Source organism: Gordionus sp. m RMFG-2023, chromosome 2 (assembly GCF_954871325.1).
Source record: "Gordionus sp. m RMFG-2023 chromosome 2, tfGorSpeb1-WG-v2, whole genome shotgun sequence".
Taxonomy (NCBI): Eukaryota; Metazoa; Nematomorpha; class Gordioida; order Chordodea; family Parachordodidae; genus Gordionus; species Gordionus sp. m RMFG-2023.
In genome coordinates, this window is record NC_088776.1 from 44,434,075 (window position 1) to 44,506,163 (window position 72,089).

General features: G+C 27.8%; 1 protein-coding gene across 2 annotated transcripts; it reads right to left on the bottom strand.

Moving 5' to 3' along the window:
• Window positions 1-4,310: 4,310 nt before the first annotated feature.
• Window positions 4,311-58,328, bottom strand: LOC135924999 (brefeldin A-inhibited guanine nucleotide-exchange protein 2-like). 2 transcript variants are annotated; one of them, XM_065460134.1, is made up of 36 exons: window positions 58,180-58,328; window positions 58,107-58,134; window positions 57,824-58,064; window positions 52,250-52,534; window positions 51,140-51,319; window positions 50,839-50,974; window positions 49,247-49,354; window positions 48,238-48,487; window positions 46,771-46,960; window positions 46,328-46,579; window positions 45,189-45,285; window positions 43,480-43,856; window positions 42,917-43,154; window positions 42,300-42,429; window positions 41,291-41,440; window positions 41,014-41,187; window positions 39,792-39,876; window positions 38,775-38,904; window positions 38,399-38,496; window positions 34,761-34,889; window positions 34,162-34,377; window positions 33,307-33,523; window positions 32,805-33,098; window positions 30,276-30,478; window positions 29,372-29,523; window positions 28,226-28,401; window positions 27,529-27,800; window positions 26,994-27,124; window positions 26,540-26,669; window positions 26,156-26,291; window positions 25,379-25,517; window positions 25,022-25,160; window positions 19,580-20,018; window positions 5,553-5,691; window positions 5,176-5,293; window positions 4,311-4,815 (listed from the first exon to the last, which is right to left on the bottom strand). In XM_065460134.1, the coding sequence occupies exons 1-36, from the start codon at window positions 58,301-58,303 to the stop codon at window positions 4,561-4,563; spliced, it is 6,558 nt and encodes a 2,185-aa protein (XP_065316206.1). In that variant the 5' UTR covers window positions 58,304-58,328; the 3' UTR covers window positions 4,311-4,560. The 2 variants fall into 2 exon arrangements, 1 of the variants encoding a protein (XP_065316206.1); XR_010571485.1 differs by lacking the exons at window positions 4,311-4,815; window positions 19,580-20,018.
• Between the last annotated feature and the right edge of the window lie 13,761 nt (window positions 58,329-72,089).

Here is a 72,089-nt window from a genome sequence, read left to right on the forward strand (position 1 = left end):
ATAAGGAGATCAAAAATTTATGAAACATACTATGACCATTTTTTTTCTTAAAAAAAATTAGATTGGGGTCACTAATTTTTTAAAACTGGTTTATAATATATTTATTTTAACGATTTTTAATAATTTAGAAAGTATGCATAATTATGTTATATCCTTGTTTAAATTTTAGAAAAGTTTAAAAATAATGTGTATGATAATTGTCAGTTTTCTATGTTATATCTAAAGTATTTTTAATAAGTTTAAAATGTAGATTATGATAATTGTAACTTTTCTATAGTACATGAAATTTTAATTTAACATGTTTAAAAAATTTTTTTTTACCCATTTTAGTTAAAAAAATTCAAAAAAGTTAAAAAATAACGATTATGATAATTCTTGCATTTTCTGTGGCACCTATTGAAATTTTAATTTAACATGTTAGAAAATATATATTTTTACCCATTTGAGTCAAAAAAGTTAAAAAGTAACGATTATGACAATTGTCACATTTCTGTGGCATATCTTCATTGAAATTTTAACTTGGCACGTTAACAATATATATTTTTAATCATTTGAGTCAAAAAAATTCACAAAAAGTTAAAATAATGATTATAACAATTGTCACTTTTCTATGGTATATCTCATTGAAATTTTAATTAACATGTCAACAATATAAATTTTTACCCATTTGCTTCAAGAAAATTCTAAAAAGTTTAAAAATAACGATTATGACAATTGTCTTTTCTGTGGTACATCTTCATTGAATTTTTAATTTAACATGTTCAATATATATTTTTACCCACTTGCGTAAAAAAAATTCAAAAGAATAAAAAATGATTAGTACAAATGTCACTTTTCTGGTACATCTTCATTTAGCCCATTTACAAGAAATATAAAAATAATAGTTTACTATAACATGTTATAATATAAAGATCTTTCAAAATCGTTGATCAAAAATATTTTTAGATAAATTTAAAGATCTAGATCTTTAAAATCGTTGCTCAAAATTTAAAAATCTTCAAATTTACGAAAAAATCTTGCTCATGAATCTTTGAAGATTTTTTGTACAACTTTGTTCTTTTTATTATATTTTAAAAAAGTAAAACAAAATAAAATCTATGTTCTAAATTTTAAATATAATAATAACAATCAGTTCTTTCGAAATTATTACATGATAATTATTATATTAATATTTTTTTATTAAGCTCAAAATATTTTGCAAAAAGATAATTCCATAATACCCTTTTTTAGAAAAATTTTGTGGTTATAACCTGTCTTTCTTCCATGTTTATCTCTATTGACGGCATATTATATTATAACTTGATAAGTTAGATTTATAAAGCATTTTTTTAGAAATATATTATATTATTTATTAATTATATAAAATTTCAAAGTAGCGAAGCAGCGCGCTTAACTACTCTCTAAAAAAAGGTAACTCTGGTTGTAGCTTGTTTGGTTGAATCTCTATTATCTAGCATGCTATTAACCAACCCTCTTCTCTTCACTTAATAGATCCGAGCACGTATTTTTGGGTTGTCAATTCTGACAAATCAACAATGAGTTTACTCAGCACGCTATTCCAATCTGCCCAATTGTATACCTTTCCCTAACATCTCTTACTGCAAAATCTCCATAAACACAAAAGGAACAAGCACTCTGTTGATCTTTGAAAATGCTTCTCCCTAAGACAGAGGCTGGTTATAGCAATATTTAAAGTGCATTACATAAGCTTCAATGGCAGTCTTCTTTCCAAAGAGCGTTTCTAGATTTATTCATCCTTACTTCTTTATTTTTTTGAAAGTAGGTAAAGATAATTTAAAAAAATACAAACAAATAATGCTATGATAATTTTAAGGAAAACACATAGAACAACAACTTAAGAGGATATGCATCATTACCAGCCAAAATAGAACAATGTATAATTGTTAACATAATTATTTGATGCCTGCCAGAAAGGTAACGAAAAATCTTCTCTTTTTTTTTATTTTACGAAACATTACCAGCTGATTATGATACGAAACTTATTGTACAATGGATTTGGCAAAGTTTGCATATTAAATATATACAATTAAAATTACTAATTCTTTAGAAAATACAATCGATAGTTTTTAGATCATGTTCCTTAGATCATAGAATGGTAAGAGATATTAAAAGACGCAAGTTATCTGCTGAGTTTTATAATTTAAGAATGCGTTTGAATGCATTGCGGAAAAATGATTTGCTTCCGGATACCTTAAAAGTTCTATAACAAGCATATTTTTATATTATATTATTTAAATAGGAAGTTGCCCATAAAGAGGTTAGCGAACTACCCAGGGATTCAAATTTTGTCAGAATAAGGAGTAGATGTGTTTTAACATCAAGACCTAGGGGTTTATATAAACGTTATAAAATGAGTCGGTTCTGCTTTCGACATTTAGCTGATCATAATTTGATAAGTGGCATGACTAGGGCCATGTGGTAAAATTTGGCATCATTTAGATAAATATGTAATGTATATTATATTTATGTCCAAATTAATGTATATAGAAGTGTATAGTGTTTAATAAAGTTATAAAAAAAGATTTAAAATTAAACATTTTATTTTTTACATATAAATCACATATCTCAAAACCTTGCCTGCTGAGATTTTTTTACACAAGTTGCCCAGCCCATTATTTAAATAATTTCTTACCTGATCTATTTCTGTAACAACCATTTTGTAAATTGTTTTGATATCTGTATTGTATAACATAAATAACTTGTTTAACTTTTTGTGAATTTATTATTTCATTATAGATTTAATATTTTAGTTAGACAGCTCTTAAAATACAAAGAAGTATATGTAATTTATTTTTAAATAAAAATATTTCAAAATTTTAATGCCCAGAATGACACATTAAAATTTTATTAATATGTCCCCAGCCAATAATTTTCTATAAACTAGGGAATACATTTTTTTATTTAATTTACTTAGACAGTTCTTGAAATTAAAAAAAATAAGCAAATTGTTATTTCAAAGAATTTTATGCAAATTCAAATAATAGATTTGCAAGGGCCAACCCAATTTTATATATAAATTGTCAATCCCTTTAATTTTTTTTACTGTAACTTGTCCAGCTCACCTTGTTAATTTTTTTATGTAATTGCTTGACATGTTATAATTTTTTAAAATTTTGGCTTTGCAAATCTTGGCTCTCCATAAAGTAGCCACCTCCAAAATCTATTTATTTCAATAGAGATTTTAATTTTAATAAAACTATTAGTTCTTTTTAAAAAAGAATAATTTATTTATTACAGCCTACAATGAGTTGGGTGAACAGATGAATTTAAAGTAAATTATGGGGAAAATATTTTTTTATTTCATAAAAAAAAATCAAAATAAACAGCCAAACTAATCAATCAAATAATTTCTTAAAAAGGTATGTATGCTGGTTAAACAATTTTTATTTAAAATCTATGGGCAGGGGATTTAAAAACCTCCCATTGCAAACCTATCCCACATATTATAATTGATTGAATAATAGACCTGAATGTTGGCTTCAAACTCTTGATTGAAATAGGAATAATTTTCACTTTCTATTGCATTTTGATTTCACTATATTACTACTTATTTTTCTTTTGATGCATATTGAATTTGCTAATTTTGTCATCACATCTGATATATGGTTTAATAAGTGAAGCTTCTATTTTGATATCTTCTTCTTGAACTGGGGGGATTGAATAAAAATGTTTATTATTTTTTTCTTTATCTTTTTCATGAAATGTAAACCTTTCTGATATCACATTTGAAATATAATAAGCAATATTTCAACTATATAGGAAGTATTCCTAAAATTGATATAATTTTTTATATAACAATCATGGGTTGACACTTGAAAAAAAATTGATTTGATTTTATAAAAAATATGTACTGATCTGATATTTTATTGAAAAAATCAACAATCCAACATTAATACCAACACATTCTATATTATAATTAAATAACATGTAATTAAAAATGTAAATACTTAGGGGTTATTAATACACCATATATTTAGGATTTTTTGATTAAATTTTTTATTATTTTAGCAAATAACGTTAAATAAAATTCGACCTCTCACTTAATCATAAAATATCCTTAATATTCAGCAGTGAATAAAACAGTTTTATAATTAAAAAATTGCATTGAACAATATTTATTATTTTATACCCTTTTGTCCACATCTCCTGAGTCAAGATACTGCTACTTTCCAAAAAGGTGTAAGTTAATTATAAACATATGAAGCAATATAATAACCAAAAATATAATCTATATAAAAAAAATTATTATCTAACACATATATAATATGCATTTTATTTTATTTCATTATAATAAATAATTTTATTTAATAAAAATAGGTAAAATATAGATGCCCAAATCATAAGTTTAACAAAATTTTGTAATATGGTCACTCTGAATTTTTAGATGTCAATTTTATATTCTTATTAATATAAATTGTAAGTTTATACATGTATATATGCGCCATGATGTGTTGACCACTTAGATATGTATATTAAGGTGCCGTCATCTTTTTCTTTAATTTTTCGTGATATATAATATAAATTCTATGACATTGAATATCAAATAAGTCGAGTTTGATGGTTATTAAGCATTTGTAATCCGGTTGCTAAAAGATTGGGATTGTCATTATTGGTTAGGGTAACGGAAAAATTTTCTATCTGAATGCTCGATACATTTTTGGGAGTCGAAAGGGAAGCTGAGCAGGTCCCCACTTTTAGGAAAAGTGACCTTAGCAAAGATCTTATTTCGGCTTCGAAAACCAAGGTTAGGAGTTCACAAAGATATGGGTAGATTGGAATGACGATTAATCGAAACTGTAATATAAAACAATTATTTATTTTAAAAAAAAATTGATGATATTTATTTTTACGCCAGGCTAGGGTTTTTTAAAATTTGATCTCAAAATAGATATAGATCTTTAGGTGGCACGTGTAATTGGTATTGTAAAAAATTCGACCCAGCCTGGGTTTATATTCTTAGGACCCATGCTTTGGTATATGAAGATTTCTAAAAAATACATATTAATATATCATCTCTTAATTATTATAGGGTTTTAATTTAATTTTTAATCGAGATTGAACAACCCATTAAAAAAATTTTTTTATAGGCCATTATAAGAATTTTTTTATTTCAAATATCTCATTTTTGGATATTAAAAATTAAAAATTGATTACCTTGGGATCTTTTATGATGAGCAGTTTTGTCAATAATAGTTTGATAACGCCACTCCAAGCTTCTTTATGTGATTTATTATCCAGCGCGAAATAATATTTAAAGCTTTCTAACAAATGTCTATAAAAATATGTTTTTTAAAAATAAATTATTAAAAATAAGCAGGCACAAAAGATTTATCTAATTTGTGCATTATTGGGATTCAATTTTAACAAAAAGTAAAGGAGAGCTAATTTTATCAGAACTTAATAATCATGAATTCACGACGAGGGAGTCTGGACCAAATATGTTTTTTTAAATATAATATTCTACTAAATTTTAAAAAATAACGAAGAAAATAAAAATTTATTTGAAAAAAATGATAAAACATTTTATTTACATAATCAATTTATCTCTAACAAAATGGCATTGACTCTGTTTAGAGTCGTCCTCGTACAATGTGAATAAGATGTTTAGATATAATTCCAAACTAGATGTTTCTTGTTTGATGAGATTGGGCTTGGCGTTCCTATTGAAACCTGATTATAAATAAATAAAATGTGTAAAAAATTTTTTTATCTAGCAACAAAAATATAAATTCGTGTAATTCCTTTAGAGCGCATGATTATTACTTCTAAAATATTTAATTCATTCCTTTTAACATATGAGAAGCGCGCCTGAGTTAAAATATTTGCAAAATCAGATCAAATATTTTATGCATTATCTATAAATATACTTGTATAAGGGTAGTGCAATTAAAATCAATTTTATATTTTATAATGGGACCTATCTTTTCTAATGGTAAATTTAATTTTAATAGTAAAATGTTAAATATACTTTTTCAAGTATTTAAATAAAAAATAAGAAAGTATTCCCCTTTAATGTGAGAATACCACATAAATAAGACGACAAAATTATATTTATAAATCCCCAAGTCTTAGCTTTGGCCATATATAATTCAATCTTTTTTTAAAAAAAAATATCTGACTTTTAAACCTTTTCTTAAAAAAATCTACACCCTGGACAAATCTAAATATGGTTTATAATTATTTACATCATCAAACTCGAAATTTTTTGAGGCCTCTAAATTAGAGACCTTCATGTAAATTTTTTTGATCAAGTCCGGTCCAGGTCCCAGTAGAAAATATTTTTATGCCTTGTCCAAGCCCATATTTAATATAAAAAATTTCCAAGCCTTAATAGATTAATTTTCCCAAGCCAATATCCAATAATTTAAATTTATATGAAAATAGTACTTAAATATATTTAAGCAATCATTTACAATATTGCAATTTTTAAGTTTCGCAAATGTTTTAAATATGCTAATTATTAAATTTGAAAAAATAGCGCGCTACTTTTTTAGTAGTGTTTAACAACACTTTTCAGATGCAAGATTTTATAACATGAATATTTTAGCGTTAGTGTTTACATTGCATATATTGATATATATAACAACTAATTAACTGGAAAAACAAAGCATCTTCAATCCTTTTTTTCTTTTTAAATTTTCTCATTTACATAGTTTATATAATAAGAGTTCTCTAATAATATCTCGTATTGATTAAGAAACTATAATTTTATATATTTAATTTTTTTATATAATAAATATTTATTGATATTAAAAACTTTTTTACAAAATTAAAATATTAACATTTATTATACACTAAAATATATATATTATAAAACAAATAAGGATATATTAAAAATTAAATATAAAAAAAATATATGTATATAATCTATGAAGAGAAACATAAAAAAGAACTAAGAAAAAATATTTAAAAAAAGGGTACATATGACCCGAGAAGATTGAATGCTTAACTGGACCGGCAGTTTTCAAGGGAAATCTACTGACGAAGATAAAATCCTTCAGTGGGGTCTCCTGAGATCTGTCTCATTTTTTCCCTATGATTTTAATGAAATTTAGGGCGTCACTTCCAAACATGCCTAGGGTATTGGTAACGATGTATGAACACAGAGTTGGTTAGGCCAACGTATTTATTTTTTAAGGATTTTTGCCTTTTCGATGACAGAAAATGAGAGGTGGACTTTGCTGCAAAATCGACACAGGTATACTCTCAAGTAAAAGGGAGACCATTAGTCCAGGGAATTAGGAGTATACCATTGAGGCGAATGGTGTTTCGTTTGAGAGGCCCACTGGGTTGAGGGTAGAATATTAACTTTTTTAAGGGCAATTAGGAGAATGTTGTTGATAGATTTATGATGAGGTTGTCGTCCACGGGAGAACTTACAGTGCAAGGGATGGTAAGCTTTCGATTCAATGGGCTAGTCACAATCGATGCAAATGGAGAGAACTACAGCATTACAGCTAAGGCGGAGGGCTATGGATATACATAGCTGTTCACCAGTCATGAGGAGGCCAAGGATGGAACTGGGGATTGCTTCCAACCATTCATAGTCTGAGTTTGCATATATTACTATGTTATTGAGATTGTCCTCAAAGGGCATGTTCAAAAATAGGTATTCAACGGAACGGGCGATTAAAAGAGCATCCTAGTCTTTTGAATGCTAAAGTCAGAACGGCAGAGGGTGGATGAGCAATTGCTGTCCCAAAAGGTGAGGGCCTGAGAAAGGTCAGGATCTAAAGGAGTGGATCCAATATCGATAATAGTGTGAGCAGCCAGACGAGATGAAATAAAGATTGAGAGGGAAAGTTGTATCGGGGATCGGATACCAATACCACCAGACTTGCTGGGGAGGGTGGCCTGATGCCAGTATGAATTGAGTATAATATATTCTCAAGGAGCTCCTTAATATAGGTTTCATGGTAGCTAGCAAATCGGTGCATTTGAAGATCGGTGAGGATCTCAGAACGTAGAAGATTTTAGATATGAGATTTGTTTAAAATGACCTTTTTCACCCTCTATCGGTTATCCAAGATGTGCCATCTCATCTCTGTTGATGTGGGTCTAAAGGAATGAATAGGATTTAGAAAGCAAATCTCACATTTGGGGAGATTAAGCGATAGTCCTGTAATATATAAGAGATTTTCTATGATGGGAGGGATGGACAGTTGTAGAAAGGTTGCCCGAGAACCAGTAATTTTTAAACTTAAAATTAGTAAATGAGATTCATTTTTTCTTTCGTTTAGTGGAGTTAATAAAATGATCATATATGGCAGCAGAGCAGGTGAATAAATTTACATTGAATCACATCACATTCATTTTTGTATACTTAGCCGCAAATTCGCATAACTGTGAATGGGGTAATAAAAAAACACGTTTATTTTACCCAAGGTAGAGGCAATTTCAATTTATTTTAAAAATCTATCTCAGTCCTACCTATTGATTTTTAGGCACTAGCACCATCCTTTTAGCCCTGAGTCCGTAAATATTTAAATTAAGACAAAAAGAATTTTAATTTTGGTATTAAGTATTTAATACCAATTATCCTTGTCCTAATCCCTTAAAAATTCTAATTTATCCTTTATTTAGAAAAAAAGTGATTTTTCGAATCGTTGAAAAAGTCGTGTGGCTGGAAATAATCGCTCGTCTATCCATAATTCATTTTAATCCTTTTTTTGGCATTTTAATGCCCTAGCTAGACCCAATTAAATTTTTTTAACCAGAAGCTGAGTTGCTTGCAGTGCTTTACTATCTAACCCCAGAAAACGCCATTGCGTTTTGCTGCGTCTTTACTTTTGGTAAATAATTTTTATCTGAACTATTTGAAATAACATTATTCAGATAAATAAATATTTAGTAACTTTATAGACCATTTTTGCTTTGTAAAGTTTTTGGCGCTTCTAAAAAAAATTAAAATAACCATCATTTGATATTTTTTAAAATATAATAAAAAGTTTGAAAAAAATCTTAAATATTGGTCAAGATTATTATTTCAACTTAAGCATTAGTTTAATTATATACTAAAAATAAATTTTTTTTTCTCACGTTCAAAATCTATAAGTAAAAGTTAATATTGTTAAACATTATCGCCAAATAATACATCCGATGTCGATGCATAGTTTCTACGGTTTGGAACATATTTATAATATATCCTTCTATTTAGTTATTTTATTCAAGTCTAAAATCTAAATTTATTATAAATAAACGAAAAAATGATATATTATCTCATTACACGATTTTTTTTTACCTTATAAAAAAAAACAACATGTAAAATATGATCAAGCGGGGCCTAGCTCAGTTTACATTATTCAAATAAAATATTCAGACAGTAAGAAGGGGCCGAGATGGAGTAAACAAAAAAGGGAAAACAAATTTAGTTATATTGGCTGAGGAGGAAATAGAACAATATATAGAACATTTTGGGAGAAAAAATTTAACTTTTATATCATAATTTATATTCCTAGACTCTTCCACTTAAGAAATAATTTTATAGTGAAAAGATATTTCAATTATCTTTTATTTATTACCTGTGATATTATATTGTGTTTATAAAAAATATTCCTGACCCTTCATGACATAGAACCGCCCACTTAAATAATAATTAAGATTTCAATCTAAATATAATAAAATTAACTTTTAACGCCCATATCAATACCGTGCGTTGCCAAAATATTCCTGACCCTCAAGACTTAACCCGCACAGAATAATAATTATGGTTTATAGTCAAGATATAATTAAAACAACTTATATTTAATACTCATATTATTTTGTGTTGACAAAAATATTCCTGACCCCTCAAGACCTAGATTAGCCCATCGAAATGGAACGCTTGTCCTCTGAATAGATCTTTTGATTAGCTCCTAGATTGATAGCTATTATACTATCCTTCAACAAAAACAACTAAGGCCTAGACCCTGGGTTTGTGCTCCAGGTTTGAGATCATAGGCCTGAGCACCAAATTGGGTCGTAAATTTTACGACCAAGTAAAATAAAAACACTAGGTGTATAGCCTTTAATATTTTTATACGAGTTTTTATGTTCTATTTTAAAATATTTAAAAATATGCGCCACGCCGCAGCATGAAATTAAAAAGGATTGGCGGTAACGGCATGGCGCGCAGGTCTTGAAATATCTCAATCGGGACCAGCCTGGTAGATAAAATTCTCCACATTTAATAGATAGAAAATATTTCAATCTTTTAAGTTTATCAATTTAGAATCTGTTTTTTTTTAAAATTTAAAATAAAAATTATTAATTAAATTCATTTCTCTAAATTAAACAAAACGAAGAGCATGCTAATAAGTTTTCTAAGTGCAATTTATGCGTATTCGCTTGTTACATCAAATGATTTTATATCAATTTCATATGCAACCAAAGTAAATTATACTATCACAATATACTGTTATACATAATATTTTTTTTAAAAATGAAAGAAAGAAAACAAGAAAAACTTTTTTTCCTTCTCCTGTATCAATTACCATAAATTAATTTAGGATTATAAATAAAAATATTTAAGGTTAGATTCACGGATGTCAAAAAAGGAACATTATTATCATCTAAAAAAGGTAGAATGGGTAGATCCAAAAATGATGATTATTTCGATATATTGTATAAGGGAGAAACGTACATAAAGCATTATACCAAAAATCCCAGATTGAAATCCAATGCGTTTAGCAATGATTTCAAACTCAAATTATTTCTAAACAATCTAATGAAAAGTAAGAGTAACAAATGGCAGGGTTCGGTAAAGATTAATCCTTATTCAAAACATGATGACGGAGCGGGTTATTTTGAAAAGTTGACAACCAATTATGATCCTAGTATAGATCTCCCAACGATGAGATATGAAATTTTGCCCGAATGGCCCTTTAAAAAAATCAAATACCACTACCTCGAATCTGTTAACGGAGTTGGTATGGGATATAACACTTATTCGTCATTTGAGGAGAACGAGAGTGGTGACCATGTTACAACAAATAATAAACCGAAGGGTGAAAATACCGAAGATAATGATGATAATCCAATCGTCCATTTCGTAACTCAGACTTTCGTATACGATAAATTAGAAAGAACTAGTTATCGATATTCCGATTTCACTAAGAATAATATTGGAGGCAGAACATCTGCTGATAGATCTTATTTTTTCCCCGACCTGACCCGAGCCAATATGAAGACGTCGATCAATAACTCGACCACCAAAAATGTTGAAAATAGTAGGAAGACGTCGATCATAAATTCAACCACCAAAAATTTTAAAGAAAGTAAGAAGACTTCGATCAAAAACTCGACCACCAAAAATGTTGAAAAAAGTAGGAAGACGTCAACTGGAAAAACTCATTACACTAACACGACGTTGATGAAAACGAATCCGAACAGCGAAGGTATCAGCATAACGGACAACCTTCCAATCAAGAATGTGTCATCGGACAGATGTTTCGGTAATTTGAGATTGGACCAAAATCTGTGCAATAGAGATAGTGAGGTGAAATTGGTAAGAATATTTATTAGGAACTGCATAGATGAAACCTGCATAGGGGCAATTACTTGTCTACCGCAAAAATACAAAATGCATAAGGAGTGTTATACTCAATGCATGGGTTTGAGGTTTCCGGAAGATAATGGCTCGCAAGCATACAATTTGCATGAAAAAACCAAATTAGTCGTGTTTATAACTTGTATTTGTTTGATTTTATTGTTACCTATTCTCTATTTGTTCGTTTTTATCATTGTTGTTTTTCAAATAAAATGACCATTATGGGTAGCGTTTTTTAATCTTTGAGCCATATATCGAAAAATTGATCTTAGTTTGGAAGTCACCGTTTTATTATTTAATTTTTATATACAGTGAAATGAATATATTGGGGAGGTTTATTACCAAAAAGAGGATAATAATTTCTTTATCATTATTTCATTTTACATAAGTATTTAATACAATTTAAAAAAATAATAAATTCAATTCACAGATTAGATTATTAAAAATGAAATCGAAATCATTAATACCTATTTTTTCAGTTTATGTTATTATAAAAATGATATCATATGGTTCCACATAAAGAGTAAAATCAGTTTTAAAATGAGTTTAAGAAATAGTAAGAACCTGGCCATTCCAATATAATTATAATAGTAAGAGGTAGATACCTGAAATTTGGAGAGAAAAAATAAATTTAAAAAAAACCTTTTTTCAATTCTCTTCTAAAAATTGGGAATTTATTTGGTCCTTCCCAATGGAATATAATACTTATATATGATGACCCAAAATGCATTTTGAAGCTTCATTTAATAAGCTGGTGATGGAATTTTGATTTTCCGTATGAAAATTTTTATAAATAAATGAAAAATCTTTGAATTTTCATAAATTTTTAATATTTGAATATGGTAAATCAAAATGGCGTTACTAGCTGATTTACATTGATGCACGTTTAAATGAATGAATAGTCAGTTTAGGTGGTATTATAGGTCATTAGTCATATCTCAATCGGAACGTGTCTGGCAAATAAAAATCTTGAACATTTAACAAATATATTTCAAAATCTATTTTTATTAAAAAGTTTATCAATTTAGAATCTGTTCTGTTTTTTTTAAATTTAAAAAAAAAAAATTAACTAAATTCTTTTCTCTAAATATAACAAAATGAAGCGCATGCTAATAAATTTTCTAAGTGCAATTTATGTGTATTCACTAGCTACATCAAATGATTTTATATCAACTTTATATGCAACCAAAGTAAATTATTATCATACTGTTATTCATAATATTAATAAAGAAATGTTTCCTTTTTATTTCTCTCGTCGATTGTATTACCATGTAATTAATATATGATTATAAAATATATTTCTAAAGGTTGGATTCGAGAATGTCAAAAAAGGATTATTATTATCAAAAAAAGGTAGGATGGATAGATCCAAAAAAGATGATTATTTCGATATACTGTATGGGGGAGAAGCTTACATAAAGCATTATACTAAAAATCCCAGATTGAAATTCAATGCGTATGGCAATAATGATTTTAAACACAAATTATTCTTAAACCATCTAACGGAAAAAAAGGGTAAAGAATGGCGGGGCCCGGTAGACCCATATTCGAAAAATGATGACGGAGCAGATTATTTACACAAGTTGACTACAAATTATGATCCTAGCATGGTATTGCCAACAATGAATTCTGCTAGATATAAATCTTTGCTCGAGTGGCCCTTTGAAAAAAACAAAAACCACTACCCCGAATCTATTAACGAAGCTGGTAGGGGATATAACACTTATTCGTCAATTGAGGAAAGCGAGAGTAGTGACTATGTTACAATAAATAATGAACCGGAGGGTGAAAATACCGAAGATAATGATGATAATCCAATCATCCATTTCATAACTCAGACTTCCGTGTACGATAAATTAGAAAGAATAACTGGTTATAAACATTCCAATTTCAACGATAATTCCAATTTGAATAATGATTGGGGCAGAACTTCTACTGATGGATATGATTTTTCCCCCACTACTGATGGATATGATTATTCTCCCACTACTGATATATATGTTTCCCCTTCTATTTATTCAACTTTTTACTCTCACAAAACCACAAAAGACAGCACCCTCCAAAAAAGAACCAACTCGACTACCAAAAATTTTACAATTAGCACTGATATGACCACTGAAAATTTCAAAGAAAGTACGGACACGTCAACCGAAAAATCTCTTTACACTGACACGACGTTTCTAAAAACGGATCGGTGGCCGCCTGAAAACAGCAAAAGTATCAGCACAACGGACAACTCTCCAACAGTCAAGAGCCCATCGGACAGATGCTTCGGTAACTTGAGGTTGGACCAGGAGCTGTGCAGTAGAGATGAGGAGGTGAAATTCGTGAGAATATTTATCAGGAACCGCATAGATCAAAGCTGCATAGGGGTCATTACTTGCCTTCCACAAAAATACAAAATGGATAAAGATTGCTATACTCAATGTTTGGGTTTGAGGTTTCCGGAAGATAATGGAGGGCAAACATATAATGGGTTAAAAAATACTCAATTAGCAGTACTTATAACTTGTATTTGTTTGATTTTATTGTTGCCTATTCTCTATTTATTCGTTTTCATCATTGTTGTGAGTAGGATAGATTGACTATTATGAGTCGCGTTTTTTAATCTTTCAACAATATATCGGAAAATGGACCTTGAGCGAACTTGTTGGAAGTCACCGTTTATCATTTTTAATAATTTATATTTACAGTGTAATAAATATTTTGGGAAAATTTATTACCTATTTCTTTATTATTATTATTATTTTATTCTACATCGTATTTAAAACAAGTTTAAAAAATTAAAAAAGTTCCATAGATTAAAAATAAAATCGAGATCATTAATACTTTTTTCCTAATAAGCATTTTTCATTTTGTAAATTATAAATTTATGGTATTATTAAAAATAACATTATATTATGGTTCCAAATAAAGTGCATTGTATTTTAAACTTTAAATATACAAAAATTACTATCGTTGTTAAAAAGCTCGATTTGGGCCGATTTTTTAAAAAGGCCCGATTAAGATTCTAGCTAAAACAATATTTTGTAGGCCTGAAGATTTTGCTCATAGATGGCAGAAAGGTTTGGAACTCTATTTGGCAAATCTCGAGGTTTTTATAATATTATTTTAGATAAAATCTTAATCCGGTCCTCTTCATACCGAAGCTGTTAATAAATTATGATTATCTTTAAAAACCTTATTTCTTACAACTTGTCGTTAGAAAATTAGGGAATTCTCAACAATCAATTCATTTTGTGATTAGAGAGCCCCACCCATTGTAGAAGGTAGGGCTGAGAATCAAAAATAAAAAAATTCAAATACAAAATATAACATTTGGATTTATAGAAGGGAGAGGTGTTCCTTATAGGAAATATTTATAAATATTATTAAATTAAATAATTTTGCCGAGGTCCGAAAAAGGTTTAAAATTCTAAAATTAAGGCAGAAATGTTAAATATAAATATTTTTTAAATGATATTAATATAGCTAATTATACCAAAATAAAGTTAGCACATCAGTTATAAATGTAACTTTATTCTTTGCATAGGATACCGATAGATCTTTAATAATGAGGGTGTTAATTAAACCAGGTTGTAAATTAATTCAAAATGAGTCGTTTTAAAATTAATTGAATTGAGAACTTTTTTTAAAATCGAAATGCGTAATTTGTTCAAAAAGAATAAATTTCATTTTTTCCTTTCAATATAAAATGTATCATCAGGTCAGGTCAATTTTTTTTAAAATAATTTGATATTAAAAGTTAAGCCCCCCCCCTCTTCAGTGAAATAGCTACTTTGGGCTGCTTTTAAAGGTTTTGTCCTTAGGTGATTTACTTAATAAGCAGTTATGTATTAGGTACGATAGACTAAATTTAGTTCTTATTTTAAGCAAAAGGAAATACCTCACTTTAAAAAACTTTGCATATAATTTGGAAACATTAAATAATATCATAAACGGGCTGAAATTTCCCGCACAATAAGACACCAAAAAATTACTCCACACTTATAATAAAAAAATTTTATATTTCTGAAAAAGGGAATTAATTTTAAAATGATTAATAAGTGAATTTTTAGGGCAAAAAAAATCAAGTTTTATTAAGAAAGCTAAAAGACAGATGGGTCGGGTCATTCCATTTCAAATGGGCAAGAAAATTGAAATTATCGTCCAACCCCTATAAATTAAAATTTGTGAGCAAGTTATATGTGTATGCTAGTTATATCAAAAACAAAAATTTTAATAAATATGATGTTGCTCATAAATCCATAAAGCCTTAAAATGATAACGATAAAAAAAGCTTCGTATTGCATTAACTCTCTATTGCACCGCGTAAATCTGAGGCAACGTCTTAAAAATTTTCTATAAATATTGTTATAAATTATTTTATGATAAATATTTATAGAATTCCACTAAAATTTGAATGATTTATAACGAATCAAAATGGGAAATTTTCCAAGGTAACCATTTATAAAAAGTGAAAATTAAAATATATAATATTTGATAGAAAAAATAATGTTGATTCGTTATAAATCATTCAAATTTTAGTGTATTCTATAGATATTTAAAAACTAGTAGAATAATATCACTTAATATAATTATTTATTTTTATAAATTTTAAAATAATAAAACATTTTTCTAATAATATGGTATGTTAGCTTAAGTTAACATTGCACATTTAGATGATTTTTGTTATAACAAAATATTTATTGAAAATTTTATTAAATATATTTATAATTCAATAACTAGTGAATTAAATTTTAGAATACCGTAGAGAGTGAGGATTCTCAATTGATGAAGATACAATGTGACACTGATAAATCTAGTATTTCTTAAATAAAAAATATTAAGGATTATTGAATCAAGCCTAAGGTATGCCAGATATCGATCGGGACTTGTGAGAATTTTGTTCTTCTCATGGTTGTCGCAGTTTCGTTGCAGCAAAATTTTAAGTTATGCATTGACAATTGGTTCTCAAACTTATACTAGCCCAAAAGGAGATACAATGTGTATCAACAGTTAGGACAAATCGCCTTAAAAGAAGCGTTTTGCCAACAGATCAAGAATTTAAAAAAAGGGAAGAGGAAGTTTTGTTGAAAAAAACGGTAATCAATGGGGTTGATTTATCTGTTATCAAATAATTGGCCATCCTTTGAGCAGCTTTATAGGGGTCTACCCAATATCTAGCGAACGATTCAATAAAAAAAAGGAAAGATTAACGTGAAATATCCAGCCATTGTTAGAAATTACAATAAAAATATGGGCGGAGTAATCTTATAGATTCCCTACTAGCTCTATATAGAATTCATATCAGGTCCCGCAAGTGGTATCATCGATTAGCATTTCATATATTTGAGATGCTATATATAAAAAAGTGTAAAAGAGTTACAGCGCAGAGTTTACCAAATCCGGAAAGACTAATTTGCAGACTGAAGTATAATGGCAAAAAGGCCAGGTGCAAATTACCGGGATGTAAGGTCATTAAGAAAGTAGCGTGCGACAAATGCGGGGTGTCATTATGTTTTACTCCCAGCAAATAATTATTTTAATATATTTTATTTCATAAAAACTAATTTTTTTGCCTTATATCATTTTTATACAATTTGTAATTGAAGTTGCTGGGCTTCATTTACTGGTAGTATAGTTGGAGATACCTCGGCAGTTAGTCCACGGGATCGACTATGATGAGCCATAATAATATTGGACAAACAGAACTTTATTTAAATTTTATTACGTACAAAAAAATTAATTATAAAAATTTATAAACTAAATCTCTCATAAACATAAATATTAGTCCCTTTTATAGGGAAAATAAAAGGTGCAATTATAAATTAAAATAAAATTGGCGCAAATGAGAAAAATAATGTTTTTGAGAAAAGGAGTTATGTTAGTTTTATCTTACATAATTGGGGATAAAACCTACCCCATATACTTTTCGGAACACAAATTATAATTTTGGATTCAAGGCGATTTCCTGGACCTAAATATCTAATTTATATTTACTGAACATTTATTAAGGAATCCAAAAACCCCTAATTAAAAGAAAACACAAAAACTATATGTTTTATTTTTAATATCAAACAAACTTTATTTAATTTTTATGTATTTAAGACAAAACAAATGAGGGATAAAAAAAAACTATTTTTAATTGAAGTGTATTTAAGGTTAAACAAAAGAGGGATAAAAACTAGATTAAAATCAAATATGGCATTTAACAGTAATTTAGGAGAATAAAATAAAAAATGAATATATTTTACCCTAATATAAGTGCGTTATGTATTCGAGCTAACATACTCCTAAAACTTAGATATTCAAATAATTAGGAAAAAAAATTGTCACCTTCTTTAGGTATATACAGTGTTGTGATGATTTAATGAAACATATTGACGATTTAATTTAAACACATGCATATATAATTATAATCTTTACAAATGTACAATAAAAGAAATAATAAAAGAAATTTCAATAATGCTTTGTCTATATTTTAATTATTTTTGCAAATATTATCATTTTATATGAATGGGTTTAAATTTAATCGTCAATATGTTTCATTAAATCATCACAACAATGTATATATATACATATATAGTCAAAAAAATGAGTATTATAAAATTTTCGCTTTAAATGGCATAGCGATAGAGGGTTAAAACGTTCATATATGCCATCACGCAATCTATACGATTTTTCATTATTTCTACTATTTTTTTTAAATAATTACCCAGCGGCGCTAATTATTAAAAGAAAAAATTATTGGAAAAATTATAAAAAATAGAAGAAAAAAATTGGGCTCCTACTCATTTAGAAAACTTTCAAGTGGCCATAATAGCCCATATTTAAAAAAATAATAAATTTGATGTTTTCCTCAAAATTATCAATTAATTACTTAGTTATTAACACTAGATTCAATATTAGAACTAATTCATTTTTATACTAACCTAACTAATTAGTTATTAATACTAGATTCAATATTCGAACTAATTCATTTTTTAATTACTATTTATTTGATATCTAAAGGATTTCAATAGTAAATCGATAAAGGATTTCAATACTAATTTTTATACCTATCATCCCCATTTTCTCATGTAATATAATTGCTAATAAGGTAAAATTTAGTTTTTGATATAAATAAAACATATATAACAAGCTAGAAATTTTTATCTATCACCTAAAACGAATTAAACGTTATTCGATTTGTATTTTATGAATAAGAATAACAAAATTATTCGATGAAATTCGAATCGAATAATATATTATCTGTCAAATAATTTTTTATCATTCGAAATTTTTCGTATAATCTAAAATTATTCATATTATTTGTAAATATTGGAAATTATTCATAAATAATTAAAATTATTTTTAATTATTTAATATGTTCCTTGGGCAACTTTTTATTTTTCTACGTTTTTCCACATCTGTAAATCACTTATTTAAAATTTAATAATTCATTTTTTCATTTTTTAAGATATTTTTAAAGAATTTAATTTTGAAATCGAATATTCGACGACTCAAATTAAATAATGTTTTCGTGCAAATACGAATTTTAAATTATTCGATCGAAATATGAATCGAATACGAATAATGCAAGTATTCATATTCGTGATTTTGTAGGTATACTTTGGGTGTTTGATTTGACATGGAACGACCCCGATATGGGTTAATTTATATTTATTTTTTATATCCAGTATGACTGTTTTCCGAATAAAGGATGCATAGGCCTGCAATATCAATACAACATATATATTGTATTGGTATTGACTTACGTTGGTTTCAAAGTATTGTATTGGTTTAAACAATATTTTCCCTATTTGGTTTAAAACAAACATATTTCCAAAAAGGGTACAAGTAGGATGATTGTTTTTATTCATAAGAATCGTTTTCAGAATCAGCTATTTAAACTTTGATTCTCTAATGACGATATCTTAAATAAATAATTAATATGAATGTATTTTTCAAAAATATTGCTATCATAGATGGTAAACTTGTATAATAGATGTAGTTTAGAGATTAAGATATTTTCTTCCAAAGAAATAATAATTGCCCAATATAAATAACCTGCTTCGTAAATCGATTCCCTAAGCTTATTATCAGCGTTGAATTTGGCAGCGAAAACGTGACTCTTCCAAGCGAATTCGATGGCCAGCGATATGACTTGTCTAGAGGTTAAAAGTTCGTAAAATATTATATCTGTACCAGCGCTGCTGGAGATACTGGATTTCGCGGATTTATTGTTAAAATTATTCAAATTATCACGCTTTTTGTAACGATGAAACAAAAGTTTTTCTACGCAATTTATAAGTTCGAGTTGAACGACGCATAGCGTCGAGATGAAATTAGTGTCAGGAGATGTGTTGTGGCGAGCGGGACGGTGTAGATTAGTGTTTGTTTTGGAATTTGAGGATTTAGAAAATTTTACCACGTTTTTGGGAAGATTAAAAAAATCGATTTGATGTGAGGAAAGTTGGAGTGTAAGGCTATTCTGGAAGTCGTTCGACTATAGTTTTAAAAAAATAAAATGTCATAGGTTCATTCAATATATTGTATGAAACAATGTAATAGTAAAATAACATGCAAAAGATTATAATATTTTCATTAAAAATGATTATATTTCTTCTTTGTAACATTATTACAATTATGAATTAAGTAAGGAGTAGGGCTGCTATAGCTAAAAAAATTCTATTCCCATCGACATGATATTTTATTTAGGCCTATAACTAATTGTTCGTTTGTCGATTCTAAAATTAGAATCAAATATGAATAATCCTCGTCGAAAAATAGTTCTTTAGGCTCGATCAAATATTCATAAGTTTTGCCTTGCGGAACTTATCTTAACTACCGAATTGAATAATGATTTCGTTATTTACTCTAATGTGAATAGTAAATTTTTTTCATTCTTATACGATTTCAAGTGAAAAATCATTTGATCCTAAATTTTCAAATTAAACGTGATTTCTTCGATTCGTATTTTAATGGGGCCTATCGGATACTTATTTAAAAAAAATTTTACATTGTATATTCTATTTTTTAGCAATAATAACACTGTGTGACAAGAAAAATGAGAGAAAAAAAATAAAAACAAGTTTTGGTACAGAATTTGAAGCTGAGTTCGAATCCGTTTTCCAAATTTTCCCTACACGTCAAGTTTTAAAAATATTACCGTATAAAGACAACTTTTCGAAATCTCAAAAATGGTAAAATTTAGGTCTTTATACGGATATATTTTAAAAAGTATCGAATAAAAATCCCTGAAAATTGGTGATAGTGTTAAACTTAAATTTCTTTATAAATTTACTAATTTTTATAATTTTTTATCGATTGGTTTTTGAGAAAAATGGTAAAGAATTTTGTTTTGGGGGTCTTAAGTTTTCAATTTAAATTACTATCAAAATTATTAACTTTAGAAGATAAATTTTATATAATTTTGCTTCAAATATGCTCAAGATTATATATTAATTCTAATTATGTATCAAAAGTACTCTATGCCATGAAAATTCAATCAAAATCTATAAACTAAAAAAGTCGGTACAGATATTTTCGAACTTTTAATTTGTACACTTTTATTGAATTTTCTCTGCATAAAGCATTTTTAAAGCAAAAAGGTAATATTTATTTATCTTTTTTATAGTTGTATTTAGTAATATTTTATGCATTTATGATCAATTTATACCAAAATCAGATATCTGTACCCACTTTTTTAATTTGTACTCTTTTTGAATTGAGCATTTTTGAAGCAAAATTCATTTAAAATGCAATAATTGGTAATTTTTTCATATTTTTTATTAATATTTATCTTTTTTAGATGTATTTAAGAATATTTTAATCAATTTATATTAAAATATATGATTTTCCAATGGAGTAGGAACCCGTAGTATGGGCAATAAATAATAATGCCAAATAACGAGTAGGAAGAAAGGAGAAGAATTATTTTTTTTCTCGCTTAATTTTTCATAAACATTTAATTTCTTTCATTAATTTTTTTTTTAAATTGGATTTTAAATATTATTCAAATTCCCTCCTTATATAATATTCTACAAAAAATTAATGCCGAGGTCCCCTTGTTTAAAGTGTGTCTCTAAATTTTATTACATCTGTGCGGGCTATATATTGCCTGCACAAAAATGTCCAATTTCTCCAATCATTCAAAAGATTTATGAAATTTATTACAATTTTCCATTCTGCGATTTGGATAAACCATTTGCCCCTAATTACATATGTAAAACATGTTATAATTCTTTTAATTCATGGGTAAATGGAAACGGTCATATTTGCCTTATTCGAAACCTGCATTTTACACACGTAAGAAATCATTCGTGGGATTGTTATTTTTGCTCGATAAGTACATTTGGGTTTAACAAAAAAAATAAGAAGGAAATTCGTTATCCTGAAATTTCGTCGGTTGTTTATCCGGTAAAATATAATATGCATACAACAGTTCCTTTTTTAATAGTTCATAGCTGGAAAAATTACGTTGCCAGGACAATGACAATATTGATCTTGAGTATCATCCCGAAGAGGCCATTTATGTCACATGAGCAACTAAATGACATAACCAGAAATTTACAACTTTCAAAAAGAAAGTCCGAATTTTTAGCCTCAAGGCTTAATGATTTTAAAATTTCAAAAAATGGAGTTCGAATTCATACCGATTCCGTGGAGCATCGTTTAAAAATTTATTCTCTTACGAAATTTTTTTATACTATTCCAACAATCTAGGTAACTTTTTTTACAACTTAATATTGAATTGGTGACCGATGAATGGCGCTTGTTCATCGATTCAAGCAAAAACAGCTTGAAAGCAGTTTTGCTTCATAACGAAAATTCTAAGCCATCAATTCCCATCGCCTATTTCAACCAGTTAAATGAATCATATGAAATATTTATTGTCAAAAATAAATTATTCCATTTACGAATTTAAGATATGCTGCGATCTCAAAATGATCGCAATCCTGACGGGCGTTCAGTTAGGCTACACCAAGCATTCGTGTTTTCTTTGTCTCTGGAATTCTAGAGAAACTCTAAAACATTATACAGTATCTGAATGGGAGGATCGTCCCAACGTTCTTGAAAAAAATCGCGTAAATATCCTGCTTGTTTTTAAAAATAAGATTTTGTTGCCTCCGTTGCACATAAAATTAGGACTAATCAAAAAATTGTCCGAGGGCCCCACAATATACCTTAGAAATTTTTTCCCCAAGCTTTCCCAATCAAAAATAAAAGAGGGGATTTTAGTGGGCCCCCAAATAAGAAAACTCATGAAGGACAGTTTTTTTGAAGATGAATTGTTACTCATTGAATTAAAAGCATGGGAATCTTTTAAATGGATATGCAGATCGTTCCTTGGCAATCATAAATCAGCCAACTATCGTGAGAAAATTGATGACCTATTAACAAATTATAAAGAAATGGGAATGTCCCTCAAAATCCATTTTCTGCATTCCCATAAAGATTTTTTTACTGAAAACTTAGGTGCTGTAGAAGAAATGGGAGAGCGGTTCCATCAACAGATAGAAAATCTCGAAAAGTTTTATCACGGCAAGAATCGTATAAATATGTTGGCGGACTATTGCTGGAGTATCTTTTTTGAAGATAAATCATCAACTTCATATTCGCGGAAATATATTTAGATTTACCATTAAATGTTTTTAAATTCGATAAATTTTATGTTATTGTTTAATTTGTTTTAAATTCAATAAATTTATTGTATATTACAAGTTAAATCCTATATAATAATGAAGGAGGGGGTGGGACAACGGACCGATAAAAGGTTAATTAAACGTAAAATATGAGATAGGTTAGCTTAGCATAATATATTTATTTAAATATGAGAAATATAACTATATTTAAAATAAATTGTTTGGGAATCGTACCGTGTGCAGTTTAGCGAAGAGAACGAAAGCCACAATAAATAAATATATTAAATGTAAGCTATATTAAAAACGATTATATAAATAAAGGTAAATTTAAAATATATAGGTTGTTTAAAAATTGAGTAAGGATTTTATAAAAAAAAATGTATAATAATAATAAGGAAGGTTTGCTGCAAAAATTAAGATATTTTTTTAGTTGTAGGGATCATTAGAATCGAAGTTATAAACCATCAAAAAGTGCTAAAAATGACCTTTTTGGCCACTTTAACTTAAAATAAATAAAAAACCTGACGTGCTAGATAAAAACTGACAGCGGATTTAGAATATGCATAAAAAACTGTCTTAATACATGTTTATTATATTTTATCCCAAAAAGTCAAGTCGAAATTTGTCACAGTGTAATAGATCCATATCTAATTGTTTCAAAAATGCCTTTTCTCTTAATTTATACATAATTATTGTATTTGATATCATAATTTCATTAAGACATCATTAGGCTACCTATTCTTATCATTGGTTTATGCTAAGAATGGGTGGGGGTGGGGGCAAAATCCTTGATAAATTAAGGCATATACTAATAATTTTTAAATTCATTAAAAAAAATATTCGGAACTAACCCTATATAGGCTAAAATTAATACTAAGAATTATTTCAAAGATAGTGCAGCATGCAGAATGAGCGGTTAAATAAGAACCAATCCCGCCAGGGGGTGGGGGTATGGAACCAGAAACTTATTTTCCAGTACTAACGTTCTAAATACATCGTAAGATTCTTCAGTAATCAAAGGTTACTAAAGATATAATTTAGAATTTAAATATATTAATCTTTAAAAAAAAATTGCTTCTAAAAAACTACTACCATCAGCCTATAATGGATCATATTATTCTGAATTTAAGTCTTTCAGAAATAATATGAGAATTCTAACTATTATAATCACAAGTATAGTGAATTCAATCTTTTTATTTTTATCTGTCCTCTTATTTAAAGGGTAACTTGCTTAAAATAATATGCTATGTTTAGTATTATATCTGGTGACTATTTTAACATAAGTATATATTGCAACGTTATCTAAAGATTTAACATTTTGACCACTTTAGCGAAAAAAAATAATAATTCAAAAAATCGATATTAAACAAAAGCCAATTTGAGTATAATTTTAATTAAAGTCTTTCTTAAAAAAATTCTTTAAAAATTGTAAATTTATAAGAGCAAAAAAAAAATAGAAACAATTTATATACATATTGACTTCGATCGTATAGTCTATTCTCAAGCCATATGCATGCAAAGTGCTGAATTTTTATCGAGAGTTGTTTTTTAAAATAATATATAAATAATATTGTAACTTTAAATAGGTAGTTTATTATTATCTGTAGCGTATAAATAAAATTTTTAAGATATTGACATCTATCTTTTAATTTTTCTTTGTCTACATATTTATATATTTTAGAAACTTCAAAGTCGATTTTCTCATTCAATTTTTTTTTAGATAGAGCACTTCAAAATCGAGCGACTATTTGTGTGTTAAAAAAAATGCCAAAATGATATTTTTTAAAAATAATTGATATTGAAATATATTGTGAACATAAGTTGATAAAATAAAATATAAATTACAAAAATATTATCAATTTACCAATGATAAATCGCGATCTGATTTTTGAATTTCGTTACGCGAATCATTTTGACTTAAGAATGGCGAATCCATGGCTATTTTATCGTTGTTATGAATTGCTTCTAGGCTGCCTGATTTCCATAATTTATGATCCAAGAGCCTTTGAAAATAAAGATTATATAGAGAGTTAAAAATTTAATAGTGTTGTATTTCAATATAAAAAAGGTAAATTTTAGCTTTGGTATCCGTGCTATGCTTTTAAAGTTTTTAAAAGAAAATATTATTTATCGTGAAAAAATATCATGTTTTAAATATTAAATGCTCAATATTTCATAGTTAGAAATAAATAAAATAATATAATGCTATAAAATAATTTACTCCATAGGTAATGTTTCGTTGAAAATTTCTATCAAGATATTACAGGAACTATCCCATTCTTTAACACCAAACTTGATTCCATTACTTAGAATTAGGTTCTCCAAACAAAATATAGCCGCCCTAGCTAATTGCTCGTTACCTAATATATATAATATAATATGCTTAATTTTAACCATTATTTGGAGATAGATCAAAATGAATGGGGATAGGAGAGTTAATATCATTATTTAAGTTTTCAACTTTGATAATAACTTTAATAAAAATAACTTAGAGCCCAATATTTTAATAAAATATGTGTATTTATGTTTCACTGCTCAACATTTTGAGACTGCCCTTTCGACCCAGTTAACTGGAAAGACGATTTTTAGAAATAATAAAAATTATATAATTTTTTTTTATTCTGTCCCTATTCATAAACATACGCCTTATTTTAGTAAGAGCGATTTGCTCAAGCGATGCGAAAATCTGTATGTAATTTACAAAAGCAAGCCAATAGGTATAGTTTATAAATACGAAGCGAAATGATGAAATCGCGACGGTTTAAATATATGTCAAAAGTATTTGTGACGAATCAGCTTTGATTTCGATGGCGATTAATTTTCCATCGCTTGCGCACGCGCTTATTATAAATATGAAGTTAGTCATTAAAAATTGATGTTATAAATGATAACGCAAAGTCGAATATTTGATTTAATAATTTAGGAAAGTATAACGTTATTTTCGAACAGATTCAAAACAACTAGAATCTGAAATATAAACATATTTTAAAAAACTTACCTTGCTTTAAGCACCACTTTAATTGCTGATAAAATTCGGGAAGTAAAGTTGTACACAATGGTTCGTAAAATTGGGAAAATATGTCGACAATAGCATACAGAGCGTGATTGCAAGTAGTGTTCATCCACTCCGATTTCTTAAAAATTTATTTAATATTTAATCAAATAATTTTAACTTCTAAAAAAATAAGTAATATATCGTCGCCTGAGAATTAGATTTCCACATTTTCACTTTTTGTAATTTTACAGGAAAGCAATTACCTATATAATTCGTAATATTTTGCAAAATATTGTTTTTTAAATAAATTTTTAGATTTTATATTCTATCAATATATAATAAATAAATAAATATGAAAAATTGATTTAATGAGTAGTAATAAAAAACTTGTGATTTAGCGTTAGGAATTTTGAAATTGTCAAATATTCGGAATAAAACGCGGAAAAAATCCTTCCACCAATGCGGAGAAAAATCTTGCCCATAACTTTTCAGAATTTCAAACATGACGGTTAAAGCCCTTTTTTTAAAAAAATAATTTTGTTATATGTGCGTGTTGAAGAGGAAAACATTTTGATAGATAATTCGTTCCTATCTTTCATTCATATTCATGCATTTTTCTTTAAGCTCATAAACGAATTATTTGTGAACTTAATTATTCGATAAACAGAATAACGCATTTAATCTATTCTTATTATCTCCAATCCGTTATTCGTATTTTATAAGAATAAGAATAGAATTATTAGATTCATAAATCCAATCCCTCCTTCTTTTTTTAAATCCTTCCATCCGATTTTATGCAAATTTTGTAAAGATCGATTTAAAAAAACACTTATTGTTATACCGAGTTCTAATATCGAGAGAACACCTATTAATAACGCAAGACAATTCGAACAAAATAGGAAACCAACCCTTGACCCATGGATAATCATCTTCGCATACGTTTATTTCTTCGTAAGTGTAATCTTTAAATGCCTAAATTTTCGCAAGATATTATTATAATTTATAACATTTTTTATATTATAAAATATTGGTATCAAAACTGCAAATACAATTGTATTCTTTATATTTCAAAATAGCAATTTTCGAAAAACAAAATTTTCAAAAGTGAATAAATATGATTTACATTTATACATTAATATTTAAGTATGTTCTAACCCAACTTAGAAATATCGCTTAAAATATAGTGTTTAAATGGTTTGTGAATTTTAATTGTAAGCAATAAAAGGTTAAACTTTAAATTAATTATTCATTATCAAAAATTATATATAATTTTGATGTTGAATTATTAAGTAAAAAACAATTTATAGTAATTAAATAGATTTAAACTCTGTTCAAATTTTATTATATGGCTAATTTTCCCCAAAAAGATCGCTAACCCTAGGTTCCGCATGCACGTAAGCAGCGCATAGCCTTATCAAGCGTATGGCTTCCATATTTATATCTGCGCTAGATTGATTCGCTTCTCTACAAAAATCTGGAGTGGTAGAATTATCGTGGATATTGGCAAGGTAATATGAAGTGGGAAATTTATTCTTCTGATAATTTTGGTCATCAATGTGGCAAGCGAATTCCGCTAGGCATTTGATTAGATTTTGAAAAGAATCGATTAGGTTGTGGGCAAAATCGCAATCTTTTTCGGATAATTCCCCTGGTATATGTATTATGGATAATTTAAATTATGTCAAAAAAAGTAACGAATGAGGATAACATGCTACACTCCAATGATAAACATAGTGGGATCCGATCCCACGCGATTTAACAGCTGAACGATTTATGATATCACTTTTTCTTCATTAATGTTCATTTTATTTTTTTCAATTCATTATAATATGCTAAGAATTATTGATTTTAATATAGAAAAATTGATCTCATGAATCCAGCCTAAATCAGGAAAATTGGCTTTTATAAGTATAGAAAGAGGCTCTTGTTGAGACTCCGCGTTCTTAGTTTGGAATCAGATTCATAATCCGGTTAAATCAAGACTAATGACCTTTACTATTTTGACCCATGAATTCTTATGTTATAAATAATTTAAATTAATTTTAAAAAAATAAGGTAAAGGTAAAATCTTACCAATAACATAGTTAAGCGATTGAAACGACATTTCGAAAATATTTTGATCGTGATAATTTGATGCAACGATTTGAAAGATGCTGAATATATTTTTCCACCCAGATTTAATGTTGTGAGCTTGGGCCCGTATCATTTGATCAACGCATCTTATAGTCATGTCTGCGACATTTAACGATCTTTCAATTTCGTGGTTTATTAAAAAGGTTTAAATTCATTGGAAAATTGTGATAAAAAAACATTTATAAACATTAAATGAGAATTTAAATAAAATTTGATATAAAAAAAGCATGCTAAATCCTGGTATTTATTTTTGGACTAGTAATTTTCGTAAAATCCTATTTAATTTTGAATTGCAAATGGAATTTGCTTGGTTTAAAATATATCATCATATTGTATGCTAGAATATGTGTGTAGTTTTATTTAAATTTATGTTTCTCAATAACATCTAATATAATAAACTTTTCCTCTAGGCTGTGTCCATACTTTCGTAACTTTGAAGAAAAATGAGTAATAAGCTATTTTAATATAAAAATAAAAAAGTGGCCTAGATTATTTTTTTGAATTTACGAAAGTTTATTAATTTTTTAAAGTTCGAGATATTATAAAAATTTAATAAATTTTAGCGTATAAGTTTACTTGTAAAATTTTTAAGGAAAAAAAGTAAGCAATATCGATTATATTTCAAATTACAATAAGAAATGGGCAGTTATATTTATCTAAATGGGAAATATTTAAATTAAATAAGAAGTAATTAAAATAAATAAGTATAAAAATAATTTGATAGGAATTATAAATTTCATTTTTAAACTTTTAAAGAACTTTATTAGAAGATTTTGGATATGTTTCCAAATTTTATAGTTAAGAAAGTTTAAAATTTTTAATCTTTTTTAAATATATTTCGGATATATTAAATTTTTATTAATTAAAATAAAATAAGATGATGATACAAAAGGAGAGGTACTTAATTTGATTTTTTTTCAAATACCATTGAAATAAAAATATTGATTATATATACTTTTATCGGCGAAAATACTCTTTGAATCGTTTTTTAAAAAATTATTTTTTAAATATTTCTTAGAATAGTTTATGATCTTGTCAGGTGAGATATTATATTCATTACCTAAATATAGGAATATTTTAGCTCACTTGTTATGTTTGATGATGTACTCGAAGGGTCTAAGAAAATCTTTTTGAAAACGAAAATTAGATAGTTCCCCTTTCTCCAAAAATTTTGTCGATAACTGACGTAAAGAATCTAGAGCGAAAAACGAAACTGCCTCGTTAGGGTGACATCCAACCTATTCATTCGAACAAAAAAAACATTATTAATTTATGTTTTTGGTAGTTTTCTTCTTTTTTTTAAAAAAAATTATTTTTAATAAAAGTTTACGATAATTACGGTGAAATAAATAATAATAATATTATCCACCAGGCTTACTAAGTATTTATGGTGATTAAGGCATACCTCACAAATTTAAGAATAAATAATGAGTTAGAGGTAACTGTGGAAAACCATCTATAAACGATAAGAAGAAAAACATAAGGGTTGATTAAAACCTTCCAAAAACATTCGATGATATATTTATTAATATAACATTTAACCTAAATATTGGTGCCCTGCATTAGATTTATAAGCTAAAAGGGGAATTTTTCGAAAAAAAATTGACTCGTAAAAACGCCTTATTTAAAAATAATTAAGTTTTTTTACTTAGTTAAGTTGAGAATAAGTGCTTTAAAAATTAAGCTTGTAAAAACATAATGTTTTGAAATTTAAATATAAAAAAATAAACACCAAAACGGCAAGATTTTACTTTACTCCTAAATAGGGCTCAACATTGATAAACCATTTACCATATTATGTCATAAGAATATTCATTCTTCGCAGAATAAAAAAGAAAGAAAAATGATAAGTTCATTTTTAAAAAAAAAATCCATACAATCCCATTACACGGAAAATGATGCTAGATAACTGCCTATATGAACGTTAAAAAAAATCTAAATTATAGTGTCTCAATCAAAAAGGGTCAATAAAATAAATATTGCGGTAAACCTTATTAAAATAGGGCCCCAATACGTCCCATATTTTACTCCACTGCAACCGTATGCGTGCCATGTTGTAGTAAGATATTTCGACTATTTTTTGCAAGCTGAACATCCTAACCCTGGGTATCATCGTGGAGTCGTCGGAAAGAGGTAGATGTTTTTTCCAAAATCGGGTTGAGTTACTACTTATAGCTAGTCGACGTTTGGCATCTTAATGGTTTATATTTTGCAAAAATTATAGATATTATTCTACTTTTCTTAACATATCATCTTTTGTTCATTTCAATCAATCATTCACTTTATTTCATCTAATTTAAAATTTTATATTGGACTATATATATTTATTCAAAACTGTTAAACTAAACATTATAGAATTAATATAAGAGTTTGTCATTCCATGTCAAAGTAGCAAATCGGCCGAACCCTTTTTCGATGAAAATTTGTAGAATGTTATATATGTTCTAGTGATATCAAAAACGAAATTTTAACTTATTAGAAATATTACTTGGGATAATGGGAATGAAAATCGGCTTTTTAAAATATTCTTCACCGTTAAATATTAGCTTTCATTTTTTTATTAAAAACTAAGTTAGTTCGAAAAGAAAATCTAAAATAAATAACCAAGTCAATAATTGATAATTATGAAGAAAATATCAAAATAATATTTTTTAAAAATATGGATAATTTTATGGTCAGTAGAAAATTCAAAATGAATATGATATCCAATTTATTCATAAAAAAATTTCTTATTATTCGTTTACTGTTTTTTTACTAATTTTTTTTAATAATCAGAGCGACTAAGCATTTATTTAAAAATATATAGCGAATAATTTGTATAGATGGCGCAATCCTCGAGATTTGACTGTACTATGATCAAAATTTATAGGCCTACTTAATATCATTTTGATAAAATGGACCCAACTCAAACTTTCTAACAACCCTATTAGAATTTTATACTTTATTTGATTATGGATGAATCAGAAATTTTCTTATTTTATGAGATGTGATTCAGAATACCTTTGTTTTCATGAGATGTTGTGCTGAAATTTTCTATTTTTATAAAATATGTACAATAAATTTATGTTTACAATAAAAAAAAAATTCAACTAAGTTTTTATACATTTTGTTTGTGACCTAAAAAATATATTCTTGCTAGATAAAGTTTTGTGGGGAAATATTAAATCGAAAATAAATTTTTCAAAACAATCTAGCAATATTAAAGCTTATAGGTCATAAATCACAAATACAAATGTAATGCAGTAAAAAAAATATTTTTTATTGTGCGCATAAAAAAACAAACCTTGTAAAAGTCAAATTTTTTATTCACCCCTCATAGGATAGGCTTATTTCTGATGTATCCAATATCAAATAAAGGGAAGATTTCTCATTCATTTATCATCAAATTAAAGGAGAAAATTCTATATTCCCAGCCATTCTTGCCGGGCTATCAGCGAGTATTTATATAATTTGAATCTTTGACAGATTCTTTTTATTTACTTTCTCCAAATCGCGTATATTAAATAAAGTATATATCGAAAAAAATAAAAGATAAATTTATTACAATTTATTCCCATCATTTTACCCTCGTTCTCAAAGGTATAGAAAAGGGTTTCGCGATATTTCTTAGGGGGATAGAAGTTTATTTTGGAGGGGGTTTGCCTCTAATAAATTTCGGTCATGTAGACGCTGCACATTTTATTATTGTCAACATATTCTTAATTATATGCTTTCTTTTTTATAAAAATATCAGTCAATCAATAAGAAAAAATGGTTAAAGGACACCAAAGAAACTGATAAAAAAAATATACCATTTCATTATTTATTTCAAAGTAAATTGATTTATCCTAGCAACTAACAACATACTTATTTACAAAATACCTATTTGAACATTTAAAATAATGTGTTAAAATTGAATATTTGTCTGTAGTGTTGCAAAATTGGCTAAATCCTAACAGTTAAAAAAATTGACTAAGTCTTGGGGCAAAGGTATATTTTTTTCAAGATTGAGTTATCCTTTAAATTTATTCGATTTTATTTAAACTAATTTAGTTTTTAATTAAAAAATTATTATTTAACAACAGTATAGGGTCAAAAAATGAATTTTTTTACACCTTTAACTCCCATTAACTCAGGTAATATAATTGCTAATGAGCTAAAATTTTGTTATTGATATAAAACACATATAATATGCCTACAAATTTTTATCAAAATTAAAAGGGGTTGGCTGTGAGGTTTCGATTCGATGCACTGAGATGATGTTTATAAAAAAAATGGATAGCTAAAACTCATATATTTCAGCCAATTTAACCCTATTTAGCATAATTATCTTTACTAATTATTCATATTAATTTTATTTTTAACATTCATTTAAATTTACTATAGAATTTTAATAGAAACTACCTAGTATTCAAATATATTTACATAATTAATATAGTATTTTTGACATTAGGTTAGGAAATAAGATTATAAAATATGAATTATATCTCTCATATGCAATATAAGACATATTATTTACAACTACAGAAACATATAAAACCTTCAATATTGACGGCCGACAATAATTCTTCTGAACTGACTTTACATAGAGCTCTAACAAAATCGCAAATTGCTTCGCCATCAAGCATAATAGAATTCGCGAATATCTTATCCACCTTGACCAGAAGGCTTTGTTTAGCGTTATCCGATGCATTGCTTTGCCCCAGGTTATTTATACCGAGTGATGAATTTCTTAAAGTACTCGTTTTAGATGAGGGTTGAACTAGATTATAAGGTTCAGATGCGCTAATATTGTATGACGATGAGAGGTGGGATGTGGAAGATATCACGGAAGCTTTTAAGTAAACGAGGAATAAAAAGGTTAGAAGAGGAAAAATGATTTGAAAATGCTAGATATTGTAAATATTTAAGTGCCAAGATTTCTAATTTAAATTGGCAAATCAATTTTCCTAAATTTAAGAATTGAAATGGAAAAGAAAGTGAAAATCGGATATATTTTTTATAATTTCAAATATTGCAAAATAAAACTAAAAAAAATATACATGTTTCGTCGTTGATATTTGACTTTGTAAAAAGCTTAGAAGTTCGAGATGGCTCCGAAAATTTGTCCATATCGTGCGTTAGACCACGGGGTTCGGGGGATATAAATGACTCATTGATAAAGTTATATGAAGGAGGATTACTATAATTTAGATTACTGGGTTCATCGCCTGGCACGATGATCTTAGCTAGTTCTAATTGAGATATGCATTTCAGAAACTGTTTTATTCAATAAGGAAAAAAAATTATTATTTGCGCCTGCGGTTATTACAAGCAATATAATCTGCCTATATTTTTCGCGGAGAGAGTGAGAGGGTCCAGATATTAATGGGGCCGAAATTTAAAAGTTTTACGTTTTTTATAGCATCTTAAATCTATTGTCCATTTTAAAAACATTAATCATCACCAAGCTTTTACTTTGAGAGTAATGTGCAATTTAGTAATAATGGACACAATGAAGATTAAAGTATATAAATACATCCTATAAAAACCTTAATTAAATAATAACCGCTAAGCCTCAATAATGATCATTTTAAGGTTTTCAAGTAGATCTTCCAACCCTTACTTCAATTATATAAATTGTACTGGTACTACTTAAAAATGGTCATCTCAACAAAACAGACGCTAAATTAAAAGTCCTTGGGTGATGTTTTAAATATAAGGCTTTAATCTAAATGTAACTTAATATAGCTAATATTATATTTTCAAAAAGGGCTATATAAATCTAAACATTTTATTGGGTTTTTTATGGTTTGGTCATCTCATTTGATATATTTTTTTAAAATTTATCTTTAAATGGATTATTTTACTGAAATTTGAAAAAAATGCATATTTTAAATGTATTATATAAAACTTACATCGAACCATGAGGTTCCCATGTAATTTCCCTCGGTTTCAGCTATAGAGATAAAGGTGTTTATAGTCATGAGGTTTTTCGATTTGATGAGAGGGGATTCGGTCATTGAAGCATTATGGAAAAAAGCGGATGATGAGTCGGAGTTAGACGTAGCTGATGAAGAAAAATAGAGAAGCGTAAAATGGGAAAGGGCCTGTATGTAAGCGTTTTTCTCGAGCTATTGTGTTTATAGTATTATAAAAATCTTGAAATTAAAAAAATATATTCCTTTAATTATCATAAAATAATTAATGCTAAAGATATATGGGATATTTGAACAAATATCGGATTCCCGCCTGATCTTAAAGTTAGAGTATCTGCCATTATGTGAAGGAAAAAAAGGTTATTAGGTTAATCTTATAATCAGTTGCTATAATATTTTTACCTATAGATATATTTAAAAAAATTCAGATGAAGAAAATAGCTAAATATGTGATCCACACGATCCATAATAGAATAGACTTTGAAGTCCATTTACCACAAATAATACCCAGTATCGAGAGGTCTAGCCACCATCTTATACCAGTACATCTCTAACTAATTAACTATATATAGCTTTACTTCTAATTGAAAGATACATGCGATTCTAATAGCGTGTTTCATTCCCTCTAAACATAGAGCGACAATATCCAAATTTTCGCAATCTTGTAAACACACGCTGTATGCCGCTAACTGGGGGGTCCACGTTATCTAAATCAAAAAATATATAATATTTTTAATATAATCCAGGGTGTAAATATCCTTGAATTTTAAATAAAATTACTTCTTTTTCAAATAAACTTAATAACTTATAGAATTTATCACTTACAAAATCCCTTGATATTTTACTTCAAATGCCTTTTGAATATTATTTTAGCAGTTTAATAAGTGAAAATTATTTAGTGGCTTTTCCTATTCTTAAAAATTATAATAATAAATATTTTATATCAATTTATTTGGTCTTATATTTGTGACATTTATAAGCAATACTCAAATTTATATTAAATCACAAATATATAAGATTTTTCATAAAAATCTTTATATAATTTCCCATATTTTCTAGTTCAAGACTATTTTTAAATTTGGGTTAACCTTAGGCCAAAAGAGGAAAACATTCTTTATAGGAAATTGAAGATGTGATAACATCAAAAAGTTGATTAGAGATTATGATTATTTCTCTATCATCAACAAAAATGTTATTTTCGGATCTCCATAATTAAAGATTCGAGACATTATTATATATGAAAAACGAAAACATTTACTAAACTTTCTGATTTGCTTTGTTATTTAATTATTAATAGCCAGTCATTGTTCGACAATCTGATCGATAATTTTTTTGGCAATATTCAAAATTTTAATGATTCAAATTGGTATTTTTAACAGATCTTTTGAGGCATATTTATAACTTTTTGGCAAATTATTTTGTTGATAATTTTTTCGGATTTCTCCATAAATTTTACAAATATTGGTTATTGACTTAAATATGATTTGATTAAATACTATTTGTTATTTAGTTCTACCAACCTTCATTAGGATACTCTAAGCAAAATAATTATTTTTAAAATATTTATTAATTTCTTCCCACTTTTTACCTCTAATCATTAAAGTATATTAAATACATGAGAAGCACATTTATATTCGTAACTACATTTGTAAACATGTTTTAAAATTAATTACAATGGGACCTGATAAAATGTTTAAAATTAACTTTCTTATGTATCTAAATATAAAATGAAGGTAATTCTCTTTAGATATAAGGACATTAAAAAAAATATATAATCATTTTTGGTTTAGATTTTAGAAAATCTAATTATTAGAATTTTTAAAAAAATCAATCATTTAAATAAACCCTGATATAATCATGGTATAGATCAGAGACCTGCAGGCCCGGCCCTAAACCCGGCCCGGGCCGTATTTTGAATTTTTTAAATATACCCGGGCCGGGCCGGGCCTAAAAAAATTTTTTTTAAACATATCCGGGCCGGGCCTAAAAAATTTTTTTTTAAATATATCCGGGCCGGGCCTAAGATTGTTAAACCCGGGCCGGGCCTTAATATTTTTTATAAAAATTTTTACATTATGAGTTAATGGTTATAAGATTATATTATATTATAGTTATGATTAATATAATATTGGGTGATGGTTAACACTACCTAACACCCACAGATCGATCGGGCCTAAGATTGTTAAACCCGGGCCGGGCCTTAATATTTTTTATAAAAATTTTTACATTATGAATTAATGGTTATAAGATTATATTATATTATAGTTATGATTAATATAATATTGGGTGATGGTTAACACTACCTAACACCCACAGATCGATCTAATTATTAATTTCCTGCAAATTTATTCAAAGTATTAAAATATTTTTTTATAATTCATATCTAAATTTTTACAACATATTTTACCAAAACAATCAAATAAATTCAAGTATTATTAATATATTTTTTTATAATTCATATCTAAATTTTTAGAATATATTTTACCAAAACAATCAAATAAAGGAATATCACTTCTTGAAGTTTGTAATACCTTTCAAAGCGAAAAAGAAGAAATAAAATTGATTTTACTTAATATAAAGCATTTTTTAATTGAAAAATTCTTTTTCTCTGTCCCAAATTCAAGCAATTACGTATATAGTCAGGGACAGATCGCAAGATGACGGAAAACTATATAAAAGATTATATTAAATTACAAGAGGCTCAGGAAGTAAATGAAATACCATCGACCAGTCAAATTACGACTGTTGTTAAACAAACTGAATCGTTTTATGACAAAGGGGGCGATGGTAATTCTGGTAATATGTCAATACCCGATGATGAATATTATAATTACATAAATAAAAAATAGATGAAACATTTAAGGTGGATAATTTGTTAGAGTGGTGGGCTGCTCATCAAAGCGAATTTACAATTTTAGCAAAATTGGCAATTCCTGCTTCAAGTGCAAGCTATGAGCAGAATTTTTCCACTACGAGAATTCTTGAAGAAAGAAGAAGTAATCTTCAACCCGAAAAGGTAGATATGCTTCTCTTTCTTCAAGATAATTTGTGAATTTTTAATATCTTTCTTGAGTGTAAGGTTTCGTCAATCATGCTGGTTTTTTACTTTGCAAACTGTCAAATATTTATTGCATTTATTATATTTACCTTGAGTCATGAAAGTTTTTAATCCAACATTTTTCATTATTTTTTTTTACAATATTATATAATACAATTATCTTCTTTTGTTAAAAATTTATATTATAAAATAAATTATATTAATATTGTGCAATTAGATTATATTTTCAAAATACTATTTATTATACATGCATTTTTTTAAATAGCGATTTATTTTTATTTTATAAATTAAATAGTAAATTAAATACAATATATTATATTCTCAAAATATTTTCTATTTTTATAAATTAAATATTAGTTTTATTATTTTTAAATGCAATATAAAATATAGTATATGCTCAAAATATTATTACCATTTTTATGAATATTAGTTTTATTTTTATAAATGCAATATAAAATATATTATATGCTCAAAATATCCATTTTTATAAATAACAGTTTTATAAATTTTATAAATTCAATATAATATTCTCAAAATATTAGCTTTTTACATGTATTTTTTAAATAATAAGCGATAATACTCGCTGAAAAATATGGTAAAATACCTCATAGGTGAATTTTTGTATATACCAGGTCGAATATAATTTTAAAAAATTCCGAGCCGGGCCTGAAATTTTTTTTAAAAAATATCAGGGCCGGGCCGTAAAAATATTTTTTAAAAAATATCAGGGCGGGGCCGTAAAAATTTTTTTTTAAAAATATCCGGGGCCGGGCCTAAAAAATTTAAAACCGGGCCGGGCCTGCAAATGGTACCTCTGCAGGTCTCTGGTATAGATAAAGAAAGATAGTAAAAAAAATTTAACTTAACTATATCAAATATAATTTTATTGTGCATGTAGTAATTTTGCAACGTTTATATCAAAGGAGTTAGAGTAATTCGTAATGTATAAAAAACCTAAATCGTAAATTTACTTTATATAGAGATGTTATTTTTGAATTTTTATATTTATAACATTATGAGAATATGAATTCTGGTTGGACTTAAAATTTTATTCATGATAGCCAATTTTGGCTATATACGGATTTGCAATAACGAGGTTATGTAATATATTACTCATTAAAAAAAATGTATTAAGCTAAAAGTTTGGAGCTATCAAACCTTAAACATAGGTCGAACGTGCTCGATATAGATAGCGCTTGTAAATTCGTTATCTTGGATCATGTTTTTGTTGACATCTTCTTCGGGAATCGTCTTATCTATGACAGAATATTTAAAGATTAAGACGTTTACAACAAATATTTAATAAAATTAGAAATTGTGATAAAAATAAAAATACGCATTTGAGGTATAATATAAAATATCCATTAATTTTAATAATATCCTTTCTTTAGTTTCTTTTTTTTTATTTTAGTAGATTAATGAATCCGTACTCGATATTATTGGGTGTAAGAAATATAAATAATTGCGGTATTTTAAATTTGCAAAAAAAAGTGGCAGTGAAACATTTATAATCAAAATATGAGCTCATAACAACCTTTAACATTAAATCTATTCTCGGCTATCTCATCATAAATTTGGGAAAGATAGGCTTCGGGCAAATCTTTTTGATCACTTGAACTCTTGTTTATTCTAATGTATTCTTCTTTCGTCATTTTCCTTTTAACCTAACAAACAAAATAATACCCAAAATAAATTTTTCATAATAATATATTAATGAGATGTAAAATTTTTAATCAATAAGTGTGCGCATATTGACATCGCCAAAGCATTAATAAACTTAATATTCACCTAAGTATGGTCAAGTTTTTTAAGGGGAGTGTATGAGGTCTTTCCTCATAATTTTTATGGGAGGGTTTTAGATAGGTGCACTTATTATTTCTTATGGGCCTGGTTTGTCACATTTTTAAATATAAAAATGCTTATTTCTGAAAATCTTTAATAAGTCATTATTTAAAAAATTAATTAACTTTTATTTATTTTCTTTCAAAATATTATTTATAGCAGAGACCCGCAGAAATGATATTGCACGTCCCGACCTGGATTAAAAAAAATTCGCCAGCCAGACCCGGATTTTTTTAAATATAATATATTTGTTTTAAATTTTTATAGAAATGAATGGATTTAAAATATTTGGCCCGACCCGGGTTTTTTAAAAAAAAAAATTTTAGGCCCGACCCAGCCCACGTATTTTTTAAAAAAAAATTAGGCCAGGCCTGGGTATATTTAAAAATAATAAAATACGGTCTGATCCGAGTACCGAGGTTGGGCTATGGACATGGCCTCTGATTTATAGTGATATATTGTACAAATCTTTTATGGAGATGAGGGTGGGGGGAGGGGTGTAGAGGGAATTTTGTTATTAGCTTAAATATGATATTTACAAGAGCAGGCAAATTTCAGAAGGGGGAAACGTCCCCGGGTCTCCCCTTCATTATGCCTATGAATTCAGTATATAATATAATATATATATATATGCATAAAATAATAATTTACTATTATTATTAAAATATGCATTATATCAATGAAGATGATAAAGTAATGTTCAATAAACTTGAGGATTGTGTAGATCAGTCGTTAACATAATTATTGAAAAAGCTAAGACGTAAGCAGAGTCGGCTGATTGAAATATACCGTTTCTAAATTAATTTTAAATTACAATATTATGATTGTATAATTATAAAAGCTTTTTAAAGAATTGACACAAAATTTTACTATATTCGTCGCCTAGCGCCCCTTGATCACACAGGGCTATGGCTAAAAAATATGCTGGGTAAGTCAGTTCGTTTGCATATCCACTTCCTTCAGTAACGGTCGTGAATATCCAAGGATTTAAATTCTGCAATAAAATCCTGATAGTGTCTCTTAACTATTCTTGCATCTATGTCTTTCCATATTGCCTCTTGGATGAAGCAGACATGAACTCTTTTACTGTGTAGCGCCACCACATTATTGGATCTCCCTAACATTCTTTTGGCATTTCATGTTTCAATACAAGTTCTCTATTTCTTTATTTTCTTCCTCTGCCGGTCTTACCCTTTCTTTTTGTCGTAGTCTTCAACAAGCCAAAATATGGATCCTAATTTTTTTATTTTATCAGCCACGCGGAGACATTGTTACTCACCAGTCACGTTTAAGGGAAAGAGTAGAAAAACTTTTACTTAAATTGTTGAATATTTAAGGAGATGGTCAACCCTATAAGATTATGGTCACCACATCAATGACAAAAAACAATGGAAGGATTAATAACTTTTTTAAACGTTTATTAAACTACCAAAATAATTATAAAAAGCAACTTTAAAACGTAAAACATGTTTTGATAGACTCATTATATTGTTGAATTAAATAACTCATTGTAAAATTATAGTCTAGTTAGTCAGGGCTGTAATTATGAGCTTTAAATCTCAAATTTTGGCCCGCTATCCTTTTCAATGAATGTGTGGAAATTTTTTTTATTCATTTTATAATATAGATCTATGTATAATAATCATATTCTAAAATTGACATATTATTAAATTGGTCTATTAGTCGCAAGAGTCTATACATAACACTAACAATTTTAGGATAATACAGATAAGAACTAAAAAATAATAATATAAAAATTGCCTCATCCAGTGCCCCTTAAAAAATTTTTAGTTAAAAGACTGGTTACACACGCAGAAATTTGTTATTAATTATAAGGTTTAAAAAAAGACCTGCTATCCTCAAATACTTAATATTAAATTCTTTTACATAAAATATATATGAACAGGCAGAACATTATTATTATATTATACCCATAATTCGTAGTTTCTACGTAGCGAGAAGCAAATTTTTGCATGAGTCTATCTACCTTTTGGGCCTCCCCTGGCAATTTAAATCTTTCCAAGAATTGTCTTAACGCTTGAACAAAGCCCTTCCCTTTAAAGTCCATCAGATCTATGTAGGCGTACATGACTTCTTTATGGAAACTGTACGTATAATTTTATGTATAAAAGGTTTCGGTTAAATTTGAATTTTAAATAAAATTTTAAAGAAAATGAGAATAATTTATGTTGTATAGAATAAATAAACTCGTCATTATCTCCCAAATAATCCCCCACAGCAGTTTTATCGAGCCGTGATTCATTATACAAGAATCGGGCCACGTCGATGGAACTAGAACCCATCAATTTCGTGTTCCTTTGCAAATACAATATTCCTTTCGTAGGATTCGCTCTAAAACTATAAAAATGTTGAGGAAAATGTAATTATAATTACAATAAAATAAAGTGCCATATATATGTCGCTCATTTTAAAATCATTTAAAGAGGGCGATTTTTTAATTTAAAAAATTGATTTGACCATCTGTATTTAAACAACCCGATCTGGGTCGATTTTTAAAAACGGCCCGATTAAGATTTAAGCCAAAAGAATATTATGTAAGCAAGGAGATTTTGCTCAAAAATGGTCGAAAGGTTTGAACCACTGTTTGCCAAAACTTGAAGCTTACATAATATTATTTTGGCTAAAATCTTAATCGGGACATTTTTAAAAGTAGACCCAAATCGAGCCGTTTAACAACACTAATGTGTAGAATATTTAACCTATAAATTTCAAACAATTTTTCCCATAATATCTTTGTGCATTTTTTTTAAATTAATACGAAAAATCTCTATAAAATGGGCACAAATTAAAAGTATTTCAACAGTTCTAGACAAAATTCTGAAATTCGCAGAGTGGGTACCCCATACATGTCGACTAACATTTCCGGTCAAATTAGACTTTTCAGATCTAAAAATCGCTCTCATTAAATGATTTAAAATTAAGAAATTCTAATTTGCGAAATAAAGTGATACAATTTAAAATTCTTGCAAGAAACAAAGCGCCAATATATTTTATTTGTAGGATATATTTTTTAACAATTAAAAATAAAAATTAATTTTTCTGAATTCAAATAACATCGGGCTAGGAGGACAAATAATTTTTATTTTGTGTCGGGCTTTTCGGAAGAAATAAAAAAAATTTGATCGGGATCGAGTTGGGGCGAGCTTGAAAAATTAGGCCCGATACCAATAAATATTCATTCAAATAAAGAATTTACATTTCGATCCCAGTTTCGATTGTCTCTTTGATCTGTTTCAGATTTTCATATTTAGCCGGGTGATCGCCACGCAATAATTTAGTGGTATCCTCATCGTCCTCCATTTTTGAATGGGTTATAGGATCGATGCCTTAAACATGGTGGTAAAACAACGAGGGGGGGGGGAGTAATTGTAGGTATTACAAAAAATGAAACTTTGATAAAGTCTCTATTGGTCAAGTGGTGGTATGGTAATGTTCCAAAATCTCGAGTTTACCTTAATAAAAGTTTTTCTGATTTCTATATGGTGAGGGATAATGGACCCATCAAAAAACTAGGTAACTAATTATGTATAAATTCATTTTAGAGAATATAAAATTTAATTTTATAAATTAAAGAAGTTGATTCCCTTCAGTATTTGGTAAATTACTATTTTTAACCGGCTAAAAACGGTTAAATCCTAGCTTTTAACAAGAAACTATTATCTCAGCGTTTTTTGGAAATATATAACTAAACTTTTTATTCAATGCTAACGGATTTTCTTAGGCGGGCATAGGTAGATTTTACAAAATTAGAATATTCTTAGCCATTACCCAACATCCTCCCCATCCCCAGGTTAGTATTATTGAAAAATATACTTAGACGGTCTCCATCGTTATAATCAATTTTTTCTCTGTCTTTAGCAACATTATCCAATTTTTTATTGTCAATATTATCGGCGTCTTTACATCTGCTAATCGTAAAGCTATCGGCTCTCGAGTTTATATTAAAAGGCTTTCTCCTGTGGTCCAATTTAGATGTTCTGCCGGCTTTATCGGATCTAACTAAATCAGTTACATTGGCTTTTAAAATTTCGGGGGTCATTTGGCTTTCCAACTATTATAATTGTTGTATAATATAAAAAAATAGTTAAAGATTAGTGGTACGAAAAATATTACCGTTTTAGAAAACCAAACTTGGAGTAATGAATGACGAAAATAAATTCGAATTTCAATATAATACTTTTTAAACTTATTTTGCAATTTAAAAATCATTTTTTTACCATGATATCATCTAAATGATAATAAAATGAGATTTTTACATTTTGCAATCATTCATTAAAATATATCCGTGCTTGGCCTTCCGTTAACAACTCATATCCTCTATGAAAAAGGTTAACAAGCGTTTTATTCATATCTAAGAAAAATAGTAAATTAAAAACCTTAGCATGGCTTCCATTGTGGTTGTTGCTATCCAATTTACTTGAATCGTAACTCAAATCATATAAATCCGTGCACCATTGGCACATGCCCTGTCCTATTCTCACGAGGCAAGCTAAACTTGCTAATCTTAGGGGAGTCGTTTCTTCGGCCATCATGTCATCGATGTGAAAGTTGTTGAAATTCGGTAAATTAGTGTGAAGGGAAGGCTGGAAAGGAAAATAATTTGAAATGTGGCTAGAGTAAGAAGACGAAACGGTTTGTTCTATATTTTGCTGGCGAATTATTTTGGAGAGCGTGGATACGGTTAAAGAGAATAAATTAGCGGCGGAGAGATCACAATCATAATTAACGTAGAGATCTACTACGTTTTGAGGATCTGCGTTGTGTATTTTGGAATAGTAAATTATATTAAATAAGAATTTAGTGAGTTATTCTTTTTAAAAATTATGAGTTTATTATATATATATATATAAATTTTTTAAATATTCATATCATTTATATAAGTATGAATGAAAACGTGTTAAATAAGTATTTATCTTTAAATTTATTAGTTTTAAATATCAATAGTTCCCTTTTCAATTCTTATTCGAAAAATATCTAGACTAGTTTGGATAATTCTTTGCTCAAAAATTTAAAAAAAAACACAAGCATTCACAAAAAATCTTACTTCAAAAATGTTTAATAAAAAAAAGATGAACTATTAAATAGTTTAATCGGTTATCAAAAATAAAAATTGGTGCAAAAATTAATAAAGTCGAAATGGGAGAATTAAAAGCAAATTAAAGGTTCAAACTTCGTGAGAAATGTTTTTCCAGGTAGAACTAATTTGCTGTCAAAAAATCGTATATCAAAGAAAATAGTGCAACTCTTTGCTAGAATTGTTAATTAGATGATTTTTTCAGATCACGACTGTCGTAGTCGTGTAGCCCGAGCAAAAACTCGACAAGCAAATTAGTCGACTAGAGCTTATATTGTTTATTTTAGACAATTAAAAAAATGCTAAATTTCATCTATTTGTAGGAAACTAGGTGCTATATATCTTTTACTTTGATAATTAGATTCTGTAAAAAGATTTTTTATAAAACTTTAACTAATGGTATAATTTTTTATTGTGGGTGCCATCATAATAAATTATCACAAATTTTTAATTGCATAAAATGAATATATAAAGTAATATTTTCGATATGTCTAATATGTAAATTTATTTCTCAGTATTCAGATTCAATGAACATATTATAAATAAACCAGATTAGATATTGTATTGTTTTGAATCGAACAATAATCATTTATCAGTATAATAATGAGACAATGCATATAAATATAGTATATAATAAGGAGAAATATGATATCAAGGAATATAAACAGTCCCTCAGAAAAGCTGGCAGAAGTTCCTAAAAGGATTAGGAGGGCATATGTATAAAAATTTTAATAAAAATTCCTCCCCCCCCCTCCCCATCATGATAAAGGGCAACTAGGGGTGATTCCGAACAAATGTCATCCATTGTATTATTTTGTAAAATAAAGGGGGGAGGGAGGTTGGTGATTATAATATTTTTCTCACCTAGAAGAAGGAATTATTATATTGAAAGATATTAAGACCAAAAATAGAAAAATTAGTTTAAATACTAATATAATAGATATATTAAAAATAATTCTAAAAAAACAAAATGAATCTATGTTATAATTATAATTAAATCAAAAATTTAACTTTCGCAAAAGGAATATAAAGAATTGAGCACGATCAATTTATAGTCATCTGAAAAGGAGCTTTCCAACACGTTTAAGTATATTTCTTTGAAGAATATCTAAAATAAATTGTCATAAAATAGTTTAATGAAAAAATAAAATGTCAATGTTTTGTAGTGTATAGATATGCAACCCTTGTTTATAGCGTAAATAAAAAAATCTTAAAATTCATGGGATGTAGAGAATAATGGAATTAAAACTAATAAACTTCCTCCTTTCTTGACTAATTAAAGAAAAATATATTGTTCAAATAAGTTAACTCAAATCTAAATTACATCATTATTAATTTCAGTCAATATTATAAAGCATATTGCTTAGCTTTGGGATTGGCATGCTACATATCAGTGGCGTAGGCATGGGGGGGGGGGGCAAACTCCCCCACCCACTGTATAAAAAAATGTAAATTTTTATTTTTATATATTAAATTGATATTATAAATGCTTAAAATTTTACAAACAACTATTTTTATGTTTTTAATTTGTAAATAATTTTGATCTACAGTACTTGATTATTTATATATTTTTAAAATAAATTTTAAATTATCCTGCAAAATACTTCTCTAGTTTGTCATATTTGCCAATTTTATTATGAAGAAAAAATCCTTAATTTATTCCTATTTCAACAAATGTCAAGCAGAGATATGCCATTAAGTTTATTTAATTACCTGTTTATGTCGTTATTAAATATAAAAGTATCAAAGCTATAATCAAAGTAGTGTTGTTAATTGAGCCGATTTTTTAAAACGGCAAACTCAATATTTTAGCCAGAAAAACATTGTTTAAGCCTCAAGATTTCGCTTATTTTAAAAAATTATAATAAGGAACCGGCCGAAGGCCGGGCAAAACGGAATTTGGCGGCGAAACCCTCCAAAAAAATCACCCCCCCCCCCCCATTGAAAAATCCTCCATACGCCATTGCTACATATGCATTTTTTGGAGAAATTGAGTTTTATAATAAATAGTGCTTGGTTTTTGAAAAAAAAGGTAGTTAGAAAAAATAAACCTTATGCAAATCACGAAGCTAACTTAATAATAATTTTTAAAATACTATATAGGCACTTCCAAATGTTAAATTAAACATAATTAAATTAAATTAGCTTACCTCTATTTGCAGTTTCATGTTCTTTTTGAACATTTTCATGGCCGATCCAAAAAGGTGAACACAAATTTCGAACAATTTAATGTCCTCAAAAATTTCTTCGTTCCGACCGTCGGTTTGAGCAAGCATATTTCCGTTTTCATCATTACCGGAATTGTTTTCGAGTGATTTGTTAGTCGTAGTATTAGATTCGTGGTTCAAAAATTTCCCATTGAAGAGAAAAGAATTTATGTAATTTCCACTGTAGATAGCGTTCTTATTGTACATGGGGTGGATAATGGGAAGGAAGAATTATGATATAAGTATTATAAACCATGATAGTATTATTTTAGAGAATTATCAAATAAGGGATGATATAAAGCCTTATGTTTGAGTATCTTAATTTTTTTATCAAGTTTTTCTCGAGGTTCTATTTTTCCGGGGGAAAAAATAATTTCTTGCTAAACTTGCTCCGGCACCATCAGTATCGGGAAGTAAGGCAATATGGCGGCCATGACGTGGTAACAAACTCCGTATTTGAAGGCCGACTCTTCGAATAGAAAAACCGGACCGGATGAGTCTATTATAGAAGTGAGGAGTTGGAGACTCATAATTTTAGATTTTAACATGTGAAGTTTACGTTGTTGTAAATGGTGTCTTTAAATAATTTTTTTAAATAAATGTTTAAAAATAAATAATTCTAATATACTTTAAAATTGTGATAACAAATATATTCAGAGAATTTATTTTAATGTTATATTATTGTTGTAATCAATTGATTTTTATTAACATGTCAATCAATCAAAGTTTTCATTCAATCAAGGTTTACACTCAATTAATATTTTATAGGTATGTATCTGAGAAATTGCATATTACATTATTTTATTGTGCCATTTTTTATCTATTTATTGATTTTAAAATAAAAAATTATTGTAAAATTTGAACAATACAGAAAGTTTACATTCTACTTTGTTTTTACAGTAATTCAAAAGATCGGACCGACGATCATTTCCAACATCTGTCGGGTCTAGCCTGCGTCGGCCATCTTTATTTAAATACCATACAAGCTTATAAAAATTCAAAAATGCACTATGTATGATTGTAGCTCTTTTATTTAAAAAAAAATATATTTAAAACTACTCATTATGAGACAGAATAATTTTATAATCCTTTTACCCATTGCGAGCAGAGTCATAAGAAATATGGTTAATGTTTTAACTAGTTGAATAAATTTATATAAGTATTAAATTTCATATTTGGTGGGAGTTAAAAAATTGTTTTTGAATACGATGAATTCCTATAATCTACCTCGTAACCAAGTTTATTTTATTTCTTTCTTTAAATTTAAAAAAATATCATTTTATAAACTTGAATAATTAAATGTTGACCATACTGCAAATCTTGTGTGACATTTTTGACACTTAAGAGATTTTGCAGTATGTCTGAAGCAAAGCTTCCTCAAAAATAAGATGCGCAAAAAATATAGTGAAAAACCTGAAACTATAATTGAGATAAGAGTAAAAAAATTCTAAGTTTTTTAGGTCAATGGTAATTTAGTAGAGGATACATTGTAATTTGCAAAAACTAGTTTTTAATAAATTCCCTGATTAAAAGATTTATTTATAAAAATATTATTTAATGTGATTTAGCGTAGCAAATTCTGTATTAATTACTAAGCACTTCTCCTATTATAGACAATTCTGAAAGAACTTTGATAAAAAATAATCGAATTTAAATGGAAAAATTATATTTTTCAAATAGTAGTAAAGTTTGAACGAGCGCAATTTTTTTAAATGAACGTTGAAAGTAAAAATTTTTAATTTTTAATAATAAACGGTCTTAAAAAAAATATGTGCACAGAACAACTAATTTCAATAATGATTATTATAGTTAGCAGAAGCCGATATTTTCAAACCAAAATTATTATATCATACCTATCCCTCTTATTACCACCGCCCTTAGCGACCGGATGATTGACGTGTTTGAGAGCTAATCGGCAAAGAGCTCTAAACACTAGGAAGGCGTCTCGACGAAGAGTGTAAGCCGTTTTGCAACGATAAGCGGATAACGCTAAAAGTTTTGAGGGCTTTGACCTTCGGTCGCGTGCAACAAAATCAGGGTGAACAGCTGATTCCGATCGAAGTTCCAAAGGAAAGGAGGGCATATGGCTATAATCTTTGGAGACTTATTCCAAATTTTTTTAAAATATTCTAATAAAAAAGTTGAGTTGAAGGCAGAAATAATTCTCTCTTATAGTTATAAAGATTTTATCATTAATTAGCTTTCTACAATTTTTTATTAATCAATTAAGTGTAGCATTAAAAAAATGTATAAAAATAATATATTGTGAAATAAGGAAATGACAACTCCATGTCATTGAAGTTTCAATAGGAATAAATACTAAAATAAATGTTATTATTCAAATGTTTATTTAAATATTAATCTTCATAATGGAATGTGATTTTTAGTTGATAACTATCATCTTATGTCTAATAAAAAAAACCAATATTCAGAATTAAGAATAAAAGTTAAGATGACTTAGGACACAACCTAAATGTTTGGCTCAGTGAAAGGACATTTATGGAGAGGCAAAGGTGCGTTCGATAAAATTAACTTAAGCCTTTCATTGAGCAGGTTAAATATTATTTCTTAAATGCCTCATAAGCAGGCCTAAGTGAGAATAGCTACAAGATGAATAACTACTTTAAAATCTTGTATAACATTATGTGCATTAATTACGCATTTAAATAATATGATCTAAAAAAAATCTTGAAGTATCATTTACAAACATATCAATATGGTGATTAATTTGCATAAAAGTTTAATCTTCTTCTTCGTCGTTTAGTAGCTCTTTTTCATATTTACCCGGGTAGGCCATTTTTACTTCTTACCGTCTTTCGTCATTTTTAAAAAATTAATAATTATCAAAAATTATTTGTTTACTCGTATTTTCGATTTGCTCAATGCGACTTAGCATGTCCTCCACCAAAGTTGCCACCGTAAATTCTATTTCGTCCTCCATAAAATAGCGGAAATCATTCTCGTTTTCATCTAAATTCAATATTTTCATTAGTTATTTGCAAAAGATAAATCATTACGGCTCGTGACGGGCTTTGGGCTAAACCGGTTTAAAAAATTTTAATTCTGACTTGGTCGGACATGATATTTTTATAGGATCGGACCGATCTTAAATGTTAAATTATAAGATTCACATTTTTTCCCGCTTGATAAGGGGAGACAGGGGTAAGCGATTGACGAGGTAATAATGTTACATGAATAACTTCTTAACCCTTGAACATAAAGACTTTAGACGTATTTTAGATCTAATTTCTTACCTACGTTCATCTTTTGAAAAACTTTCCCGGTTTGACATATTTTACCAAAAAACCCAAAAATTGTATAAATCACCCTCTAGTTTAATGTGATTTTAGCGAAATATATTAAGGCTCAAAATTAAAAAAATTCCTATACATGTTCCTTAAAGCCATAGCTATAAAATAAAATTTATTAAGTCAAGCAATAGCGATTTACACAATAAATATCATCTTGGGTTAAAGTTGCTATGGGTTAAACGGTTAAAATGTTCTGTCTGACTTAAGCTGTATTTTTAAGTCTTAACGTCTATTCTATACCATATAAAAAGATACTTTTGTGCAAAAATGAACATTAATAAATAGTTTATGTGTTATTCGGAATAAAATTTTATGAATAGTCGCAAAGGGGAAGAATAATTGAAATGTATAATGTGCCTAAAATGGGCACAATCAAAATGTGTTTTTTCATATAATATTTTACATTCCGGTATTGCATTAATTAGTTAAGTGGTGAATAGATGTCAAAATTGCAACATTTTGTTCAATTAAACAATATAGTTATGTTCAATTGTATTTTCACTATTTTACCCTGATGCTTAGCCATTCTACCCTGGCTATAGTGTAAAATAGCAAAAATCACATGCTTGATATAATTAATCAGTTCCTAAAGTATTTTTAGGTAGGCTACACTTTTTTTTATTTTGTGGATGTAGGATTTGACTACTTATGAATATATAAATTCTACTGTTTTGTTATTTTTTAAAATATTATGGTACCAATAGTTTTACCCCTGTCTCCCCTAAATAAAGGCATGGTCTAGCTCAAATTTTATTTTTGACTGGGTGCCGTAAAAACTTTTAAATTGCTTTATCTCAAATAAATTAGGACCGATGCGCACAAGTATATTTTTTAAATTTCTTGTGGGGCTTGTTGGGAGAATAAGTCGTTACCTAGTCTGGTAAATTATTTCTAAAAAAAATTGGATCGGGCTAAAAAAAATTAGGCCCGATTCAGATCACTAATTCTATATTATAACGAAATTAAAATTATTCACTCTTAAAATATTATCCTAAATCACTCAATATCGCCTAAAACGGACGAAAACGTGCTCCGCTCCGCAAAAATTTAATTCGAGCACGTCTAAATCAAATAAAATATATGACACAGAAATCAATAGCACTACATTCCTGGACTAATTTATATTATTTAAAATTTAACTACCCAATTGAGATAGTTGTTTGTACGAAACATTAAGATCTATATCTAATTTGGAGTCGTTAATATCTAACGGTCTATCGATATTCCCGTGCTTCGATTCATCGACCATTAAGCCGCAGTGTTTTAAGCAATATTCGGACTTGATTTCATTTGAAATATTAGAGGAATGGAAAATTTTTCAATAAATAATTAATGAAGAGAAAGAAACTGGTGTTAAGTTATGATTTTAAAACTTGTAGCTGAAAGTAAAAAAATAACGTTAAAATATTATTATTTTTTTATTATATAGAGTAATTTAATTTACATTGTGCATTTCCATTTTATTGAAGATTAAGCTGATCATTTGATTTAAGGTGGCTTTTGCGGTAGTTTGATTGACGATATTTTTGCTACCAAGGTGAATGTTGTAACAAGTTCTTATAGCTAACAACAGGCTGGATTCGTGAATTTCGCAAGAATTCGATGTTAGAATGGTTAGAAGAGCCTTTTTTTAATGATAAAGTGGGGAAAAATTTATACAACAACTCCAGGCCTAGCCTAAAGCCCAAGCTCAAATCAATAAAATTCAGCGGCCAGAATATTGTAAACTTGGGCGGTTCATTTATTTAAAAGTCGGGCTAGTCATCAAAATCATTATATTTATAAAGAAAAAATCAAATTTTATTTTGTGTTCATGATAAACCCTTTGCAAGATCGATTTTCTTAGGTCCGTGCCCGCCCGAAGCCCAGCCAGTGGTAAAAAAAATCAAGCCTGACTTTTATAAATGGAATTGGGAAATACATCTTAAACTCAAAATATTTATTTTATTCTCTATTTTACTGTTTTAAATTTAAATATTCATCAATAACTCTGATAATTTAATGATGTTTAAATTTTATTCGATTTATTGCAAAATATGATATGGAGATGAATATGAAATATTTCCTACCTCCTGATTGTTCCTTTTTTTCAACTTTTCTTTTTTTAAATTCGTTTTTAATAGTGATATTTAATCAAGGAAAAAAAAGTAATAACAAAAGCGATTTTATGGTCGCTTGGAGCTAGGAACCGGCCATGAATGACTCTAGTTTATTATATGATAATTAACGGGCTAGTGATTAATTTATTATTGTTGCATGTTTTTATTGATTATTAAAAAATAAATTATATATAGTAATGGAAAGTTTGCAGCTATTTTTGACCATCTTAAGACTTTAAATTTTTTAACCAATTAAATCTATCAACATTTATAATTTGTATAATTAATTTAAGGTTAACTTAATAAGTATTCTAAATATTAAGCAAAGACATTTGAGTAGAGTTAGATATAAACTTTTTTAAAATGGAGGTTTTACTGGACTACCTCACTATTCTAAGATAAATACTCTGATGGACTTGGAAAAATAAAGTTATTAAAATGTATTATAAAGATACCTTTATTATTTGCAAGTAGACATCTTCGTTAACTCCTTCATTGGACATACAGCCACATACTACCCTGACGATTCGATCTATGAATTTGTTGTTGATGTATTCCCAACCAGGAACCGGACATAATAAACTAAACGGAGTCTCTTGATCGTTCTGTCCTCCGTCAACTCGATTTTCAAATTGGTCCTTAGCGGATTCATCGTTTGACGGAGTCGAATTATTTTTGGTGTCGAAAGTGTAGAAGGGGTCAATGTTGGCCCCTGTCAAATGGCCGTACGCTATCAATTTCTGTTGGTTATATATTTATATAAATATTATAACATAAATTAGGAGTAAGCTTTCAAAATGTAGGACAACGTATTTACATCGGGATAGGCCTTAAAAAAGGCCGGGATCGGATTTAAAAATATAAAAAATCTAAAAAAATATAATTATTACATAATGGTAATTTTCTAAAAAACAAAAGTGGGGTCCGTACCCAAAAAAAAACAAGCATAATTATATTTTAGAATAACATTTTTTTTTGTTTTTAAGAAGGGGGAAAAAATTTTTTGGATTCAAAATCAGAGTTTGTAACAGGAAATAAATCTGAAATCCTCGGAATTGGGATAAATTTTAAAATTTCAGGAATCGATTGTGGAATCGTTCTAAAATACTGTAATATGTTTAATTTATAGGTTATCTAGCGTTAAAATGTTTTTTGGAACCGGAAATAGAACAGCATCAAATTTAGAAACCGGAACTAAGAACCCCCTTATTCAAAATTTTAGAAACCAGAACAACTTGTTTTTAAAAAAAAATATATATTCATAACCGAATTAGATTTTTTTTGTTCATTTCAAAATTCTTATTTTTCTCAAACATAAGGTTCCGCTTGATATAATGTGAAAGGGAAGAGTTAAAGTTTGGTATGTATAAAAACTTAATTAACTTTACTGATTATTTATTTGTCACAATACCAAATAGATTTGAATCTCCGGTAAAAGGATTTACCTAAAGAACGAAGATCAATAAATTATACTACCTGGTCTTAACTTAATATCTGATGATAAATTACTCTTGTGCTACCACGACTAATTATTGAATTGATAGCTACAGGCCTTGCATTTATGTACCTTGACTAAATATCCCTTTGGAATCGACCGACTTTATCTCTTTTATCCCTTTCTTCAAGTATAGGAAATGTTATCTGGTTAAAACTAAAATAACGATAATTAGGATAAAGCCCTTAACAATTTATATTATCAAATTTATAAAAAAGTGTTTAATTTATATTTCTCAACTAAATATTTTGGGCAGGGATGAGCTTTAAAATAATATAAATCGGATCAAGCTCGGGCCGATAAAAAAATTAAAATCTATATTGCAGTTAAAAAATATATATTATTACAATTATAATCAGCTTGGTAGATAAACCAATTAGTATGGGTGCCAGTCCTGCACTTTTAATTCTTTATTTTATATTATAGTGTTATGCTAGTAAATTTATATAGTTTTTAGGTTGGTTTTAATGGCACTACCAACAGTCTAAATCCTAAATTTAGTACACAAATTATGCTAACCTATATATATTTATAAACAACATCAAGACAAACGCTTAGAATATCGCTATATAAAGATCGCTCATACTTTACCCACTTTAACCCTTATATCAAGTTTTTTTTTAAAAAAAATATATGCCATACAAAGTCACTATTTTTATAGTAAATAAACAAAAAGATATAAAAGTTTAAAAAAAGTGTTACATGTTTCGTGGTATAAATGCTGTAAAATAGTAATAAGTGTTATTTTAAAGAGAAAAAAAGAATGGCTGTGATCAACGTAATCTCAAACCGAACCTCACTAAAATAAATTAACTGGTTCGAAACCCTAACCTAACCTAAATTTCATTCTCATCTTAAACCAGGTTGTAAATCGGTTAACATTTTTAATTGAATTTATTTAGGGTTAAGTTGAAAATAAAATTAAAATTATAAATTTGGGTTTGAACTAAAAAAAAATTCTGAACCCAGGTTATAGTAGACAAATCATATGTAACATTTTTCCATGTTATAAATCTTATTTAAAAATATGTTTCTCCTAAGTTACGTTTGTAGAGCCATAAATTAACTTTTTGTAAATTTAAGGGAAAAGCAAACTTTTTTAAATGGCAAGCCATAATTATAATAAAATTTAATTTTATAATATAAATTAAATATATTAAATTATAGTTGGGTAATAACTAAATGTCAGCTAATTCGGCTCAACCTTCAGGCGCTTGCCGGAGAAAATCCGCTAACAATATAATGTTTGTTTCTTCAAAATTTGAGCTGCTATTTTTTTAAGAAAAACCCAGAGGCCAAAGCGATATTTTAAGCTAAAAAATAGGCGAATATAAGTAATTACCCAACTGTTATTGGAATTGATGAAGGATATCTTTGAAATTAACAAATGTAATCTTCTAAGTTCAATTGTATGAAAATGAGGATAAATAAAATAAAATACTAGGGTTATGGATTAAACCCGGACTCTATTTTTTCAGAGCCCGAGTCCTGGAATTTTAGTTGATTTTATGATTTATTTCTTCAAAACAAAAGCGAAAAAAATATTAGGTTAGGTTTAATCTTGATTTTTTGTTTTTACAAGATACAACTGGTCTAATTTTGTTTTGGTAAGGATGCATAGTGTTGAACGTTATTGCTTTTTTATATCGTTTTATTAATTAGATAATGTCGTTATTTTAAACTTACATATAAAAAAATTTGTCATATTCGAGCAGCCTCTGTGGCCTAATCGATGAACGTATATCACAAATCTTAAAGTTCTGAGTACAAATCTAGCATAAACAAAATTTCTTATGGGAATGGTCTATAGAATATCGGAGGCGATCGCCGCCATATATCACATTACCCAACTTGATTAACACTTTTAAAATTTTTTTATTCAATAAAATTCTTAAGCGTAATAAAATAGCTATTGAACGCTTTTTTCAAACTCTAAAATAAATCTAACTAATATTTTGGATCAAACCTAAACCTGGCTTGAGCTTCGAATTTGAACCCGTACCAAACTTGGTAAAACTTTTATCGGGTCCATAGCTCTGTAAAATAATAATCAGTTTGCAAAAAAATATAAGTTATTAGAACTGCTACGTTACTCAAAAAAGTAATGTTGAATTTTGCATTACTCTGTATATATAATAAGGTCGATAAAAAAAGGTAACGCGTTATATTAAGCAAATTTGCCAATAATTATTTTTGAGAATTGGTGTAAGGCACAAACCATTTTTTAATTATGCTTTTTATTTCCTCAAATCCGTTTTTAAAGTAATAGAGTCCAATAAAATTAAAAACTTGCCAATTTAAAATTGTTTGGTTAGGCATTTTGAGACCATAGATCAAACAGAGACAGATTTATGGGCAACGCATCCAAACGGTTAAATATGGACTCGGGGTAGGTTCTGACCTTGTTATATTATTGTTGTTAAATATTTTATTTTAATGTTTCAATAATATTTTATTTTCGATTGGTGTTTTAATGTTTACTGTTTAAGGCGATATTTTTAGATTGTATTTTGTTCAATTGTGAAATGTAAATTGGACATTAGTTTATGTTCAATTTATTTTGAAAGAAATTTATTTTGTAAAACGAAATACATAAATATATATATGAATTGAAAAAGAAAAACTAATATATATGATTTTCTTAAATAAAATTTATTTTGAATAAAATTGAATTGCAGAACTTTTTAATACATTCGATTTTTATTGCAACGTTCCCACTTTGCAACAGACATCTTTAAGAAAATCGGTTTTCGATTAAGTTCCTGTTATCAAAATTTCCATTAAATAGAGTTTAAAATTCCTGAACCCGAATTCGGGTCCAGAACCCTGCTTGCCATGTTATTAAAAAAATTTATTATTATACTGCCCAAAAATTTTAGAGAGTAAAAATGTCTGTCAATAGTTTTGTCATGTCTTATTTTGCTTGATGAATACTTTTTGAAATAAATGTAATCATTTTTTATTATTTTATAGTAAAACTATTTTTAAATTGCAGATAAAAAAAATTTTTAAGCAAACTTGTTCTAATTATAAATTGTGTTTATTATTTTTTATGGGAAAATAAAAGATCTCTTGTTCGAGTATTATAATTCAACCAAAGGTGATTCTGAGTGTAAAACCTGCAATATAATAATAAAAGGTTCTCACAATACCAACCTAGAAAAGCATTTATAAAAAATCATCCTGACAAAATCTATCTAGTGAGTCTCAGTAGAGTTGTAAAGAAGAATGAAAATAATATTGAAAAATTTTGCTTTAAAAAAAGTATTTGAGAAGAATTTGTTAAATGGAAGACATTCTACCATTATTGAAGATTTTGATTTAAGAAAAATTATTAATCCCATTATTAAAGCTAATAATAATGTATCCATCAATCATTTTAAGATTAGAGACCTAGTAGTTGAGGAGTCAAAAAAAAATACAAGCCAAAATTAAAAGAGAAACAAGGAATAAATTAATTTCTCAAAAGATTGATTCAAAGAACTGGGGAGAAATATTCTAGGAATATATATCCAGTATATAAAAGGAAATAACATATTATTTAAAAATTTAACTATGAATGAGCAACTTCTGAATATATTAGAAGAATATTACAAACATTTAATAAATTAGATATTCCTTAAGCCATGTTAATACAATTATGATGGATAATGATGCAAATCTTATAAAATCAATTAAATTATTGAATGAATATTCACTGGAAGAGATGGATGATGATAATAATTATGATACAATAAAGCTTATCAACCAAGGTATATTGCATCAGGTGTGCAGCCATACTCTTAAATTAGCTGTTAATGATTCCCTGAAAAATGAACATGTTAAAATTATTATTGATAAGCAAGGAATGTTGTAAATATTTAAGAAATCCCACAATTATTAGAATATTAAAAATAATTTAAAGGGCATGGCAATATTGCATTGCACAACACACTGGTCCTCAGTTTGTATGATGTTAGATTGATTATTGAGTTTGATGTATAGATTTTATAGGCATGTGTGAAGTTGTATTTTCTGAATATGATTGGAATCCAATAAAGGATCTTACTAGTATATTGGAACCTCCAAACACTAAGATTGGAATCAGAACATGTGTTTATCTGATTTTATGGCATATGGGTATATTGTCAATTAGATTTAGAAAAATCAACTAGTTCTTTTTCATGTAAAATATAGGATAACATGAAACAAGAAGAAAACTCTTTGCAAAGCAGTATAGTATATGCCTATATATTTAAACCCTCAATATCAAGTTCTAATGAATATTGAATAAAAATGGATGGCTAAAGCATCTTAAGAATTATGTAGGCAACACTCCATTCCTTAGAACATATTGGAGGTTACCACCACATCTACTGGTAGTAATAATGATAACACCTTTAACGACTTTAAAGTTTACTATTAGATAGAGAAAAGAAAAAAAAATTATATCAGATGAAAAAGAGGAATAAGATTTTTGTATTCATTGATGAATGATAGAAAATATATTTTGTATAATAATTTGGTATATTTTATAAATTTATATATTATTAACTTGAATACAATCCAATGCAATAATCATGATCCTTGGAGACCTTGATTGACAAGCTATTTGAAAAGGCAAAAAATAATCTTCAGCATTAATAATAAATTCTGAATTATATAAATATATATTTTCTTTAGAAGTTTTATTTTCCATTGATACATTAATTTCCCTAGAATTAGAAGATGGTGATACATTGTCATTATAACCTGTTTTAAGTTTAGGTAATACTGATGATGACAAGTTTTTTGGACTATATTTATATAACTAAAGAATTATAAATTAAATAACTAACTTGTATTTAATTTTGCTTCTTATGTCATCTAATTTAAATAACTAATTAAAATAATAAAATACATTTAACAAACCTAAGGCTTTTAGGCATTCACTTCGCAATTCCGCATTGTATGATTTTTTTATTTCTTTGTCAGCAAGAATTTTTTCCAAGGCTCTAATTAAAAACATCTCCTTAATAATACCTTCACAGCTCATATATCGAATTCAACTTTCAAACATATGGGAATATGAATGAAGGCTTTTAAATTTCAAAATTATATTTTTTTTACCTATAAAATGAAAGAAAAAATTTCAACTTTTGTTATCTCAGAGTATCAAATAGCAATCAAAACAAATACTTTTGTGTATTCTGAATCTTATTCTCATCAAACTAAAATATATTATTATTCCTGAATCAAATCAATTGATTTGTCATGACTGAACGCCCTTTAGAATATAGGTAACCATGTTGATCACTTTACTGTACTATTCACATTTATGAGGGACATGTTCCATAATAATCCATACACTAATGTCCTACATCTCATAGTAACAGCCCAAAATTGGCATTTGGAACAGGTCAAACCATTCTTCCATTTAAAATTAAAAAATTCTATGGCAAAGGTGAAAAATAACAGAAGTAATTGGGTTTTTAATATATAGAATGTCTTAAATCCCAAAACTTAATTAATTTTTGTATTTATCCCTCATTTTATTTAATTTCTTCTATAATTAAAATATTATTCAGGTGATTTGGCTAAAGATATCTCCTATATCTGAAAAATCATTTTCAGACATTGTATTATCATTATGGTATATTTTGCACTTCATCAAGATTGAAATGTTCCATATTTTATCTTCAATCTATATAATATAATAAATTTAGGCACTTTCTAATAGGAATATAGATTGAAATCATCAATCTTCTATATTTTAAATACCCAGGTACTCCCATAATTATTTTTAACTGTGCTATAGTAAAACATAACAAATGATTAATTTTTTGGAGAAAAAAATATGAATGGCTTAAAGTTATTCCAAATGTTAATCGTAATTTGTTGCTACCCGATTAAGATTTGAGGTAATAGGGTATTATATAGGCTGCAATATATACCTCATAAATGTAGTTCAGTAAAGTGCCCAACCCAAAATGTGAATAAATTTAGTTGACCTATCCAAATCATATGGAACCCATGCATTTCTGAGTGATGGAAATGACCTGATTGCTTTATAAGTATCTCTTAGTTTGGGGCAAAACATCTTATTTGGTATTTCACCTGTCTCCCAGTTTTTGTCTAACCGAATTATATAAGCAAAGACTAAACAAAAAGTAACATGATCTTTAAAATTTTATTTTATTCCCACCAGTGGGATGTTAGACATAGGTCTCTTTTTTTATGGATTTTCTCAAATCATTGTGGATCCTGGATCTTAGTGTTGTTAAAAAGTCGAATTCAACCAACTCCGACTCAGAGTCTCGAGTCGTTAGTCGAATAATCGAGTAACTCAAGTCGTGAACTCAACTAGAGGAGGAATATTTTATGAATTTGAGTCGTCAACTTCAGCAGACTAGAGGACGAATATTTCAGATTTATTATTATTAATTAAGATATTTGTTCTATTTTTTTTATTGACTTCCAACTTGAGTCGTGAATACCAATTATATACTTCATTATTTTATTTCTCAATCCTCATTTTATGATCAAATAAATTCTTATTTACATTTTTTGATTGAATACAATATTCACAAATAATATAATATTTTGTAGGTATCTGAATATTTTAAAATAATATCTCAACCATTATTTGAATTTTATAAAGGAAAGGCAGACTTATGATAAAAATGAAAACTCTGAGATGGCGGGTTAATCTTCTTTAGCACTCCTCCTCATCTATATATTTAGTATTTTTATAATTCTTCTTTTAGGTAATTATTTTATTTAGTCATTAATTGTTAATAATTATTAAAATATTTAAAAAATATCAAATGTACTTGTCCAAGGTACATTTCTAAAATTAGAAAAAAAAATCCATACATGTTTAAAAAATAGCGATGAAATTAAACGAATCGGCCAGAAAGTTCGTACCAAATTCTTATAGGATGGGGCATAGTGTTATTAATTTATTAAATCTGGGCATGCTGCCACACATTTTAAGAAAGTTTCCTGACCGGTCTGTTGTTTTGAATATTATTTTTTTAATACCGGAAATTATTAAATGCTAAATAATATTATTCGATTATAGTCGTCATAGTTCTTATCCACAAATAAACCAATATTATATCACAATCACTCAAGATAAAAATAGTTATTTACTAAAGAGGGAATTTTTTAAATATTTAAGTTATTAACCATTAATGACTAAATAAAATAATTATCTAAAAGAATGACTAAAGAGGGACTATAAAAATACTAAATATTTATTAAATACAGATGAGGAGGAGTGCTATAAAAAATTCACCCGCCATAGCATAGTTTTGATTATTATAACACGTCTGTCTTACCTATATAAAATTCAAATAATGGTTGAGATATAATTTCAAAATATTCAGATACCTACAAAATTTTTATTTGAGAATATAGTATTCACTAAAAAAATGTAAATAAAAATTTATTTGATCAAATAAAATGAGGAATAAGATAAAGTATATGTTAGATTTATAATTTATTTTTTATTTAAATTTTATTATTTCTAACGTCACTTTATTTTTCATTTTCCTATTTATTTCTAAAATGTAAAAACAAAAATAATTCTCCGAAAAAATCGATCAAAATATTCAAGGAAACATAAAAAAAAATACAATTTCAAGAATCGATCAAAAAAATAACAATCCTTAAAATCGATAAATGACATCAAAGAATAATAATTCATAACATCTCCCTCTTTAAAAGGATTTTCTAATTTGATCCTTATGTCTCTTCCACTGGCCCTTAGCGGTATCCACAGTATATATGAACTTCCCCGATCAGCCCACTATAGTCCCCTTGATCCACTTTACTTTGTCACTATAAGTTTTCGTTCATACTGTGTCCTATCTTGAAAAATATACCTCTTTGATCTGCGTGCTTATCGTCTTGTTTGCTCTCATGGGTTTCTTTAATCATTTCAAGATGATTCCTAGCATTCCGTCCGAACATCATCTGTGCTGGGGTTTATCGCGTAATCGTATTCTGGGTCTTTCTATAAGCTAATAAGAATTCGTTTAAATTATCGTACTTGTTATTGGTTGCATTTTTCTCCATGGCAGTTTTAACTGTTCTCACCAGTGGCGTAGCTAGGAATTTTCTTTAGAGGGGGTCCATACATATAAAATCAGGGTGCATCAATAATATGTTATTTTAATTTAGTATATTATTCTCAATGACTTTACAATAATACTATCCAGAATAATTTCAATAGTAATATATCCTTCCACAAACATCAAAACCAGAAAAATATATCGATATAAAATCACTTTTAAGTCTTTTGAAAGTATAATCTGAAAAAAAATTTTGCTCTGGGAGTGGTTAAACCCAAAAACCACCCCCGTAGCTACGCCACTGGTTCTCACCATCCGTTCCGCCTCCCCTTTGGAGCTCGGGTAGTAAGGAGGGGTCACTATGTGGTTTATTCTATGTCTCTTTCAATATTATTTGAATGAATAACTAGTAAATTGCTGTCCGTTATCCGATACTAACGTTTCCGGATATACCCATCTAGAAAATATTTCACCTAATACCCCCATGGTTCTCTCTGATGTGGTGGTCGTCATTCCTTTTACCTCAACCCATTTGGTAAAAGCGTCTACCAATACTAGCCACATGGTGTTTTTGAACGGTCCTGTGAAATCTAAATGAACTCTTTGCCACGGTCTTGTTGTCCCAATGGTGATTTTGTACTTTTGGAGGATTGTTTGCCCGTGTATTACACGATTCGTATTGACGGCATAGTTCTTCTATTTCACGATGATTCCGGGCCACCATACATATTGCCTGGCTAAACTTTTCATTCTGACGATTCCTTAATGACCACTATGTAATTCGTTTAGTATTTTTTCCCGCAATTCGGAATTATTATTCCTTCCCCTTAATATAAACACCAACTTTTTCCCCTAAATTGTTTTTGCACATTTCATATTGTTTTAATATATTGTCATCTTTTAACTTGAATTGAGTTTTTATACTCTCCTTTACCTTTTACGTATCGTCGTTTTCTAGTTTTTTTCGAATTTCATTTGATGATATTAGATACTCGTTTATAAAATATACTTCTTCATTATGATCTCTGGTATTATCTTCCATTGGGCATCTTGAGAGTCCGTCTGCCACTTTATTTTCTTTACCAGCCTTGTATTTTATCTCGCAATTGTACCCTCCTAGTTTAGAGACCATTTGAGCAATCGTGGTGACGTTATATTTGCAGAACTTTTGTTACCGAATATATATACAAGTGGTTTATGGTCGGTCCATATTGTAAAAGTTTGGCCTACTAAATATTCATAAAATTTTTCACTCCGAATACGAGCCCTAATGCTTCCCTTTCGATGTTGAGTAGTTTTTTTTTGCCATTAATAGTGTACGTAAAGCAAAACCTATGGGATTCTCGGATCCATCTTATTCGGTATGAGATAGTACGGCTCTTACACCTTTCATAGATGCATCCGTAGTGAGTTGGATATCTTTATCTGGATTAAAATGAACAATTATTGGAGGATTGGTCAAGCATTTCTTTAAGATTTCCATACTTGATCTGCATTCTTCCATCCATTGGAAAGTGTTACCTTTCTTTAATAAATCATAGAGGGGTGACACAATTGTTGAAAATTTTTTTATGAATCTATGGTAATTATTTATGAGTCCTAATAACGACTGCAATTTATTAACTGACTCTGGAGTTGGAGCATATTTTATGGCTTCCAGTTTCTCCTCTGAGGGCATAAGACCTCTACTGGATATGACGTGTCCTAGATATTTTACTTTTTCTATACTTTTTCTAGATTACTTAAATGCTCTTCATCCGAAGAACCTGTGATTATTAGATCGTCAATATAGTATGCTACTCCCGTCATTTTCCCGAAAATTAGGTCCATAGTCCTTTGGAATATTGCTGACGCCGGAGTTATTCTGAATGGCATTCTTTTGAATTGAAAGAGACCTTTATGAGTGTTAATAGCTAAATACTTCCTCGAATCAGAATCTATTACTATATGATGGTATGCATTTGAAAAGTCAATGGTTGAAATCTTTTCCCCTTTTCTTAATTTATTAAATATTTCCTGTATTCTAGGGATAAGATATATGTCCGCTATCATCCATGGTTTTATAGTTATTTTATAGTCTACGCAAAGCCTTATACTCTCGTTGGGATTAATTATGGGCATCAGAGGACTGGCCCATTCCGAATATTTTATAGGTTCTATTACGTCGTTTCCGATCCATTTTGTTAGTTCCTCATCAACCTTTTCTTCTAAAGCATATGCAATTTTTCTAGGGGCGCAAAATATTGGGGTCGCATTGTTTTTTATATTCAGATTCCATATTGTTCAATTTCCCTATATTTTATTGAATATTGTTATGTATTTTTCCGTTACCGCTTTTAATTCTTGTCCTACGTAATATATATTATTATTATTATCATATGTATCTTCGGTCCCTCCTAATATAGATTCTTTCCATATCAATACTCTAAATTCCTTCAGCCAGTTTATGCCCACCAATGATAGTCCATCAGAGTTCACTATAACCAAAGGTAGATTTTTTATATCTTTTATTTGAAAATTTACGTCCACGCTACCTATAATGGCTATTTCGTTACCTTCGTACGTCCTTAATTTTGTGTCCAAATCATGAATCTATCGGAGTTGATTGTATTCCAAGTCTTTAATTAAATAATTGATACTGATGCTCCTGTATCTAGGATCATGTTTATTTCCTTAACCTTTATACTTAGATTGACTTTGAATTTTTCTTTACAAGATTTTATATCCATCGAGTATATGTAGGATATATCTTCCTCGTTGCCTTTTTGATCGCAAGATTTAATCAGATGTTTGTCACTACCGCATTTGAAACAAGTTTTTTTTGTCTGGTAATATTGATTGTCGTTGTATTTTTAGTTATTATTGTTAGTGCTGTACTTCCCCTTATCTTATCAGAATATTGATATTTGTTTTTATGATAATACTCATTGTTATCATACCAATTATATCGATAGCATTTGTTATCATTATTACTATATTTGTTAACATTATTATTATATTTGTTATAATTATTATTATTATTATTGTACTGCGGGTTATCATTATTATGCCTTCCTACTTCGAGTTGTTATAATTATATCTAATAAATCTATTATCTAATCTTGTTTGGTAAGGATAATTCTCCCTATATCGTTCCTTATTATTATTACTATTGCGCTTTTGTTTGTCTTGTATATAATTTATTTTATTACTTTCTATTTTATCTTCGCCTCGATCATTTCCATCTTGACAATAAAATATATTTTTCGCTTTTTCTTTTTCCTCTATCAAATCCATAGTTCGAAGGAGTTTTTCGAATTTTTCTACTCCCATGTCCTCTTCTAATAATAACTTTGTTTTGATCTCTTTACTCTCCAATCCGTTGATTATTTGCATTTTTAGATTTTCTTCATATTTTTCTTTAAAGTTTTTTAATGCTAAAGCCTTTAACGAATTTGAAAATTCCAAGTTAGTTTCTCCCTCTCTTTGGGTACGTTTAACAAATTGGGAACTTTCCATTGGTGCTATTTTTATTTCGTTAGCTATCAAAGAATCAAACATATCGTCATATTTAATTTTATTAATAGATTTAGGAGAGAATTTTAAAATTACTTTATTTAAGTCGTAGGTGGACAATGCAGATACTAGTGCTGCACTATTTTTCTCGTGATATATCGTTCCATATAAAATAGGCCTCTATTTAATACGAAAATTGAGAAAGAACCACTGTTTTCCTTAATGGGAATCGATGGTGTCATCTTAGATACTTTTATATCGAATTTTAGTCTTTTCCTCTGTCGCCAATGTTAGATTTATAATATATTTAATATTTCAATTTTATTTTTTCTAACGTATCACTTTATTTTTCATTTTCCTCTTTATTTCTAAAATGTAAAAATAAAAATAATTCTCCGAAAAAATAGATCAATATATTCAAGGAAACATAAAAAAAAATACAATTCCAAGAATCGATCAAAAAAAATAACAATTCAACAAAATCGATAAAAGATATAATAAAAATAATAAAAATAGATAAATGACATCAAAGAATAATAATTCATAACAATATATAGTTGATATTCACGACTAAAGTAGGAAGTCTAAAGTAAAAAGTGTAAAAACAGAATAAATATCTTAAAATAATAACTAATTTGAAATATTCGTCCTCTAGTCGACTCAAGTTAATAGAACTATTCGTCATCTACTCGACTCAATTATATAATTCTTATTCACGACTCATGTTAGAAGTCTAAAGTAAATAAAATGTAAAAAACAGAATAAATATCTTAATTAATAATAATAATATCTGAAATATTCGTCCTCTAGTCGACTCAAGTAAAGTATATAATACTTATTTACATCACGACTCAAGTTAAAATCTAATGTAAAAAAATGTAAAAAACAACAAATATCTTAATTAACAATAACTAGACCTGTTGCCGCCGACCTTTTTTGGTTACGCCGAAAACGCCGGGTTAATGATGCTTGGTACCTTAAGGTACCATCTTTCAAATTTGAATTTTGTTCATTTTTCATTTGGATAGGCACTACCAAATATATTTATAATATATATTTGAAAAATCGTGATTTTTGGAAAGCCTTTATGGCCTAGTAGGCAAGAGCTTGGCTTACTTATCCTTAGTGTTGTTAAATGGCTCGTTTTTAGCCGATTTTTAAAAACGGCTAACTCAATATTTCGTCCAGAAAAATATTACTCAAGCCTCAAGATTTTGTTCATAGAAGGAACAAAGGTCTAGGCATAAATTATCGAAATCTCAAGACTTAGGCAATATTTATCTGGCTAAAATATTGAGTTAGCCGTTTTAAAAAATCAGCTCAAAACGAGCCATTTAACAACACTACTTATCCTATGCTCCCGGGTTCGAATCCCAGGAATGTTCATGTTTTTTTTCTTATTCTAACTTGGTGGTTCCATCCTTGGGGGGATGATATATAGAAGGCCGGACTCGACCACGTGATTCCGTATTAATATATTAAATAATAAGGGTCTTATTACATTTTAATAAATTTTGGTCGGTATTTAGCAAATTAGATTGGTATTTAAAATATTTCCATACATTCACTTGATAGTAAGCATCATTAACCAAAACGCCGCCGTTTAAGAAAATCACGCCGGCATGCCGCTGATTTTCATATCGGTAGCGCACGACCGGCGAAATCTCTTTCTACCTTTTTAATCTAATAATTGGTCAACATCACTCTTGTAATTTTTTAATGTCAATCAGGATTTTGATGAATTTTTATTTTCTACTATTTTAAAATCATAATTATATTGACTTTATTATAGAATTCGATCAATCAAAAATCTAAAATTCCAAAAGTTACCATAAATTTTACGTATTTTTAAAATGGATGCATCTACTTTAATAATTCTATAAATAATTTTAGTATCCTAACTCTAGATAATAAAAAATCCATAGTCTGAAAATTTTTTGTAAAATAATTAGAGAAATTATTACTGCTCTAAGATATAAAACTGCAGAGGTTGAATTTGAATTCGAGGAATATCAAAGAAAATTCCTAAGTACAATAGATTTAACATCAGACATGTTAGATCATGACAGCATTAATCCATACCTGGATACCCGTTTTCAAATTGGCAATTCCAATGATAATAATAACAATAATTCCACGCATATGAAAACCTTAAAATTAAATATCCCAACACGTTGGCATAGTATATTATCTGGATTAAATAAGAATTTAATTAACAATGTTTTGAAAAGAATTGGGAAGCACTTTCTCAAATTATGAATCTGATATGGTAGAAGAACTATTAGCATTTCTTTTAAAATTTAAAGAAACTGTCGAATCTTTTAGTACAAAAAGGGCTTACTTTATTAAACTTGGCGTTACTTTTTAGAAGTGAAATTGAAACACAATGGTAAATGATAGTGATAGTTCTTAAATTATTTCATTTAAGGAAAATATGCTAAAAAAAACTTGCGTTTCGATTTCCGGTTTGTAATCTGCAAGTAATATTATATAAGTATATTCTTTTATTTTTATTTAAAATTATCAAGGTATTGGCTTCTCTTTTAGATTCAAGATTTTAAAAATTGACAATTGTGTCAAAGTATTTAATAGAGCAAAATTGCTCAGCTTCAGAATTTATAATAAAACATCTTAAACTTAGAGAATGATGATAATCAGGTAGTAAATATAGCTAATGAGGATGAAGATGAATTATTAAATTCAAGTTATTTGACAAAATTGGCAAATAAACATTCAACAAACATAAATTATATTTCCAAGTTAGGTGACTTAGAATAAGAATGCCACAGTTTTCTTGGAAAACGACATTCACAAGATATGGACGTTCTAAATTTTTGAGAAAAGAGTGAACTTCCCAATCTTTTCAGGCTAGCCTGCATTCCGGCGATTAGCACACCTAGTGAAAGAGTTTTCTCTACCGCTGGATTGACGTTAAATTCAAGGAGATCATCATTATGTCCCAAAAATTTAAATAAAATAATTTTATACATGATAATTATAAAATTACTTATTTGATTTTTTTAAAAATTAATAAGCAATTAAAAAAATTTATCTTATAAAAATTTATATATGCGGCGATTTTATTGAAGGCGGCTAAACCGCGCGCCGCCGGCCGTCGACTAGATTTTTATAAATTGCGCCGGCCGCCGATATTTCGTCGGCGCACAGGTCTAACAATAACTAATTTGAAATATTCGTCTCAAGTCGACTCAGGTTTACAGAACTATTCGTCCTCTAGTTGTCTCAATTATATAATTCTTATTCACGACCAGGGAGGTCAAAATTTTCAAATTGCGGGAGAAATTTGGTATTATGCGGGAGAAATATGAATTGCAGTAAAAATATGAAAATTGCAGTAAAAATATGAAAATTGCAGTAAAAATATGAAAATTGCGCTAAAAATATAAAAATTGCTAAATATTTTTTATAATTAGTTAATATAAATACAAAGTCGGTAAATATTTTTTAATAAAATTACATCTTGATTTATTAAAATATATTAATTTATAAAAAAAACCAACGATCTTTTTTAAATATAAAAGAATGTAAATATAAAATTTTATAAAAAAAAACGATTTTAATTTTACGATTAAAAATATATTATTTGCGAATGTCCCGCAAAACAACCGCAATTGGAAATCTACCGTGTGTGTATAACATTATAGGGATAGGAGCTTAATTATCACTTATCACGTTTAAATACATAATAAGGTACTCCAAAAATAAGAAATAATACAGATGCAACTACAGTTGCGGCAATTGTAATCACTTACAGTGTGTGATGATTTTAATGAAACATATTGACGATAAAATTAAAACCCATCCTAAATATAAAATTATAATCTTTGCAAAAATAATTAAAATAACAAAAGGAATAAATAAAAGAAATTTCAATAATGCTTTGTCTATATTTTAATTATTTTTGCAAAGATTATAATTTTATATGGATGGGTTTTAATTTAATCGTCAATATGTTTCATTAAATCCACAACACTGTATCTTGTAGTACAACATTCACAGAGATACTTATCATCACAATGTTGGTAGAATCTTTTTTCCATAATATTTAACAACTCTAATATAAATGAAAACTATACTTGTAGAACAAAAATGAGCAAGTCATCAATGTTTTAGGACCTAAATCCAGGAGGTCCAATCTTGACAATTTGAAAGATGGGCATACATATGCAATTCTAACAGATGCATCTAATAAGGGAAATATTTTATTCCGCTATCTCAACAAAATTAAGGTCGTTTCAATAAAACTATTAATATTTTTACCCTCAAATAGTGAAACCAAAGACGCAGATTTAAGATCATCAATAAATTGCAAGTCAGCTTTCTGATTTGATAATGCCTCAGTGAATTTGGCAAACAGTGTATTTACAAAATTGAGTCAGCGCAATGTTAGTTGCGATATGTTCCTAATACCCGCCATCGTAGAATTTTAAAATTTTATAAACCGTAAAAAAAATATTTCTTAAATAAAGATTATAAAAGCTGTCCTACAATTTTGAAATTTTTTTTCAATAAGGCAGAGGTATATTTAGGAATGATTTCCATGTAGGAAATCTACTACATGCTGTTAATGTGTAGTTGCAATCAGAAGAATCTTAACAAAGATTCACAAAATTATGCTGCAGATGTGTTCATCTTTACAGTTAATATTTGACAATAAATTTTATGGCGTAATTGCTATAACTTAATTATATTTTATTTGAGATCGCCGATATAGAGATATTTATAAAATTCCTGGCATGACATATTATATATTTGTTTAACAATTAGCTCGGCCTCTAATGTTGTTAAAGCAATCCGATTACTCTCCTTTTCCCAGGCAGTCCTCATCAGGCTAAAAATGCGCTAGGATGAGGCATTAGAATGAGATAAGGAGAAGACATACTAGCATATATTTTCCAAGCATGGGGATTTATCGCTATTACGATACTTTGCTTTTAGACCATCTAACTAAGTATTTTGGCGTATCATAAAAAATAGAGAGAATCTCAGAGACATCAATGTCTTTCGTTGTTAAACGGCTCGTTTTGAGCCGATTTTTAAAAACGGCTAACTCAATATTTAGTCCAGAATAGTATTATGCAAGCCTGAAGATTTTGTTTATAGAAGGAACAAAAGTTTGGACATCTATTAGCGAAATCTCGAGGCTTAGAAAATATTTTCCTGGCTAAAATTTTGAATTAGCCGTTTTTAAAAATGGGCTCAAAACGAGCCGTTTAACACTAGATGGCAGGTATTAATGATAACCACTTGATAGGTATATATCGCAACAACTCACACAATTCCAAGTCAGACCAGTTTACCAACTCTTTTAATTCATTAACTCTTTTAGTTGATGAACTAAATTCGTTAAAACATTTCATCATAATTATTTCGACATCCACAGATAGTACATTCATTGCCTTCTTGCAAGAATTATGTAGTATATGGGATATACAACCAATTAGTATTAATTCATTATTGTGCTGACTCAAATCGGTAACTTTGGTTTTGGCCAAAATTTACGGTAAGCGGAAAATAATTCCCCGGAAAAAAATTCCCTGGAAAAAAATCCCCGGAAAATAAATTCCCGGAAATTAATTCCCCGGAAAAAAAATACCCGGAAAATAATTCCCCGGAAAAAAATTCCCCAGAAAATAATTCCCAGGTAAATAATTCTCCGGAAAAAAAATCCCCGGAATAAAATTCCCCTGGAAAATAATTCCCCGGAAAAAATTTCCCCACTATACATTGAATTGCTAATGCATTGCTAAACTGCATTGCTAAAAGGCAATCAATCATTATCAATTATAAATCAATCAAAAATTTATTACGTATATTTTTTTAATGATAATTTTTTAAACTTTTTTTAAAATATATTTAAATCATTTTTTTATTATAAATGAAGAATACTGATTAAATGATATAGTATATAATTTTATTTTTATTTAATATTATTAATAAGAAATTTATTTTTCTAGCTTATTAAAACAAATATACATTTTATTTAATTTTAAAAATTAACAAATATATATCCGTAAGAGGGCGTTATATGTTTGAATATGTATCATTTTAGGAAACCGGAATGATGATTGGATAGCACTTTTTTTATATTTGGGTATATATATACATATGAAAAACCTAAAAATTAAAAATTTTTTTTAGGTTTCTTTGATGTTTAATGAGTAGGTTTAGAATAGTAAAACAATGGAAATTTTTTAAAGTAAATATTGCTGGCGTTATTTATCAAAATCTCTTCATTTTTGTTTTATACGTGTATATTTACCGATTTGACCGATTGCCGAGTTCAAAACCGACCACTTATTAAATATTTGATTGATCAAATTTGCTATTAAGATAAATTGAAAAATGTTGATTTTTGTTTTATGTATCTATAAATACGTATAAAACATAATTTCAAAAAATATTTTTTTAAAATATCGTGATTTGACCCGAAAACCGACCGAATGACAAAATACTGCATTGCTGGCGTTATCCATGGAAAAATCTTCATTTTTGTATTATACGCGTATATATATACGTGCTAAGCATTATCCTAAAAAATATTTTGAAAATAATTTGATTTGACTGATTGCCGAGCTCAAAACCCCACTTACTAAATATTCGATTGATAAAATTTACTAGTAATATGATTCGAAAAATGTTCATTTTTTGTTTTATATATCTATAATTACGAGTAAAACATATACGAGTCGGTTATCCGCCAAACCATGATATTTTTAAAATATTTTTTGGGATTATGTTTTATATGTATTTATAGATATATAAAACAAAAATGAACAATTTTCAAATTATATTACTAGTAAATTTGAATCTAGGAAAATAATTCCCCGGAAAAAAAATCCCGTGACCCGGATCTGCTCTGCAGTATTTAATTAAATAGAAATGTTTTTTAAAGTCAAATTTCTTCGAGGATTTGAGATTTTAAATAATAAAACGAAAGTTAAATAAATCTAGTTCACCTTTACACACTTTCATCAACTTTTAGGTATTTATTGAAAAATTATTTTTACACAAATTTTAATCATTTTTTTAGAAATATGATAAAAGGCTTTTCACAGTTTACTGACTCTTAAATAGCGCCCCTTTTTGTTTTTACAAGGATAAGCTATTAAATAATATAATTTTATAAATTTTGTGGCTAAATAGGAAATTAGCAATTCAATCTGATACCCTCTATTTGATAAATATTATTTTACTGAAGTATTTACCTACTTTAAGAATTTAACTGACTGAATACAAAATCACTAT

What these genes read in the sequence shown, in the direction of transcription:
- LOC135924999 (XM_065460134.1), bottom strand. Translation starts at nt 58,303, where the DNA reads ATGAGCTGTGAAGGTATTATTAAGGAGATGTTTTTAATTAGAGCCTTG. An exon ending in ATCGCTTAACTATGTTATTG is followed by an intron (nt 27,801 to 28,225) that starts GTAAGATTTTAC and finishes TACATATACCAG; the next exon opens with GGGAATTATCCGAAAAAGAT. An exon ending in AAAGTGGTGCTTAAAGCAAG is followed by an intron (nt 25,518 to 26,155) that starts GTAAGTTTTTTA and finishes TATATATATTAG; the next exon opens with GTAACGAGCAATTAGCTAGG.